General features: G+C 34.7%; 6 protein-coding genes and 2 pseudogenes across 8 annotated transcripts; 2 read left to right on the forward strand and 6 right to left on the reverse strand.

Moving 5' to 3' along the window:
* Positions 1-150, reverse strand: part of LOC120148926 — a 1,787-nt pseudogene extending 1,637 nt beyond the window's left edge.
* A 10,652-nt stretch (positions 151-10,802) lies between these two features.
* Positions 10,803-11,601, forward strand: LOC120148979. The gene has a single exon (XM_039161925.1). The coding sequence runs from the start codon at positions 11,032-11,034 to the stop codon at positions 11,476-11,478; it is 447 nt and encodes a 148-aa protein (XP_039017856.1). The 5' UTR covers positions 10,803-11,031; the 3' UTR covers positions 11,479-11,601.
* A 544-nt stretch (positions 11,602-12,145) lies between these two features.
* Positions 12,146-18,691, reverse strand: LOC120149058 (annotated as a pseudogene).
* A 1,145-nt stretch (positions 18,692-19,836) lies between these two features.
* Positions 19,837-22,316, forward strand: LOC120148980 (probable protein phosphatase 2C 15). The gene is made up of 8 exons (XM_039161926.1): positions 19,837-20,373; positions 20,512-20,683; positions 20,789-20,942; positions 21,026-21,089; positions 21,180-21,287; positions 21,396-21,519; positions 21,614-21,848; positions 22,023-22,316. The coding sequence occupies exons 1-8, from the start codon at positions 20,164-20,166 to the stop codon at positions 22,240-22,242; spliced, it is 1,287 nt and encodes a 428-aa protein (XP_039017857.1). The 5' UTR covers positions 19,837-20,163; the 3' UTR covers positions 22,243-22,316.
* A 166-nt stretch (positions 22,317-22,482) lies between these two features.
* Positions 22,483-25,785, reverse strand: LOC120149059 (protein DETOXIFICATION 12-like). Its single transcript, XM_039161974.1, has 7 exons — positions 25,459-25,785; positions 23,898-24,442; positions 23,724-23,810; positions 23,584-23,640; positions 23,231-23,469; positions 22,919-23,124; positions 22,483-22,539 (listed from the first exon to the last, which is right to left on the reverse strand). The coding sequence occupies exons 1-7, from the start codon at positions 25,705-25,707 to the stop codon at positions 22,483-22,485; spliced, it is 1,440 nt and encodes a 479-aa protein (XP_039017905.1). The 5' UTR covers positions 25,708-25,785.
* A 751-nt stretch (positions 25,786-26,536) lies between these two features.
* Positions 26,537-28,658, reverse strand: LOC120149060 (pentatricopeptide repeat-containing protein At2g13600-like). Its single transcript, XM_039161975.1, has one exon. The coding sequence runs from the start codon at positions 28,535-28,537 to the stop codon at positions 26,537-26,539; it is 2,001 nt and encodes a 666-aa protein (XP_039017906.1). The 5' UTR covers positions 28,538-28,658.
* Positions 28,659-41,962: 13,304 nt separating this feature from the next.
* LOC120148969 (zinc finger protein GIS3-like) lies at positions 41,963-42,795 on the reverse strand. The gene has a single exon (XM_039161919.1). The coding sequence runs from the start codon at positions 42,677-42,679 to the stop codon at positions 41,963-41,965; it is 717 nt and encodes a 238-aa protein (XP_039017850.1). The 5' UTR covers positions 42,680-42,795.
* Positions 42,796-45,233: 2,438 nt separating this feature from the next.
* On the reverse strand, positions 45,234-57,564 carry LOC120148928 (chaperone protein dnaJ 15-like). 3 transcript variants are annotated; one of them, XM_039161890.1, is made up of 12 exons: positions 57,421-57,564; positions 57,030-57,226; positions 56,265-56,388; positions 47,936-48,015; positions 47,728-47,839; positions 47,548-47,652; positions 47,125-47,175; positions 46,586-46,675; positions 46,379-46,487; positions 46,139-46,287; positions 45,974-46,027; positions 45,234-45,631 (listed from the first exon to the last, which is right to left on the reverse strand). In XM_039161890.1, exons 2-12 carry the CDS (start codon positions 57,140-57,142, stop codon positions 45,410-45,412), a joined length of 1,209 nt encoding a protein of 402 aa, XP_039017821.1. In that variant the 5' UTR covers positions 57,143-57,226; positions 57,421-57,564; the 3' UTR covers positions 45,234-45,409. The 3 variants fall into 3 exon arrangements, with proteins under 3 accessions (XP_039017821.1, XP_039017819.1, XP_039017820.1); XM_039161888.1 differs by lacking the exon at positions 47,125-47,175 and adding an exon at positions 47,280-47,330 and having other exon boundaries at positions 57,421-57,562; XM_039161889.1 differs by lacking the exon at positions 47,125-47,175 and adding an exon at positions 47,280-47,330 and having other exon boundaries at positions 57,030-57,241; positions 57,420-57,562.
* Between the last annotated feature and the right edge of the window lie 14,258 nt (positions 57,565-71,822).

A 71,822-nucleotide genomic window follows, 5' to 3' on the forward strand; every position in this document is an offset into this window, starting at 1 on the left:
CACGGCGTCGTTCAGCGCCGACGGCGAAGACGAAGGCGATGAGGTGGAGGGCGGTGATGATGGCTAAAATGGGAACGGACATCGCCATTGTTATGAGCTTGTTTGTCCATGTTTAAGGGGCGAAAAGAGGTCTAAATTGATGGGAGGAGGTTTCTGAAGTTAAAAGGGGCAAAATGAAATTGGCGCTGTAGGCTTACGCGGCTAAAGCAACTAAAATGTCTTTTTCTTTCCTTTTCCACTAGTTCAAAATTAGTTACTAATCAATTAATGAATCAATAAATTAAAGGCAACAAAAAAGGTTTCTTCGCCCATTGGACAAAAAAAAATTCATATCTACCTAAATTATTTTGTTGAATTGGTGTGTTTGCTACAGTAACATTATTGATAGTCAAGTGTTTCATAAGTCGTCAAGTGTTCTTTGCGATAAAGCCTTCTCTGTTGCAGCAACTCTTTTCTCTTCTCTCGCTGTTGCAGTTCCATAGGTCGCCAAATACTCCATAGGTCACCATGTGCTCTTGAAGATCTATAGAGATTATGTGCTCCTGGAGACTTATAGCGATCACTGTATGAATAACCCTACTTAAGTAAATAATTGTTTGACAACACCATGTAAAGAATTTTTTTTCCATTATATTATTCAAACATTTTTGCCCAACAAAGAGCGTCTAATAAAATAATTGGCTTAAAATGAAAAATGGTATATACTCAATTGAAAAATTAAACAAAATAATTAATATCTGATGATAGTACTCATGTATACTTTTCATTATCTAATTAATAATTATGCCATAAAATTATAAAAATGAATTTATCAATTTAAAAATATATAATAAAAAATTTACTTTATTATACCAAAATTAGCTAGTAACAATATATTTTCTCACTCCTATTTACGAGTGGAGATAATAATTCAGAGGTTTTGGCTACTTCAGATTGGGATAGATATGGAAATCTATAACAAAATTTATATGACTTATATTGGTGCAAATTATATATTCGGATGTTGAAATTTAATTTAAGATTAAAAGATAGAGAATATAATTATTTTTAAGGATATTTAAATATTTACGATTCAATTTCTGAGGAATTTAAATTTAAATTTATGTAAATTAAAATATTTAATATATAATTAAAAATTTGACTTTTTATAATTTAAATTTAAACAGAAATATTTAAATAATTTATAAATAGGAAATATAATTACATTTTTAAATAAAATAAAAAATGATAAATATTCGACCCACTGTCCTATCAATCACGATATAAACCAGTGTTTTGCTTTTTGGATGCCCTCTCCGTGGCGCTTGTTAATTTGCATCATTGAAAAGAAAAAAGAGAGAGCTTTAAGACTTCTTTATTGTAAGAAAGGTAAAAGTAATTGAATAATGAAGTGAGAAAAAAATTCTTTACCTAGTGTAGTAGAAGAATTATTTGTTTAATTAAAGTGATTGATATAGTCAGTTTTATAGGTTGATCTCTATAGTCGCATGGAGCACACGGCGATCTCTATGGTCGTATGGAGCATACGGCGACCTACCTAGCGTGCATGGCCATCCATGCGAGAGAAGAGGTACAATAACGAGGGAACAGAGAAGAGCTGCTGTAGCAGAGCGACGCATTGTCGTTCGGAGCACTTGGCGACCTATGGAGGTCGTTTGGAGCAGTTGGCCTCCAATGATAACACTGTAACAATCACCTTAATTAAGCAAATAATTCTTCGATTGCACTATGTGAAGAAATTTTTTCCCATTGCATTATTCAACCAATTTTGCCTGTAAGAAATGATTTGATGGTTAAATAACGATATCTTGTATTGCATTTGGTAGGGTGTAGAGATTGGAAAGTTATAAAGTGCGACACTTTAATATAAGCTTAAAATAAGGTACTATCGGTTTTATTATTATTTAAATAATAAAATCGGTAAAAATTACCTACAATATTATTATTTGAGAAAATAACCTCATTGACCAAAAATGCCTTATAATATATGATTTTAACCAACTTTTTTTGGATTTGCCAAAATGACCAACTAAATCGCAATGCGATCGATAATTCGCAACGCGATCTTCGATATCGCAAATCAATTTCCAGATTCGCAACGCGAACTTCGACTATCACAATGCGAACTTGGACTATCGCAATGCGAACTTGGACTATCGCAATGCGACTATGTAAATCGCAATGCGATAGTCGACTATCGCAATGCGAACTTGGACTATCGCAATGCGAATATGTAAATCGTAATGCGATAGTCTACTATCGCAATGCGAACTTGGACTATCGCAATGCGATTTACATATTCGCATTGCGATAGTCCAAGTTCGTATTGCGATAGTCCAAAATTGCAACGACTGGTGGTATTGCATTTGTTTCTTAAGAATTTTCTCTAAAAAGATAGTATTCGCGCGGACGTGTCGAAGACACATATTACCACGACCACGACCCCGACCCGACCCGACCCGAGACGAGACGGCGGCGGCGCGCGAGAGTCCCCCTTGTTCTCTATCACTCAACAAGGAAGTGAGAAAGCCAAGCCTTAAATACCATTCTCAATAGTGTTTCCAATGCTATGTGAGATTGAGCATTACCAACACTTGTTTCCAATACAATGTGATTATTCAAGAAACAATTAACAATCATGCACCTTAAAACAACTGAATCAGCAACCAATTGCATTAGTATTATACGATTAAATATGTCATAATTAAATGTCAATCTACAATCAATCGCGATTATTACAATTTTAAGCAAAACATTCAAAAATAATATCACTATTTAAGACTCAATCCCACATAGTATTGGGAACAAGTGTTGGTAATGCTCAATCTCACATAGTATTGGAAACACTATTGGGAATGGTATTTAAGGCTTGGCTTTCCCACTTCCTTGTTGAGTGATAGAGAACAAGGGGGACTCTCGCGCGCCGCCGCCGCCGCCGTATCGTCTCGGGTCGGGTCGGGTCGTGGTCGTACGTGTCTTCGACACGTCCGCGCGAATACTATATTTTTAGAGAAAATTCTTAAGAAACAAATGCAATACCGTCGTTGCGATTTTGGACTATCGCAACGAACTTGGAATAAATCGCAATGCGAACTTTGACTATCGCAACGAATTTGGAATAAATCGCAACGAACTTGGAATAAATCGCAACGCGAACTTCGACTATCGCAACGAACTTGGAATAAATCGCAACGCGAACTTGGACTATCGCAATGCGAATATGTAAATCGCAATGCGATAGTCGAAGTTCGCGTTGCGAATCTGGAAACTGATTTGCGATACCGGAGATCGCGTTGCGAATTATCGATCGCATTGCGATTTAGTTGGTCATTTTGGCAAATCCAAAAAAAGTTAGTTAAAATCGTATATTATAAGACATTTTTGGTCACTGATGTTATTTTCTCTTATTATTTTTATCTAAAACATAAAATTTTTTGACATTTTCGGTAAAAGTGCCCAATAATAACAAAATCGGTAGAAAAATAACAAAATCGATAGCGCTTTACCAAATCCGGTAAAGCGCCCAATATTAACAAAACTGGTATAAATAATAATGTTTCTGTTAATTTTTTTTGAAATTTAAAAGTCAATAAGGGGGCTGAATGGGTCAAAAAGGGGGCAGGGGCACCGAATTCAGTGCCCAATTTTTTGATGCCCAATTTTGTTGAAAATGATAATTAGGATTTTTTTGCTTTAGTCCATGCACTTTAAGGTATTTTCAAAGATTTGTTCTTAAGCTTCAACTATAAATACTCTTACCCATTTAGCTTCAAAATCAAGATATGCAGCAGTCTGGAGACGTAAGCATAATTGGTCGAACTCCGTTATCAATTCCGCTTTTATTTCGCATTCTCACTAATTTGGTTATAGAAAAATTACTCGTTTATTTCCCAACAACTAGTATCAAGAGCTTTTGGTGATTAATTTTGTCGGTTTTCTGTGAGGTTACTATTCACATGAATAGTAAACTTCATGAATAGTAAAATTTGGTCGGCGATACGAATTTGTCGACGGAGGTGTTCTAATACACGGTGGTTCGCAAGAATTGTCAGAAACGATCCAAAAAGAAGTCAGATTCGAGTGGGAGCGATGGCTGCAAACGAATGGAAGGTTAAAATTGAGAAGTTCGATGGTGCGAACTTTAGCTTTTGGAAGATGCAGATTGAAGATTTTTTGTACCAGAAAAATCTATATCAATCTCTCTCAGGAAAGCAACCAGATGGCATGAAGAATGAAGACTGGGCTCTTCTCGACAAACAAGCCCTCAGAGTTATTCGACTGACGTTATCCTGCAATGTTCCTTTCAACATAACAAAGGAAAAGACCACGACGGGTATTATGACGGCTCTCTCTAGTATGTATGAGAAGCATCGGCCTCAAAGTGTACTTGATGAGGCGATTATTCAATTTCTGGATGGCGGAATGAGCATCAATGGCTCAACACCTAAATGAACTCAACACAATCACAACCCAGTTGAGTTCAGTGGAAATTGAATTCGATGATGAAGTTTGAGCTTTAATTCTCTTATTATTTCTACCAAACTGTTGGAATACTACTATTACAGCAGTCAGCAGCTCGTCGGGAAACAGTAAATTAAAATTCGACGATGTTCGGGATCTGGTATTAAGTGCAGAAATTCGACGGAGAGAATCGAGTGAAGCATCAAGCTCCTCAACCTTGCACACGGAGTCTAGAGAGAGAACTTTAAAAAGAAATTCAAATTGTGACAGATCGAAATCCAGAACGGGAAAATCAAGAACGGGAAAGAAAGATTTTAACTGTTATAATTGTGGCAAGAAGGGTCACTTTAAAAGAGATTATCGAACAAAAAAGAAAGATACCGGCACACAGGAATCTGCCAATATGACAGATGAGACAGGTGATGTCATGATTCTAAGCGTCAACAGTCCTCATGGATCTTGGATTCAGGGGCATCTTTCCACTCCACCTCATGCCAAGAAATCATGGAGAACTATGTCAGTGGTGATTTTGGGAAGGTTCATCTAGCTGATGATGAAACCTTGAAGATCGTCGGAAAAGGAGACATCCGATTAAAGTTGCCAAACCAGACCACCTGGAAGCTAATAGGAGTGAGAAATATTCATGGCCTCAAAAGAAATTTGATTTCTGTCGGACAGCATGATGGACAAGGATATAGTACAACTTTTTCAGGATGTGAATGGAAGATTACCAAAGGAGCACTCGTCATTGCTCGTGGTAAGAAGACTGGTACTCTCTATGTAACCTCAAATTTAGAGAATATCATTGCAGTAGCAGATGCTGATGGAAAATTAAACCTATGGCACCAAAGACTTGGCCATATGAGCGAGAAAGGGATGAATGCACTTTTGTAAAAAGGGAAGTTGTCTGATCTAAAGAATATAGATATCAGACTATGTGAGGATTGCATCTTTGGCGAAAAAAAGAAAGTCGGTTTTGCAAAGATTGACAAGACACCGAAGGCTAAAAAGTTCGAGTTGGTTCATACTGATGTATGGGGACCATCTCCAGTTACATCTCTTGCAGGCTCACTATATTATGTCACCTTCATTGATGATTTTACAAGGAATGTGTGGGTTTATTTTCTGAAAAAGAAATCAGAAGTCTTTGATACATTCAGAAAATGGAAGGTCATGGTGGAAAATGAGACTAGTTTGAAAGTCAAGCGGTTGAGGTCTGATAATGGAGGAGAGTACAGAAATAGGAGATTCAGAGATTTTTGTACAAACAATGGGATCAAGATGGAGACAATAGTTCCCATGAAACCGCAGCAGAATGGCGTAGTAGAGCGCATGAACAAAACTCTGAATGAACGTGCCAAAAGTATGAGGATACATACCGGCTTGTCCAAATTTCTATGGGCTGAAGCTATCAATACTGCAGCTTACCTGATCAATCGTGGGCCCTCAGTTCCCTTGGATGGTTGAATACCAGAGGAATTTTGGAGCAAGAAAGAAATAAACCTTTCACACTTAAGAGTGTTTGGTTGTATTTCTTATGTACATATAAATTCTGCTGAAAGAAGTAAACTTGATTCCAAATCCAACAAATATATCTTTGTTAGTTATGGTGGTGATGAGTTCGGTTACCAGTTTTGGGACTATGAAAATTGGAAGATCATCAGAAACAGAGATGTCATTTTCAATAAGAATGTGATGTACAAAGACATGTCAACCATATAATCAAGTAGCTCTAACACCAAAGCTGAAACAAAGGAATTTGTTGAGTTTGAGGAGATTTCTGGAAATGATGTTCAGATCAGTCCTAAAGTAATTCAAGAAGAACCAGGCACACCAGAACTGAGACGTTCCTCAAGAATTCCTAAACCAACCCAGCGTTATTCGCCTTATTTGCACTACTTGTTATTGACTGACAATGGTGAACCAGATTACTATGATGAAGCAATTCAGGTGGAGGATTCAGTCAAGTGGGAGTCTTCCATGAAAGATGAGATGGACTCGCTTATGTCAAATCAGACGTGGGAATTAGCTGAATTACCACCAAGCAAGAAAGCGCTCCACAACAAGTGGATTTACAGGATCAAAGAAGAGCACGATATGAGGAAACGCTACAAAGCAAGATTGGTTATCAAAGGTTTTCAGCAAAAAAAATATATTGACTACAATGAAATTTTCTCTCCAGTCGAAAAATTGTCTACAATTAGACTGGTGTTGAAAATTATAACTGCAGAAAATCTACATCTTGAGCAGTTAGATGTAAAGACAACTTTCCTCCATGGTGATTTGGAGGAAGAAATCTATATGAGACAGCCAGAAGGCTTCATAAAGGAAGACAAGAAAAACCTGGTATGCAGGTTGAAGAAGAGCTTGTACGGTTTAAAACAAGCTCCTAGATAGTGGTACAAGAAGTTCGATAGTTTCATAAGTAGCAGTGGTTTTACCATATGCCAAGCATATCATTGTTGCTACATCAAGAAGTTCGACAACAACTTCATTATTTTATTGTTATACGTTGATGACATGCTCGTTCCAGGCTCAGACATGCAAGAGATTATAAACTTGAAGTAAAAATTGTCGAAGCAGTTTGCAATGAAAGATCTGGGCGCCGCAAAGTAGATTCTTGGGATGAGGATCAAGAGAGACACAGAGTCAGGGACTTTGATGTTATCACATACTGAGTACATCAACAAAGTACTCTCCAGGTTCAACATGCAAGATGTTAAACCAGTAAGTACACCTTTAGTTGTTCATTTTAGACTCTCCAAAGAACAATCACCAAAGACGGAGGAAGAACGTGCACTCATGGTGAAGGTGTCGTATGCCTCAACAATTGGAAGTCTGATGTATGCCATGGTTTGTACTTGACCAGATATTGCTCATGCAGTAGGAGTTGTTAGCAGGTACATGAATAATCCGGGCAAGGTACATTGGGAAGTAGTCAAATGGATCCTCAGATATCTGCAAGGTACCATAAACAAAGCACTTTGTTTCAAAGGTGGAGATATGATACTGACATGCTATGTAGATGTTGACTTAGCCGGAAATGTTGACATCAGAAGAAGCACTACAGGGTATGTCTATACTCAAGGAGGTACCGTAGTGAGTTGGGTTTCTCAACTATAGAAGATAGTTGCTCTCTCCACAACTGAAGTAGAATATGCCGTTGTTACAGAAGCCATCAAGGAGATGGTTTGGCTCTAAATTTTCTTGGAAGAGTTAGGCAAGAAACAAGAAAACAATGTCTTGTATTGCGATAGTCAAAGTGTTATCCATCTAACAAAAAAATCGTCTTTTCATTCCAGGACGAAGCACATACAATTGAGTTATCATTTTATACTCTCTCTTCTGGAAGATGTGATTTTGAAACTTGAAAAAATTAGTGGAGCTCAAAATCTGGCAAACATGTTAACAAAGCGGTGACTACAGACAAACTGAAGTTGCGTTCAGCTTCAGTTGGCATGCTATAGTAACAAGAGCAGAGATTCTCCTGCATTGATCGAGGTGTGAAGACAGATTAAAATCAGTCTTCAAGTGGGAGATTGTTGAAACTTAAAAGTCAAGAAGAAGGGCTGAATGGGTTAAAAAGGGGGTAGGGGCACCGAATTTGGTGCCCAATTTTTTGGTGCCCAATTTTGTTAAAAATGATAATTGGGATTTTTGCACTTTAGTCCCTATACTTTAGGGTCTTTTCAAAGATTAGTCCTAAGCTTCAACTATAATTACCCTTGCCCATTTAGCTTCAAATCATCTCAAATCATTTCTTTCTCCCAATACTAAAGAGTTTAGAGAATTTTCTTGTGAGTTGTAAGTGTTTTGTAAACACCTGTAAAATTTCTCTCTTTAGTAAAAGATCTGCAGTAGTCTGGAGACGTATGCATAATAGGCTGAACTCCGTTATCAATTTCAGGTATTATTTTTTTGTTTTTATTTCGCATTCTCACTAATCTGGTTATCGGGAAATTATTCGTTTATTTCCCAATATTTTTACACGTTTTGTTATTTAAATAATAAAAAAACCGATAGCGCCCTTTTTTAGCTGTATATTAAAGGTGCCCCACGTGAACATTTCTAGTAGAGCTTAGATTGGTGAATTGTGGTATAAGTTGGCATTTAGATTACATTGGATTAGTGGGTGCTTTGATGCCTGATTGGGCAACAACATCTAATATCAAATAATTGAGATTTATTTTTAAATAGATATTATTTTATACTTATTATAAATTAATAAAACTATTGTAAAAGAAGAACCAACTTTTCTCTCCTTTATGATATATAATATGAATATCACCATTGCAACACATATTAGGAATACAACAAACCTAACAAAATTACATAATGTTGAGTAATCCTACATTTCATCGTTAGGATAGGAAAATAAAGACACATGAAGATGAAATTATCGTCACATCCCGCACTTCAAAACAGAGACGAGTATATCTTTAAAATAAACGAGAGACCTTAAAGTATAAAAGCAATTATATTACAAATAGTATATCTTGACCTAGACCTTGACCTCCAACATTGAAGTATTGTAATTTGTAGGTGATGCTTTATAAGTAATGGCTACCATACTACGTTTACAGGGATATGCAAAGTAATGGTTGATTGACTTGAAGTAGTCCCAACCAATTGTGAGCAGCCTGAAAGAGGTTGCCCTCCAAGTGACGATTGATTGCTGCATTAGGTGTCCACAAGGAACTCTTGTATGACGCAAGACCAAAAACTGGCAATGGCATCACCGGAACACCATCCATGTCATTGGGACATGTGACCACCTAAAATATTTTGAGAGAAAACGACAGATGGAGTTTCTCAGCCATTACATGGGTTCTAATGGAACTTGGGCAAGTATAAATTTGTTGATGGTGAAATTTGGATTATGATTACTATGAGTCTATGAGCAATTCACCCTTTCATTTAGGCAGGGAGTCGTAATCAGCAGTTTTAGAAATTCCAAATTTTTTCAACAAACATATCCTTGGTTCACACACATTAGAAAGAAAGAAATTCCAAATGGTATTCTTTACTACCTCCTACTGGCGTATGAAGATAATAGTAAGTCAGAAAGCAAGCATCTAGATCCTTTAACGTAGGTCCAGTAGGTATTCTGTAAATTGGATACGCTGTAAAAGAGGGAGGCAGAATGAGAGAAATGCATACCAACCTTGTCAGCCAAAGGTGGTCCGCTACATGGGGGGTCTCGTTCAAAGTACTAAAAAAATCAAACTTCTGTGAGAATTGACAGATTCAACCTCATCACTGGATAAGTCTTCTTGAAGTATCTGCTCATATCCCATGGAAGCAACTCAAGTTCATAAATAATATTTAATACAAAGCAACTGATACACTTCAAAACTATTACCATAAACACACAGATAGCTTAGATTGTGCTTGGCATTTTTGCATTAAATAGGAACTGGGACACAAGACAAACAATTTGCAACATAAGGGAGATAGATATAATTCATCAAGTAAAGACCTTATTTTCACTTTCCCAGAAAATGCTATGATCAATCTATCCATGGTTATTGGTTACTGTCAAAAACTGAGAGTCTGAGCAAACATTGTTGTTGCTTCCTGTTCGCTCGGATACTGTTACACCAACGACCATTGCAAATCAGTTCACAATCCATAGTTATCCTTTCTAACTTGTATTAATTTTACAAGAATTAAATAGGGGGAAAACATCCAATAGCAAAAGTAGAGCAAATCAACTAAACTTTTGTCTATTAGTAAAATATGTATATATATTGACTTATATTAATAAATAAAAATTAAAAATTACTTCAGCTATTAATAAAAAAGATATTATAAATTATGTTCAAATATATAATTTAAATCAGTAGATAAGGTAATCTCATCCTTACTTAGAATCCTAGGTTTGAATCTCTCAATTAACATTTTTTTTGTCATTAACTATGTAACATATATAGAAATTATTGTAATATGTTATCAAATTGTAGACTTGGTCGAAATGCGTATACTCTCTCCAGTTCATACGATTGTTAATTTGTTAAAAGAAAGGAACGTGATTGAAACATATGAATAATTGAATGATTATTTTATATCATTTAATAGTTAAATGACTTAACAGGACAATATCGTATAATTAAATAATTATTTTAACTTTCTCAAATAATTTACAAATTATTGTGGTATAATTGCTACACTATTTATATAGTTTATCCGTTTATATAAAATACATCAAAAGTACGGAGGTATAAAATAATTATAGAAGTGATTGGGCTTCTCATTTCCAGATCTCCAAAGTAGTTTGATTTTAGAATTTTCTCGGAAAATGCACCCACGATGCCTCTTTTCATCTCTTCCAAGGAAAAGAAAATTCGATTCAAAGGATTCACTTTTGAAAGTGTAGGGAAAAGAAAAAGCATGCAAAAGATGCCAAAGAAACAGAGAAATCTCCAACATCAGATTCTTTTCTTTTGCTTTGAAGCAAACCGACCCTCCCAATCATTCAGCCAACTTTCAAATTCCAAACCCTCCCAATCACTTCACTTGCATATATTTAACAACGAAAGAATAAGAGGGAGGGGGTAACTTGAACCAAATATGACGACGCTGCAGAAATTCAAGCTATTAGCGACGCACTGCGGCGTCACCCAAAGCCCAACGAGAAGTCCAAGGACGAGTCCCCTCGTCAACTTCCGTCGCCCCAAAACCACATTGCGAATGCTCCTCACCAGAACCGGTAGTCGGAAATCATCAAACACTCCGCAGAGTTTCTCCGGCATTCCGGCCGAGAAAAAGAAGGGCAACGGTCACAGTTTGAAGGATTTATTTGTATCATCTCCGTCGCTAGAAGGAGATGGCAACGAATGTAAAACCGTCGAGGATAAATTTGGCGGAAAGGGTGAAGTAGTTTTAGCGACGAAAGTCGGTGGTCTTAATGGACTAGGAGGTGAACCGGGATCGCCTAGGCCGGGTTGGATGGGGTTCAGGCATCGGATGCTGTTGAGGAAAGCTTGGCGTCCCACGCTTCAGACAATCCATGAGTAGTTTTCTGCTCCTTTTTGTTATTATGTAGCCAAATTTTTCATTTTACTTTTGGATTTGCGTTAGGCGTTTAAATCTCTTCTTAAACGCACATGTTATGTGAACAAATTAATCAGTTCAGTTGGCTTATTTGGTTTCAATGAAAATTTTGCTTTTTATTCAATCTAGAATGCACCCAAAATTCATCATCATCATCAAAACCACCTACCAGCTATTTTCCACGAATAAGTTGCGCTGAAACTTTCGTCACAGATGCTATATCTGTCAAAGATACATTTCTTTTACGCTATGCACTATGAAAACTTTCATTTTTTAAGTTATAATTGATATAATATTTTCATATGTATTTAGCCGTTGACATAATATCTACCCCGTCACCAAAAGCGATGAGTTCACATACACGACATTACTAGGAATAGAAACACAACATTACTGGTACATGGTGCTAATCTCACACGAATCTCTACAGTAGGGGGGGAGGTCATTAACTACATTTAGAAAATTATTAAAGACCATTGCATTCACATACAATTATTCGGGGCACCAACAGTCGTCAAATACTAACAATGAATATGCTGCACAACAAGGAAGATCTACTTGAATCCACTCAATCTCATAGCAGATGAGAAAAGAAACAGTAGATCATTATGTATCATAAAAAATATATTTAAAAAAAGTTGGACTGATTGATTATTGCTTATAATAACCACTTTGGTGGGGATGATACGGAATTGGAACGGTATATGGAGGTCGGGGAAGAGACCCAGGTTGCTCCGCAGGGGCATTATAATATGGCCCACACCACCCAGGATAGGCAGGTTGACCATAGTCATGTCCGACTGGTGCACGTTGTTGGCATGTTGGGGAGGATAAGGAGCAGTGGTAGATGGAGGAACATGGTAAGGAGGCGGTTGCTGTGGAACAGTATAAGGGGGAGGAGGATGACCATACCCATGCATTGGCTGCTCGGGGGCCTATAGTAAGGATTTTGTGGTGAAGGATGTGGCATACTCTGGTTCTGTTATCTGCCATGGACTAGATCTTGGCGTCGGACGGGGCTGTCCAACTGAAGGGTATGGACCTGCGCTCTCACGTTCTTGAAAGCTGAAACCCGTCATTTGCCTTTGAACATCTTCCATCATTTCTCGGCACTGGATGTTTCGAGTCATGAAATCGCTGCATTGCTGCTTGATATTATTGATTGCACCCTGTTTAAACAAAAGAAGCAACTTAATACATATGCATATGCCACATTATTGAATCGACTTTAAAATGATGCCTAAAGTAATAACGTACAATTTCTTACCTGAAGAGTAACATAAAACTTCAGTCCCTCGTTAATATTGTCCTTGATCTCTTTACACTTTGCTAAAGCAGCTTGAATTTGTTTGTAACACTTCTCTCGTGATGCTGAAACAAAAAAAGTGAAATAAAACATTAAACCACTGATCTTGTTAGAAAATCAATACAAAGTGTGCGACATCAAAACTTAAGACTCAGATGGCCATACAAACCATTGCACTAAACAATGAACATGACTGATTAACAAATTGAACATGTTTATCCACAAGCGGATTTAATCCACCACCATGTGTCCTTAATTAATATTAAATAAACAATTAAGGACACATGTTGCCTGTTGGTGGATCAAAGCTGCTTGTGGAGAAAGAAACTTCATCGCTAGTGTATCAAAAACTGCAATGTAATAAGAATTTACATATTTAGACAAACTATATTATACAGATATAACTATAACATCTTCAGTATAGCTAGACACGTCAAGCACAAAAAGTTAAATGTATGCATATGAGGTTCCATCAAAAAGATGATGATGATGATAATAATAATAATAATAATAATAGTAGTAGTAGGTTTAATCTCAAATATACATGAAAAGAGACATGTACCTTTATAATATTCAAGATTAAAGACAGCACCGAATTCTTCATTCTGAGCCTGCAGAAGGCAAATTAATAAAATAAAAACCAGTGCCAATCATTCAGGGTTCATTTCCTATTTCCTAATAATAATAAAAAATGAAAATCTAAAATCATAGCCTTAGAAGCTGAAAGAAACTACAATACCATGCAGATTAACTTTATGTAGGACTAAAGTTGATGCATCCGAGACTCTCTATCCTTATATATTTACCAGAGGAAGAGAACGAGAAGAAGAAGAAGAAACTGAGGGAGAAAGAAGGAATCTTTCATTTAAATTATTTTTCTTAAATAAAAGAAAAAGGCTTATGGAAGACCCAAAAGAAGACATATTTATAAAATTCTCCAATAAATGCACTCGTGTTCACCAAAGTTTCTCTCTTTTTCCTTTTTTTTATATTCACAAGAAATAATTCATTTCATAAGGCATGAAAGCTCATTTAAATAAGTTTATAATTCAGTGTGAAGGATACGGAGTTAGTATATGCAACCAGCCACATGGAGCAAACAACACAGCCACCCTCGGAAAGAACGGCTCAACAATTGTTTCAAAACACTAAACGCTAATGTGGTGAAACTGAAAATCCAAATGAGCAGGGAAGAATGGAAAAGAAGAGATGATTAGACCTGAATTTGCATCAACAATTGTTCTTGTGCCTCAATGTTTTGGGCAATTTCCTCACAAATATGATCATACTTCGCTATCTCCTTCCTGAAAAGATCCTCATAGGAGCCAGTTGAAGTCATCAACTTGGGTAGTATGTCATCCTCCACCAATTTATCATGTAAGACTACTGAAGTTTATGATAAATGCCAACAATTCAGCAAAGAAATCAATAACTAGAAGAAAAAAGAGATTACATAAATGAGCATTATTATGATCATTAAATAAAACTTCTATGCTAATATGGAGCCTGAAAGATCTAACAATAACAAAGAGAAAGCTTGAGGTAAGGAAATTGCCCGACAAGACAAATTTGATGCAATCATATCTAAAACAAAATTACAACAAAACCAACATGAATCCCCTTCCACAATACAATCAGCAAAACAAAGAACAATAGTGAGAAAATCAACATTGAATTATTTTCCCTGGTTAATTGTTCTGGTTGTCCAATAAAAGAAAACCAAAAATTGTTTTCGTCCTCACAGATCAAAACATCTCATTTTAATCCTCACGTTCCTCATGTTTCCAATTTGAATCTAACATGCCCTCTGAGTGTGGAACAAGATGGAAAGAGATGTTAACCAGTGTCTTGTAATTCATTGTATGAGTATTTTATTATTTATACAAAAGAAAGGAGCACAAAAACAAGGGGGAATCTTTTCTGTTGATTTTATTTTTTTCATTTGCTGTTCAATTTCAAGTCTCTTTTTCAGATGCTTTCACATACATCATTAGTCCCCAACAAGCCTGGTGGCCTAGAGATCATTCTTTTGAAGAATCTCTTGCACTGCAGACATGGGTACTAGTGAGTCGAGAACAGACATTGTTGGGTCATACCAACCATCAGGCATCATTGTCACACAGCAAGACCATGGATTTCAGCCCCAATATAGGTTCAAAGCAAATAATGATTTTCAAAAATAGAAGGGAAAGAAGAAATGTGAAATAAAACCAGAAAACCTCATTTCCCATTTGCCTATAAGCTCGACAACACAATTTGAAATACCAATAATCTCACATTTGAAACTTATATCTCTCAAAGAAACACTCCATCAAACACCTTCAAAGAATCATGTGACCCACATTAGCCATGCATAAACTCAAGTTTAGTTCCAAAAAACACAGATTCTACCACAAATCAAGATTTTATCACACGAGTAAATTTACATCTTTGAAAAAGGAGACGTCTTGCTTGCACAAATTTCAAGCAGCGAATAACTCTCCACTTGTCTGGACATTTGTTTAGATCTTGTTTGTGACATGTTTCTTTTTTCTTTTCAGGTTCCAAAAAGAAAGAAAAGGACAAATAAAAATACCAATTCAAAGTTTATCATACAATGCAGCCTGAAGGAAATAGCAAGACCAAGTGAAATCAAAGGGGTGTTTCTAATGACCAAACAAGAAAAAACAAAAAGTTGAGAAATGATATTTACACTTTAGATAGTGAGAGCAAGCGGGGCTTGTTGATCAAAACATTGGCACAAAGAGTGCAAAAAAAGAAAAGAAAATAGGAAGGCATGGCAACCAATGAACCGAACCAAACGATATTGCAAAAAATACCATGCAGAACGAAAGTATGAGGTGCTGGAGGCGAAGAGACATTGGTGAGAAAGGAAGGCACTTGAATTTTTATTTTATTTTTTGTAAAAGAAGATGTAAACCCAAATGGCCAGCCTCTTTCGCTTTGCTTTCAACTAACAAAATTTAATATAATTATGCAGAGAAGTGAAAGTATTTGTGCTTGGAAATGTAGGACAAGTTCAGGTTCAATTTCATGGATGGGGCAGGGGCAGCACATCTCTCTCTATCATTTGGAAGGAGTAATAACATTTCGTAACAAAAGTGTCAAGGACAGGAGGCATGGATATAATCCTAGATGGATAGATCATAGATGTAGTTAAATGATCCTCCCCCACCCAGGAAACATATAAGAAGATTTTCGCTCAAAGGGCTAAAATGAAGATTACAAGTTAATTTGCATAGGGAATTATATTGTGTTAGACACCCTTCAGGTACCATTTAGAGAAAAAAGTAGTAGAACGGAATGCCTAAATGCACTGGTTAAGGTGATATATATAAAAAAGAAAAGAATGCAGAAGATTCATATCACAAACAGTTAACTACACCTTTCTTTTCATCTCTTTAAGCATGTCCTCAAGGCCTGCCCTCTGAGCACCAAGAGTCTCTAGTTGCCTCTGCAAATAAAATAAAAGTAGATATTAACCATGTTATAAACATAAAAATAGAATTCTGTTTGAGTTGTAAAACAAGAAAATGACAATGAGTTAATGACTTGCATAGTAGCTTAAGGGTGCAAAAGTAATATCATATAAAATAACACTTCCCACTTTTTCCATTTCTGTTTTTTTAGCCTTGGGATAAGGGAACTTGAAAGGGTAATTGTAGAGTAAATATTCAAGATATTTGGATTAGAAAATAGGTTACCAAACTCTGCTTCAGGTCCCCGACTATAGCATCTTCATTGGCATCCAAAGACATTATTGGCCTTGAAAGACTTGGTAGGGCAGTTTCTATCCGATAACAGCAATATGAACACGAAAGCAAAAAAAATGAACAGAGAAAAGAATGGTCAATTTATCACTTCCAAGTATGTTATTAAAAGAAATTAGCAATAAGGTATCCCACACTCATATATACATAAGCAAAACAATAGCAAAAAGGCAGTACCAGCAAAATTAGGAGATGCCAACAACAAATGCATCCTCAAAGACCAGGAAAAATAGCTGATATTTACTGTAAGTAGATAAACACAGAAACAACTAACAACAATTCGACATACTGATCGGTGATTAAGGATTGACATCAGTGCAGAATGCTCTCTCACTGAACGCTCAATTCGGGCATCACTATCTCCAGCTTGTTTTAAGTTAGCAGCAAATTTGTTTAACCTTTCCTGCAAAGTCTTTGTCAGAGTGCTGGACTGTGGCCTAGTCCATCGGGTTCCAAACTGACTTCTAAATTGAGCATCCTCTGCAGCTTCTTTCTGTAAAAGCTCCTCAGTCTGTACCAGCATTTCTTGATTCACCCTCCTTAGATCCTTAAGTTGTTGTAACTCAGCCTCCAGACCAGCAGGGCCGCCACTAGCTTGCACCATTTCTACCTCATTCTTAATATCTTCTGGAAGACTAAAATTCCCTTCCAGAGCAAGAATTGAATCTGGCAAGTCCATTTCCTTAAGCCTAACTCGGCTTAGCTCACTTCCTTGCTGCAATTTCTCAGCCTGTGTCCTAATGACATTGTCAATCATTTCAGTATACTTGGAAAGAGCCTTTGCACTGCTGTCAGGAACAAGATTTGCAAACAGCTTCTCTTTGCTTGCATCTAACACATCATTCATCTGCATTGGCTTCACCATAGAAAAGGAACTAGGAGAAGGAACCCTCATTAGATAAACCGTGTCATTTTCCTTCATAGCCCTATCCAGGTTGCGGTTAAGATTAGCTTCTAACTTGCTAATTGCATCCAGAATCTGTGAAGGAGCCCCTTTTGATGATTTCTTTGCCTCGGCTAAAGCACTAACACCACCCTTCAATCGTGCAATTTCTTCTGCGATCTCCTCTTTCTCATGTAGCTCCAAACTACCTATAGCATGCTTCTGCATAGAAAAGAGCTGCCTTAAGCTGCACATGTGCAATCCATGCTTTTTCAAAATGGTCCTTCAAAGGAGCTGCATTTAGTGCGGCTAAAGCTTAGGACGTAGTATAATCCAACCTGAAAATAATCTCATTAATCCTAACTAAATTAATTCAAATTCCCACAAGTAAACATGAAAGAGCTATTACATAGTCCTGTGTATTTAATTTTCTACAGGTGGAAATGACCCCTTACGCGAAATAATTAAAAAGCTCCATTTGGGAGTAAACTCCCTTCTATTACTTTCTAACACAAAATCAATCACCATTCACAAGTATGGTTTCACAATTGGTAAGAGCATTCTACAGCTGTAAATGATAATCATACAGAACTCAAAAAGTGATGAACAAGATTATAGGGGATTCCCAATTTGAGTTTGGCTTTACTTCAAAAGAGGGCAGTGAAGATACAGTGCAGCAAGAAAAAAATTAATCAAAAACCAAACCATATGATCAAAATACAAAACCAATTTTAATATAACTAATCAGTAAAAGGTAAATTACATTTAATCTTAAAACGATAAACTAATAATTTCCAGCAAAAGAAAAAAAAACACTACCCATTCATCCCAGAAAATTCAGATTCCAATTGTCAATCAAGTACAAACAAAGCATAAAAAATGAAATAAAATAACTAACCTGCCTAGAAATCTTGGAACAAACTCCAGGAGTACTTCCTTTAGCGACAGTATTTTCAAAAACACACTCTTGAGCTTGAGCCAACATCAGCCTCTCCAACATCCCAGCACACTCCACCGACAAATCCACGGTCGTACTGTTCCCCTGGACGCTTTTGTCGATGCATTATCTCTAAGGAAGGCAAACGCCCCCGCTGCCTAGATAAACGCATGAGACGCCAGTCTCCTCCCTTCCACCGTAGTCATATCGTAAGACAAGCCAAGCTGACTATAAACCGCTCCGAGGTTAAACAAAATCGCGGCCTTTTCTAAATGGGTATTTTGTAAAATTATTTAATTTGATAAAAATTTCTCTAATTAAATTGTGACAAAATGATTATTATATTTTTATTTTAAATATTCTCTTTTCAATTAACATCATTTGTCTTTTTTTTTTTTTGACAAGCGACGTATTTTATTTTTATTTATTTACTTATTTCCTATCTTTGTTTTTTTAATATTTAATAATTCTATATTTATAATACATTTTTATTTTTTGACACATTTTTTATTTTCTTATCGTTCATTTGATTATTTTTTGTTTAATTTGTTTGAAATTAGATTTGACTTTGTCTAAATTGATATACATGAGACTTATTTTTTATTATGTTGATTTTTCATGCTTTAAATTTTGTATTAAATTTAGATATATGTTTATATTCAAAGTTACTTTTTTTTTATAATATCTAACTCTGATTTACGATTATTGATGAACTTTTAATATTTTAATTTGTTGTTGTGATTTATTTACATATACAATTAAATATGTTCATATTTATTTTTTATTTGAATTCTTTAAATAACATTTAAAATTTTTTATATACACATTATAAATATAATTAGGTATTACATTTTTACCTAGCGCCATTTAACTTTAAAAATAGTAAATTTGGGTAAGAGAAAACCCAGATCTACTGGGGGAGGAATCTAGGAGAAACAGAAGGCAATCTTTGCAAAGATTCTCTAGTCTTATGGTACTACTACATGAATGAATGTTTGTAAACTCGTTGAAGCTGGTTTTCAGTGTTGAAGCTGGTTTTCAGTGTTAAACCAGAAAAGGATTGGTTTTTCTGACAAAGATAAAAACAGCTGATTTGCTTGTTGAAACCGACTCTCAACCGAAACAGAATGTGGTTTTGTCCGCAGATTGCTTTATTCGTCAGCAAACCCCACTTTCTGTGCTGCTTTCTTTGTGGAAGAAAGCTGTCCATTTTTTTTCGCTGACCTGTTCCTTCTCATAATAATCAAATCCCAAGCATCGTTTTTTTTTAATTATTATTAAAAAAAATACAATTTGCCTTGCTCTCTTTGATAACTAAAACTAATTTTTTTTAATGAGGGTTTGGTTTTTAGATTAATGGGATATACGACATTTCATTGCCTTGTCACCAAAAACGCGTCGAGATTCCAGACTAGATTTATTTTTTCTTCATTGTTTTTTTTTTTGCTTAGTGAAGCAACCAGATCTGCATTTTGGGTTTTGTACGAAACGCAAAACCAAACATTCTTTGCTGGTTTTTAGGAAGACCAAGTGTCTTTATTTCTGCTTAATGATCTGCAATTTGGCTGTGGCGTTGTTGCTTTCACTGGATCTTGTGCTGTTTCTTTTCTTTTCTTCTTTTAGAATTAAGTGAATCGGAAGAGGGAGCTTGGTATTTTGAGATTTATAGGGATCTTGTTCTTTGTTCTTTGTGATTTGATTAGCTTTAATGGGTTGTTGAGTTTGGGGAGCATTAACCTTGGAGTGGTGGGCTATGGCATCTAGAGAAGGCAGGCGTCGTGGTCATGAACTGGTGCCTCTGGCAGTATTGATAAGCAGGGAGATGAAGAATGAGAAGATGGAGAGGCCGAGTGTGCGATACGGGCATTCGGCTCAGACTAGGAAAGGAGAAGATTATTTCTTGGTTAAAACAGATTGTCACCGAGTACCCGGCAATCCTTCATCTACCTTCTCGGTTTTCGCGGTAATTGATCTTTTCATTTCGCTGTTTCTCTGTCTGATCAATGTTCTTAGCTAATTTGCAAGGTTGACTAGCTTAGGGACCGGTAGGATGTTATACATTTTCAGATGAATTGTTGTAACTATTGTCTTCTGCCTTCAGATCTTCGATGGGCACAACGGTAATGCTGCAGCGATTTATACGAGGGAGCATCTTTTGAATCGTGTTTTGAGTGCTGTTCCTCGTGGCCTTGGACGGGAGGAGTGGTTTCAAGCTTTGCCTCGAGCATTAGTTGCCGGATTTGTGAAGACCGACAAGGAATTCCAGAGTAGAGGCATGGAACTTTGGCCTTCTTTGGTCTTAGTGTTGTTTTCGAATTCATACATTGACGGATTCTATCTAACACTGGTGTTCTCTATGCTTATTGAATTGCCTGCAGGAGAAACATCGGATACTACTGCTACATTCGTTATAGTTGATGCATGGACGGTGACTGTTGCTTCCGTTGGGGATTCTCGTTGTATTTTAGATACCCAGGGTGGTGGAATCACCACCTTAACCGTTGATCACAGACTTGAAGACAACGTCGAAGAGTGTGTCTTTATCTCAATAGATCTCCTTTCTTCCAATTCGGTGAACAGAATACTTGATTGGTGCTGTACTTTGATTACTGCAGGAGGGAACGCGTAACTGCTAGCGGAGGTGAAGTTGGGAGGCTTAGCATTGCTGGTGGCACTGAGGTCAGTGTTTTTAGAGCCTCTTTAACATTGTTTTTTCTCTCCTAATAACATGTACCGGATTTTATGCAACTTTTTTCCGGATGGTGACAGATTGGTCCTCTTCGATGTTGGCCAGGAGGTTTATGCCTTTCTAGGTCAATAGGAGATATGGATGTTGGAGAGTTTATAGTTCCCGTACCATATGTAAAGCAAGTAAAGGTAAGCTTCTTGGACCTTTTGCTATATTGTTGTCAATGTTATGGTCACTTTCTAACACATTTAAAGTTTGTGAATGAAATTGTTGATGTTTCTTATTGTTTATAAAAGCTGTCAAAGGCTGGTGGAAGGCTTATAATTGCTTCGGATGGCATTTGGGACGCCTTATCAGCAGAAATGGCTGCTAAATCTTGTCGTGGATTACCGGCTGAACTTGCTGCTAGACAGTTGTTAAGGTGATTCAAAATTCATTGTCATGCAGTTTCTCCTTTCTTACCCTTGTTTTAGACCTGCCTTTTTCCCCTGTTTTCCTAATATCAATTTTGTTTAGGAAGCATTAAGGTCACGAGGGTTAAAGGATGACACGACTTGCATCGTTGTCGACATAATTCCCCCCGAAAATCCACCTCCGCCTTCTCCTCTTCCCAAAAAGCCAAATAAACTGAGAGCTTTTTTATTCCGAAGCAAATCTCGTGATTCCGCCAATAAATTAGCGAAGAAGCTTTCAGCTGTTGGTATAGTGGAAGAGTTGTTTGAAGAAGGCTCAGCAATGCTTGCTGAAAGGTTAGCACTTAGCACTAGCATTAGACATCAAATGATCAAATGAGTACCTTCTCTTACTGTTGCCTTCGCCACTAAAACACAATCGTTAAAATAATCTATAATACTCAAACTCAGATGTGAGTGTCGGATATAAATTTTTGAAATAAAATACATCGTTTTCATGTATTATTGCAGACTAGGAAACGATGAGTGGGCGGGGCAAACGACATCGGGTATATTCACATGTGGCGTATGCCAAGTGGACCTTGCTCCGAGTGAAGGCATTTCGGTTCATGCAGGTTCAATATTCTCGACCAGCTCAAAGCCTTGGCAAGGGCCCTTCCTTTGTGCCGGTTGCCGCAATAAAAAGGATGCCATGGAAGGTAAACGCCCCAGTGGAGTTAAAGTGGCGTAGCTTTTCAGCTTATAGTAATAGTATTTGCATCCTTGTCCCTCAAATTCTAATTCTTTTGATAGCAGTCCTTTCTTAATAGGTTAGGTAATTGTTTCAATCCTACTATGATGTGCAAATGTATATGTATTCCCACGCAATAATTTATAAATCTAATAATATATGGTGTCTAATATGAATTTTCCAAAATCCTTCCGACGGTAATGCTAATAATACATATCTTTTGGTAATAAAATATGTGTTTCAAAACAATCTCTCATTTGAAGAGCTTTGGAACAGCCTTTCCCTTGCTTCACTTGCCTGCAGTTTTGGGACAATCCAGAAAATAAAGTATAAGAGATGAAGACGACTAAACCAATATTCAAAATTGAGGAGTCACTAATCGGTTCAGTGTTCTTTTTAACAGTTTAGAGTGATTACAGGGTAATATGTGTTTAGAAAACTTTTAGTCTATTGATAATGTGCATACACTTTATAGATGCAGTTGCTTGAATCAAATGCAATTGCCCGAATCCGGATATTTTATGAAGAACAACATTTATTTGGTACCAAATAGCACTAGTTGAAGTTCTTAAAATTAGTCCACTCAATGATGTTTCTCCCATCTAAACCTTGGTATGAACATGAAGATCAAGCTAAATTGCGGTATCACATAAAGTTTCGAGAATGGACGACAAACCTGTTTTTCCCAGTTTATGCAAGTTGTAACAAGGGCAAGCAGGATTGTTTGGGTCAAAGAACCGGACTGTATACCGACCCACAGGCCGACCCCTTTCAACTGTAGCCAGAAGGCGAGGGTAGCGGCGACAGGAATTCCAACTAGATAAAATGCTGCAAGGTTAACATAAGCTCCTATATGCTGCCATCCACATCCCCTTGCAACACCTGATCCAAGCATGTAATCATTTATAAAACTACCACTATAACATTCATCTCCTTGGAAATATATTTTAGTTCTTCACCAAGAAGATAACGAGTTTAAGTGTTTAACCTATAAGAACCCCCTGTAAGCTGTCAAGAATAACAGATACACAAACCAAGGGAGCCATGGTTGTCACATAATCCACCACTTCCTTCTCACTGCTGTAAACATAACCGAAAACTTGTCGGCTTGCAAACAGGGATCCGGAAACTATAAGGGTCTCTAAAACTGCAAGAACCATACCAGCATACACCGCTACATGCGCTGCTTGGGGTCTCCCTGCTCCTAGTTCGTTCGAAACTCTAGTACTATATATATGAATCGGAAAAGATTCTTGGTTAAATTAACTTGGTTTGAAAAAGCTGCAATTTTAGTCAGCAAAGAATTACAATGTAGGTATGTGCATGCATATCAGGACATACCTTGTTGCAGCACCAAGTCCATATGGTATTGCATAAAGTGTTGAAATGGTGTTGAGACTGCTTGGGAAGGTAGAAAACCTTATTAGTAGAAAAAAATACAATATCATGCATTGATCCAAAACAAAAGCAAATAAACATACCATACAGACAGGACGGATGTTTCCAGCTGAGGATTTGGTAAAAGGCCAGAGAGCAGGATAAGTAGCTCAAATGACCACCATTCAAGGCTGCATTTGTTTGAACAAGGAACACATTAAGGATCTTCAACAGCATAGGCATATATATTCAGGTGAGAAGAAGAGGAGATAACATACCAAATCATAATAGCAGAAGGGATAGCGAATCGAAAGAATTCCGTAATTCCTTGGAATAGTTCCATCGTAATGGGGACACGAGTTTTCGTACAGGTGGGAGAGTGCCACATGTAAAGTGCAAGGAAAATCACATTCAACCAGCTTGAGATGCTAATGGCTAATGCTCCTCCTATAGTGTCTAACCCAAACTTGAAGACCAGAGCCCAACATAGAGGTATATGTACTAAAAGACCGATACAAGAGCATATGAGCAATGGAATGATCAAACTTTGTGTCTGAAAGTAGCGAACAAGTGGCTGAAAAGCAGCATAGGCGAATAGTGCCGGGATAAGCCACCGAACGAATTTACCGGCTTCGTGTGAGATTAAGGGATCTTGACCAATGAAAATAAGCAGCCTTCCCATGTATAGCCATAGGAGAGACAGAGGGATGCATACTAAGATCAAACAAAATATAGCAGTGTAGGTATGGATTCCCACTTTTCGGTATTGTTGAGCTCCATAAGCCTGTCCACAAAGCGTTTCCAATGCACAAGCCATTCCTAGCTGATAAACACAAATTACAAAATTTAGTAGGTTGAAATTCTATAAGCAGATAGTAATAGTAGTGACAATTACTTCCATTAGCGTCCAAGTCTTGCTTTTGCTGATTTAGTAGAGAAAACTAAATTTATACTTCTAGTTTGCCAGTTGAAAAGGGTTCAGTCATATGTTCATTGCACAAGGCTAAAAGGTTAATCGGGTAACTTAAAGTCCAAAACGTCCAAAAATTTTAAATATCCATTTGGTTCACAAAACATATTTCGGAAATCAAATTATGAAATATGAATTATATTTTTTTCTGAAAATCATTTTCTAATGTTTAAATCATTTTTTTTGCCTTCTTGTTAACTTCTTTTTAAATATTACCTAATATAACAAATAGTATTATTCATAATATTATTACCTTATAATATTACAATAATTTAATTATTATTATTTTGAAAGGGTGTTCTCTTTGACAAGCTCCTGCGAAGAATTGGATGTACTAAGATTACCTTAAATAGTCTCGACTGATTATAAGATAATATATTTTTATAATTTTCTTAATATTGACAAAAATCTTATAGGTGTAGTACTCAAACTTAAAATCTTTAAGAACAACACTATTACATAGGTAAATTATTTATACTAAAGATTTTCCGTTAAACACGTCAACATCTCTTAATATTCAATTAAGGTAAAATTACTAATTATAACAGTATAGATTAAAAAACATCTAAAATATGAAGATTTTATTAATGTTGTTGTCGTTATCGAGAGAAAGATGTCGATAATCGATATTAACAAGGAAGAGATATCGATATTGACAAAGATGTTTTACGCATAAAACAAACATACCATAAATAAAAACATCAACAAATATAAAAAGAAAGTAGAGGAAAAGTAAGTTGTTTGGACTTGGAGTCAGTCAGCAGATCCGATCACATAAAAACAACATCAAATGATGGCATTAGTTTCCACATGTTAATATAATATAATACTTGATTAAGTAAGTGGAAGCAAAATGCAAATTGACTTACAAGAAAACTGAAGCCGGTGACCCCGGCGAGAGATATGGCAATGGCGGAGCTAGAGAGGGCAAGCTCGCCCAGATGGCCCACCATCATCGTCGATACAACTTGCAAAAGGTACTGCGATATGGTCACAGCCACCATAGGCCCCGCAAGGTAACCCACCCGTTTTGTTTCTTCAACAACGGCAGGCCATGTGATTGACCGCCGGTTACTTTTCTCCTCTTTCTCTAAGTTGGGTATTAAACTCTCTTCCATTCTCTTCTTCTTCGGTTTGTCTTCTCTTTGAGGTTTGAATTTTGAAAAAGCCTCCTCCCTCAGTTGCGCTAAGGGAGAGACACAATATAGAAGGATGACAGAGAGTAGGGTTTGGTTTGGTTGAATATATAAGGTCAGACATAAAATGAGTCGGCGTCTTTCTCGCATCACGTGACTGCGGCATACGTTATTTTATTGTCGTAAACGAAAATGATAGATTTAAGTACAACAAGAGTGAATAAATTCTATTTGATTTGAAAATATTATTTTTTAATTTGATTTAATGTCAAATAATACAATCGACTTGGAAATTAATAAATTTAGTTTGATTAATTTTTTAAATAAAATTTCAACCATAATATAAAAATTGAATAATTCAAAAATTTTAATCGATAGTAGATTAATTTTTTAAGTTTAAGTTAAATTCTTTAATTCTGCATGATATATGTATATTACATATTTAAAAGTACAAATATACATAGTATAAGGTCATAAAAAGTGATTTAAATTAAATTCAATTAATAATATGATATTATAAATATTTAGAGTTAAATTTAAATAAAAACTTGAACAATTCGACTCAAATTTCATAAATTTAATTTAATTTCAAATAAAATTTGAATTATAAAATACGATTCATTAATTCGATTAATTTAAAAAAAAAATACTCGACTTACTCATCGAGTGCTCATCTATACCCCTACTTAGGAGTTGACAAACAAACTGGCCACAAACCTAAAACCAGACTTTTGCTACGGCCTATAAGAGAATTTGGGACAAGTAAAGTAGATAATGTTATATATCCGAGGTCCAGAAGATGTGAGAAAAACTAAACGACAAAATGCAATGTCGAGACTGAATAGATTGCCTTCCTCTGAGGATGTCTCTTATCTTTAACCATGAAAACACTTACACGACCCTCTACCTCAATCCAGCTACAACCAGGTTGCTTTACTACTCCCCGTTTCCGCATTAACCTCCTTACTCTAACAACATCTCCCCATCTCCCTAGCTCGGCATACATGTTCGAGAGAAGAACGTAAGGTCCGGAGTTGCTAGGATCGATTTCTAAAATCTTCTCTGCTACGTACTTTCCTAAAGTAATATCACGATGTACTTTACAAGCACCGAGAAGAGATCCCCATACAACAGCATCAGGCTTCATCGGCATTGTCTCTATTAAATTCTTTGCTTCATTGAGGCAACCGGCTCGACCGAGTAAATCAACCATGCATGTATAATGGTCCTTCAATGGTACCAAATCATGGTCCCTACTCATAGAGGAGAAATGATGTCGCCCCTCTTCAACTAACCCAGCATGACTACAAGCACAAAGAACACCGATCATGGTGACATGATCCGGTTTCTTGCCGGATGCCAACATATTCTTGAACAACTCGAGAGCCTTCTTCCCATAACCATTTTGTGCATATCCTACTATCATGGCATTCCATGACACCCAATCCCTTTCCATTATAGTTTTGAAGACCTGATTAGCATCTTCAATCGATCCACATTTCATGTACATGTCTATAAGAGAGTTGCCAACAAATATATCAGAATCTTCTCCAAATTGAAAGTGAAAATCATGCTTCAAAACGTGTGTGTGAGCCTGCCTTCCGAGCTGCAAATCAGCCAGATTAGCACAGGCATTCAGTAGATTGCCAAACGTGTAATGAGTTGGGCAAACAGATTCTCTCTTTAAGAGGCGAAAAAGTCTGAGAGCCTCTTCATCCTCCCCATTCTGTGTATAACCAGCAATTAACGCATTCCAGGATACTATGTTCCTCTCCATCATCTTCGCAAACATTATTCTCGCGGTTCTCACACTTGCTCCCTTCGCATACCCACTTACCATTGAGGTTTCAGACACTACATTCCGAACTGGCATCCTATCAAAAAGGCATCTAGCTTCATTGATTTTATTGCATTTTGCATACATATCAACCAACGAATTGCCCAAGACAAGATCGTCCCTCAACTTATTGCATTTCACAACACGAGCATGAATCTGCTTGCCTTCCTTGATCGCCGATAAGGTAGCACAAGCACTAACCACGCTGGCAAATGTGAGCTCATCTGGTTCAATTCCACAATCTATCATCCTCAAGAAAACCTGAAGAGATGCACCAGCTGGACCATTTTGCTCATAACAAGTGATCAAACTATTCCAAGAAACTCTATTCCTCTCACTCATATCATCGAAAGCTCTTTGGCCACAGTTGACATTCCCACATTTTCCATACATATCAACAAGAGCCGAGCCCATATAAACATTGGAAAAGAACCTAGTTTTCGATATTAAAGCATGGATTTGAGCACCAAGTTTAATGTCCTTCAACCCTGAACTAGCGCTAAGAGCACTACCAAACGAGTAGTCATTAAGCACAAAGTCCTCTCTATGCATCCTAACAAAATAGTGAAGAGCTTCATAGAATCTATCTTGTTGAGCAAACCCAGAAATGATCGAATTCCAAGAGCACTGATCATGCTCAGGCATCGAATCAAAAATCCCCACCGCATCATCAACGTAACCCAACTTCGTCAATACAGATATGACCGAGTTCCAAGAAAAAATGTTTCTTTGAGACATTTTTTCAAACACCTTCCGGGAATACTCCAAGGTGCCACATTTTCCATAAGCATCAATTAGCCTATTCAGGATAAAAGTCTCTGACGCAAAATTAGATTTGATGATTCGTACATGTAGGCGACGTACATCAATGAGAGATTTGGATTCGATATAGGAATCCACGAGCTTCGCAAAAGGAGAAGAGTCGGGCAGTGAAAGATCATCCACAATTTGTTTAAGCAATCCACGTTTCGCCATTCCATTATCCTTGAACAAACGAAGTTGCTGGGCATTGCTCTTTCGCTATGGTTTTTGCATCTTCCTTAGCATTTTGCTATGGTTTTTGTTTTATTTTTTTTTTCTAGATATGAAAGAGATTCCAATGACTCGAACGAATCAACTCACCGACAACGAGATGTAAAATGAATATATATTTGAATCCACACTACACAATACCATTCTGAGAAAAATAATAAGATTTTTTTAAAACATGAAAAATACTTTTAATAAAAAAAAGTATATGTATTTTTTTATAGTTTAATACATAATTAAATTCCTAAACTATAATTCTTTCACTATTGTGGTCCTTTTACTTTTTTTTTATGTGACCTGATTTTTAATTTTAAATCTTTTTAAATTTTTGATAATTTTCTTGAATCATTATTTTTTTCTAAAAAATATTAATTCCTTTTTCTTTCAATTTAGTATTTTTCGTTTTGGCAACATATTATCAACTGTTCTTTTTCGTTTAATACATCTCGTTGTCAATGTATCTTTCTTTTGTTGAACTGCTCATCTTGTTTCAGTAACTTCTTTTAATTTACAGTTGATTATTTAATCCTCTCTGAAAAAGAAAGTCTAAAGGAGGACAAATTTATTTAAGACTAAAAAATAATAATTTTATATACAAACAAAAATGTTAATAAAATCATAATAATTTAGGTTGAGCGTAACTAAAAATGTTATATTCTTTCTAATATTTTCGATACATTTTCATAATATTTTCGATTAGTAGCTTAAATTATTATCATTTTCGTAATTTCTTTATTGTTGATCGAAAATGTTAAAAAGATTATAACATTTTACATTATGCCAACTAAAAATGCGAACCTAAAATATAATGATTTTTATCATATTTTTAATTATGTTCCAAGATAATATTTTTTTAATCTTATATTAAATTATGGCACACTAGAATCATACTTAAAAATGAAATCCAACATTGCTACCTCTCTCCTTTTTCCTTTTGTACCAGAGATTGTCCTTCATCCTGCACCAGTTATAGAATGGGTGATAGTAATGATTGATTTCGACGGTGAGATATGAAATTTAACAATTTAAAGATTAGGGATTTAATGATTTAGAGATTATAGATCTAAAAAATTTATTAAAAAATTGAGAATTAAAGAATTTTATGATATTTTAAGAAAATTAATAAATAAGGAAAACCCTTCAACATGAATATCATATGTCCAAGTCTCAAGTGCCGGTTTTTTGCCCCCAATACGGCAGGCCAGAAAAAAAAAAAAGAAAATAGAGCATCTTAACTTTTAATTTGAGATTTACGACATATGTTATAGTGCATGAAATTCATCTCCTCTAAATGCCGAGTTTCGATAAAACAATTTTCAATTTCTTACCCCTGATGTGAGAAAAATTAATAAAAAAATATTATTTGGATGAATTCATCACCTCAACGGAACGAATTCCTTAAATATCGTAACAAATACCCCAATTAAAAGTCAATGTACACTATTTCCCTCTCTGCCCTATTGGGCCAAGAAACCCTCAAATGCCCAACTTCAACTAGATAACGATATATTAGAAGCCCAAATTATAACACAATTACCTATCTTTTTCTTAGTATAAAATTGTTTTAATAAATAATATGGAAATTATTTGAGCTTAACAAAATTAATATGAAATTATTTGGTTTATAAAAATATAAATACTTATAAAATTATAAAAATTAAAATTAATAAATAATAAATATTTCATATTATTCTAATAACTTTTTTTTAAAAAAATCACTACACCATTTGACATTGAGCTCACACCCTTAATATCTATAGTACTCAAACTTGAATTATCAAAGAATAACAATAATTTCTTATCATAGAGACAACTTATTTCGTGCAACAAATTAACGTTACCAGAAGAAAACAAACTCACACGACTACATATTATAAACCAAACCAATAACACCCAAAGATTAATTTAAATGAATTACTAAGATAATATAAAGTTATCGATAAAGTAAATACACATTATTAGAAGAATTTAGTTATAAATTTTTATAATAAATCTCATCATTTGATAAACAGGTAAAACTCCCGTTTATTTATTTTTTATCCATTATTATTCGATGTAATTTGATAACCATTCATCATTAATTATCAGTACAATTTATACTAACTTGTAGACAATAACAAAACGTAACATTATTTGTTCGAAACTGTTTAAATTCATAAGGTTACAAAAATAAATTATATAATCTTTTTAAAGAGTATACGAATCAAGTTATCTCAGTAGTTAAATAAATAATTGTTATTCTTAGAGGTTTCGGATTCGAGCACCAGTGTTGCAAAATATTTGAACGTTTATTTTTAAATGATTAAAAATCTTTATAACAGATATTACCAGTTGTAATCTTATTAGATTAATAATTTTTTTGAGAGTTTACTATTGTATTAACTTATTTTTTTAACAATTTTTTAGGGGGCATATCCCTACTAGCCACTTTTATATTCCGCCACGTTTATAGATAGGTTCTACACACATATACGATTAATGTATAAAAAATAATAGATAAAATAACAATATATAGATTTTAACTCTTATTAACTAATAGTAGATAGGTTCATCGTTCCATCAAATATTATTTTTTAAAATTTATAAATTTAAACATTTTGAAAGAAAAAAAATACTAAATGTTGGTTCATTTCACACCTAGAGGACTTCCCAATAATTTTTTTAATGGATACATTAGCTTGAAAAGAAATTAACCACTGTCAATGTCATATTTTGGTGAGCTAGCACTGGACTGCATGTTGGATTACACAAATGATTTCCAGTCATAACTAGCTTGGGAAAATAGTACAAAAATCAATGCAAGGCATCAATAAATAATTAGACAGCCTTGAGCTAGAGCACATCCAGCCACCCACCAACAGCAAATTTAATTTCTATATACATATGTGAAAAGAAAGAGATGATGTGCCCACCATAATGTTCCATGTCCTTTTCGTGAGAGAAAATAACAGTTTAGGGTTTGACTATTTATCACACAATCTTGAGATAGCTCTTGGAAATATAATCTGAAAATTTTATAAACTATCAGAAATTATTTTACTTCTTTCATAGGTCACGTTTGGTTGCATTTTCGAAAATTATTATACTTTTTTTCGTAGGTTACATTTGGTTTTATCTATAACCTTCATATTTTCTTGTTGGTTATATAACATCATGATGTGATCATTAATAAATAATCTTGCTAATCTGTGATATAAGTTGCTATTATAATATTGCGCTTGATATTAATATTAAAGATCACTATAAAATCTCTCGACGAAGATTGAGAGACGGATCTAAAACCATACTTGCCATTTTATTCTCCTTTTCTCTTATGGAGACTAAATATTTTAATATCAATTGATCATCATCTAATTATCGATTATAACCCTTCATCTAATGAATTGCATATAACCCCACGAACACTTTATTTCCATCAACATAAATTATATATAATGTTGAATTGATTGCTTTTAGTCTTGTGTATCAAGTTCCAACCAGTCGGTAAACAAAACCCTGGTCCCAACAATAAGGTTGAACAAGAGAACTCCAGTGATGAAATTTGATTGGAATATGAGTAAGCACTGGGTTTTGATTGGATCAATGTGACTAAGAGATTCATAGACATTTGGCCCATTTAATCCCTCAGTTTTGGCTTTTGATTTATTTTAATTAATTACACAGATTTGAACTTCATTGGACGGTGACTTCACCCACCACAAATTAATAAATTAAGAATAGTAAAAGCCAGAGGAGACGACTCAAGTTAAGTATTTTTTTTAATCATTTTTGCCTCGACAACCACTACGAGCCGTATACATCAAAAAGAAAGCTAGCTCATCTTACAAAAATGGAGAAACTCTTTTTGTATTTTTATTTCTTAGGAGTAAGAATGATTCATTGTAAAATTATTTTTTAGAAACCTCCATTTACTTGCTTATTATGTTTTCTATATTAGACAGATGATAATTCGAAGATTTGTCACTGGCCTTTATGGACATGTTGAAAGTGTCAGAGTCGTTTCGAACATTTTCGGGGCTCTGATTGAAAATTTAAAATAGATCCTTATAGAATGAAAATACATTCTACTACTTTAAAAATTAATTTAATATTATAGAAAAATGATTAAATTTTTTCAAACATTAGGTTCATTGTTTTGTTAAGAAAACACATTAAATACGACTAAGAGAGTAAAAATCAAATGTGGTTATGAATTATGATATAGAGCTTGATTGTGAATAATATATTAAAAATAAAGAATAATGTATTATATTATCGTTAGATTGAGATTGGAGAAGACTAAGAGTTGAAGAATATTTGGTAAATTGAAAAATGAGAATTGTAAAAAAGAGAGACAAATATGATTAGATTTAATTCAAAATTAAATGAATTAACGAGAGAGATGAAGAAAGAGGTGAGAAATTGAAAATTTTATGAAATTGAAAAAAAAATAGAGGCCTTAATTGTAAAGGTAGAAATCGAAATTGAAAAAAAAATTAGGGCCTCAATTATAAAGGTATAATTGAGATTGAAAAAAACACTTATGGGCCTTAATTATAAAGGTAGAAAGTGAGATTGAAAAAACTTAAGGGGCTCAATTATAAAGTTAAAAAGTGAGATTAAAAAAATTAGAGCCTCAATTATAAAGTTAAAAGGTGGGATTAAAAAATTAGGGACCTCAATTATAAAGGTAAAAAAATGATTGAAAAATTAGAGACTTCAATTATAAAGATAAAAATGAGATTGATTATGACCTCAATTATAGGGGTAAAATATAAGATTTAAAAATTAAGGGCCTAGTTCTAAAGATAAAAAAAATGGAAGCCCCAATTACAAAGATAAAAAATAGGGGTCCTAATCAATCGCTCAGTGCGCTCTCCTTAATAGTTGGCTCTGGAAAGTGTTGGATTAAAATCCATAATTATAGACACATATTTATAATGTATATTGTTATCATAAAATATTATATAAATTAAGTGACTAATTATGTTTTACAGTCATAAGGTATTAAAAATGTCATGAAAATAAAAGTGTAGATACTATTCAAGTTGTATTTATAATTCGATGAAAGGCAGAGTTATAAGTACATACAATAATTATTTCTTAAATAAACTGTATAAATGGGTTATGGTCCAAAGAAAAAATTAATCTTGTACTTTCTCTTATCGTGTCAGAGGGTTTATACCCAAGAGAATTCTATCTTCTTGGAAGACCACAACCAAATAAAGATTCAAAGATTTTAACCTTCTATGTAATCTTCAACAATGAATTCATGTACGCTTCCGCATATAATATTTTTTATTCTTGATGATTTGACATGATTAGATATTGATTGTTTTTTATATTTAATATGATTTAGTTCTGGCATCATCATCAGATCATGTTGAATCATTGAGAATTCATTGATTTATTTATTAGATTCATTGATTTATTTATTAGATTGATTCATTCTTAAAATTTTATAATTTTAATACCTTGATTTTAATGTTTCGATTTTTATAAATCGAATTACAATTTTATTTTTATTATGGATTAAGTTTTTAAAGGATTATGTGATTAATTTAATTTTTTTTCCTAGTCGATGGAAGAGTAAATTATTCATATTGGTTCATTTTTTAACTGCCGTTTGATATGTTATGTACCCCTAATTTCTTGGAAGACTACAAAGAATTAGGGGTTATGGTTTTAAAATTTGTAGGTTTTCCATTAGATTTCTTTTGAGTTATCAAATAGAATAAATTAATTCTATTTAGATTAACATACTGCATTTGGGGTGATTGATGATGTATGTTTAATAATACCATTCATATTGATTGATTTTTTTTTAAATTCATTGTTTGGATCCAATTTTAACTACTGAAAGCTAAAAAACTAATTTTAAATTGGAAAACCCGTAATTCATAGTAATTCATTTATTTAGTTTATACTTTTAAGTTTTTCCGAAATTGATATAATATGGGTTTATGCTAATTTAATATATATTTAGTAATGAATTATGGATATTTGGTTTCGACTATATTATGTGATTATTGTAGCAATTTGTGACTATTTGGTTTTTAGTTTATTGTATGTATTTTGGTTTCATTTGGTGAATCTGTAATAAAGAAATTCTTGAGAAATAATCAAGGATTTAGATTTTCGGTTTCTAATAACGTCTTTTAGAAAATCTTATTATGGGTTACTTCAGAAACCATGAAGTGATTAGAAAATTTAATTTTAGCTTTTTGTTGTTATAGATTATGGAATATATATTTGGCATTGACATATTCGATTCAATTTGATTAAAAAATAATTTTTAATCTTTGAAAAAAAAATTAATTCACTAGAATGTACTTTAACCTTGACTTTTGGTTAAATATTGATTTGAATTCAATTTATTTTTTGGTGATTTATGAAGTTATGTATTAATTGCATATTTAAGGAATTCTTAAAAAAAACAAAGACGTTAGTTTCTAATTTTTTTATAACACCATTTATGTAACCTAATTTTGGGTTATTTCGGATATTATAATGCAATACAAAAAAATCAGTTTTGACATTAATTATTATAGAAATATTAAATTTGAATATTGATATTTATTTTGAGACAACATAATTAAAGCAATAAGTCGTTAAAGTGACCTCATTATGGAAAATATTTTATTTTAAAATATGAAGGATTATGTGCATGTAACATAGGATATGTTAGTATTGATCGACCCAGAGGAAGATTAATAATTCACATAATCACATGTATAACTTTGGTAATAAGCATGTTTCTTCGATAAATTAAAAGATGAATATTTTAATTAAAGATGAAATATTAATAGAACATTTGATATCTTGACATAAAATTTAAGTGTATTCAAATTTATTATTATTTTTTAGTTATCTTTTAATTTAATTAAAAGATAAATTGATAGAGAAATTGATTTGTTGACAATATTTATATTTTTTAATTATATTGTTAATGCGATATATTATATATTCAATTCATTTTTTTCATTTTTGATTGTTTGTTATTAGCATATATATATATATATATATATATATATATATATATATATATATATATATATGTATATTGAAACAAATTCATTCATATTTTGGCTAAGTCTGATATTTTAGTAGATTTGTTGAAACAAAATACTGTCAAAGTGACAACTTTTGTGTAGACTAATTTATTTGAAATATCAAGATGATTATGTGTTTCTTGTAATTCATATGTTTGTTAATTGACTCAAAAGAAAGTTAGTATTTCGCCGAATTTGAAGCGACACATGTGACAATTATGAGATATTTTTTCTTGTGAACATTACATTATTCCAAAAATTAATCTTTTGTTTGACATAGCTTATTGTCAATGTTTGATTACTATTACAAGAGTATCGTTTACTCTTAATATTATTGTCCAAATACTTGATATTGATGTATTGTTTGGTATCTTGGGATGAGAATTAGCAATTATTTTTGAATTTATTTATTTACTTAAGATGTATGCTTCAATTTTATTTATATTTTGTTATGTATTCAACTATTTATTTATTGCTACCACAATATCTGCTATGTATGAGAAAATGTCCTTTCATACGGGTTTGGTTGTATGAACATAGACTTTGCACTAAGAAATAACAATTTTCACCTCGCATGGGAGGCAACATCCTTAATTAGTATAAGAAATTTTGAGAGGTGAAATTTTTTCAAATTGCATGAGTCCAGTGGTCATGAAACACAACATTTTAAAAGCCTTTAGGGGCACAGAATCTAGAAAGATTACTAAAGCTAATGGTTTCCTTGACGAAATTGAGAAATATTTTACCAAAAATATTAAGGTTAAAATGACATCATTTTTTACTTCTTTGATGTCTATAAAATATAAGGGTCAAGGAAATATAAGAGAATACATTATGGATATGTTCATATTGCTTCACACTTAAGATCGAGTTTTTTTAAAGAATTACTTATTCCCGTGATTTCAATATCGCCTCCTGTAGAGTGTAATCAAGTAAAATGGAGAAATGAACTCTAAATCAGCTCATTTTTCATTGTGTGCAAGACGAAGAAAGATTGAAGCATAATAAGTTTGACAGTACTCACTTAAAAAGTGCATATAAAGATAAGGGCAAAAATTAAACTATAATGTAGTTGTTAATGGTTCAACTCAAAAGAGACAATAATATGTTATAAAAGGTTGTTCTCTTTTATAATAAGTTAAGATATGTAAGGAGAAGTTAAATTCTAAAACTATAAGCAACTACTTTGGTTATTCTACATGATTTAAGGGTTACAAGTTTTATGATCTCATAATTAAGAATAATTTCAAGATGAGATTTGTAACATTATTTTAGGATGTTGAGTTTGGAGGGAGAAATAAAGTTTGAGAAATTGATTTTAAGGAGAAATTGGATTACAACTCAATTCCTATTATCACTTTTGACGATATACATGTCTTTATACATGTCGTTAATCAAGAAGTGAATCTAGAATCTCAATAATGTTATTTTGAACAACTCTCTATTTAAGATGAGAAATCATTTCGAAAGAACAAACTCAACAACCTCATAGAACAAATGTCATTAAGAAGACCCATGAGATGAGAGAAGTAATGTTACATTATTATGTTGTATTTATCCAAGAAATAAGGATGATAGTGGAATGATGGAGGATGATCTAATCAACTTTCATTATATCATAAAAGTTTTGACTTATCATAAGTTTATTAATGTCATGGAAGAATATTATACGTTCTATACAAGATAATAAAGTTTAAGAACTTGTCTCATTACCTGAAGGTGCAAAACTAATTGATTACAAATGGATATTTAAAACCAAAATTGTAACGCCTCGAATCTCGAGTTATGACTTTCGAGTTAACCCGAGTGGGCCTTATAATAAACCCAGTAGCATTGTAGGAAGATTTTACCAAGTTGGCTTTGGTTTTGGGTTTGGGCTTGGATTTGGCTCAATATGAGATAAGAATAGGGTTTTTAAGTTGGGATCAAAGCTAAGAGGATTAAAAGAACAATTCTACCATTTAAAAGTTCAAAAGCTGAAAACTCTTAATTGTGTGTGATCTCACGTTATTCCCTCCTCTTTTTCACCATTCTCTTATTTGTCTTCTTCCTCCATTCCTCGTCATTTTATTCTTCTCCAAGAGTAGAACAAAGGTTGAAGCTTTTAGTTTTTCAAGCCTAGTTCAAGGATTTCTAGGTAAGAATCATATCATACTCATTTCAAGCTTCATTTTAAGCCCTTAATCTCTACATTTCTTCAAGGTAACCAAAAGTGGGTTTTTTTTTGGGTTTTTAGAAACCTAAGTGATTTCAACTAGTTTTTAAGAGATTCAGAACTCTAGAAATATTTTAAACTCCTTTCTAAACTCTCCAACAACGTTAGTAATCCATGTGTTTGATTCTGAATAGTGAGAGAAGTTGGAGAAAGCTCCATGACTAAGAGATAGGAAAAACTCATACTTGGTTGAACCTTGGGTGTTTCCAACAGCTTAGGATATCAAGGTAACTAACATATAACTCAAATTTACTAAATATAGGTTACTAGATGTGTTTTAGTAGGTTGCATGAGTTATAAAGCATGTTCATGGTATAATTCAGAAATCAATATTTTCCAGTATGTTTATGGACTCATTATGACCCCTATATTAATATATAGCTCTTTAATAATGTTTGAGGGCCTCAATAGAATGTTTAAGAGTGTTGGGGAGGTATTTTTGTGCCCAAAATAGAGTATTTCTAGGCAGAAGTATAAGTATTGGAATAACAATACCGATATTGTTATTTAGGTGTTAAAAATAAGGGGTTTTGGGCATATAAGTACCGATACTCATGCAATGGGTATCGTTACTATAGGTAAAATATCGATACTCGCATGGTAGTGTCGATATCGAGTTCACTTAGCAGATTTCAGTAGTCAAATTCATGTCGATACTCATGGGAGTATCGATACCAAGGGTAGAGTAAAGATACTCCCCAATAGAAAACAACGAAGATAAATTTGGTATCGATACTCAGGAAAGTATTGATACTGAAGACCAGAAGTATTGATACTTAAGAAGAAGTATCGATACCAATCTTTTTTATCAACCTTCAATGAGTTAGTAGTATCGATACCCAGAGGTTAGTATCAATACCAGAGGGTCAGTATTGATACTGAACAACTTATTATCGGTACCCATGAATAGTTCTGGGTAGGAAACCCAAGGGTTTTAAAGCTTATAATTGAGGGACCCAATAACGCCAAAACGTCATGAAATAAAACTAGAAAGGTTAAAGGGTGTGTGAGCTCCGAGATGCAGAACCCTCAACCACACCAATATACCTACCTCAACATGATAGTTCAGAATATCCATGTGTTTATATCTATGCCACTAACATGTGCATTTAGTAAATGCATATAGTATCGTACAATTACTAGCGAGGTACTAAGCTCGTAACCTCAGCGTTCGAAATGTGTTTATGTTCGCAGGTTCTTAGAAGGTCATCTGAGGAGCGTTATAGTCACCAGATATTCCAACACAGCCAAGGCACCAAAGTATGTCTTGATTTAGTTTAGAGGGCACGTACTATTGTAGACCATTTTGTATTTAGTCGTAACTCTATTTTATTTTTAAACCCAGTGTATTATTTTCGGATATTTTGGGAGCTCTCCCGTAGTTGTTAAACAAATTTATTATGTTTTATTTACATTCATATGGATGAAATTTTATATAATGGTTTACAATGTTTTAAAAATGAAATTGTTGGCTTAGCCACTTCAGTGGTCCTGTGTGATATCATGATCTAGTGATCCTCAAGTCAGACTGGATTAGGGTGTTATATTTAGTGGTATCAGAACATCAGGTTTAGTCGTTCCTAGGACCTGCAAGTTAGAGTCATCCAACGTCTATAAGTGTACATGTATCTAGAGAGTCAAAAGTACTTTAAAGACTATAATGACAAATAATAACCTCTGTTTAATCCCAACATTTAGTTAGGATGACAGAGACGAGAGTCATGCCTCATTAGCAGTTGAAACCAGTGACAAGTTCATCCCGGATATAGACTAGTAGACGTACGTATAAATGTAGGGGTCGATGAGGTGACCTTCTTTAGGGACCTTACCTCTACCCTTAAACAGATAGTTAGAGATATACCCGACACCTCAACTGCACCACCTCCCCCACCAAAACCACTAGCCTAGTCTAGAGTAGTGTCTATAGAGTCCCCGATAGAGAGACTCCGTAGATATAAGACCCATCAAGTTTTTCGATTTAGGGGATGATGATCCCATAGCAACAGACTAGTGGCTTAGGGAGACTCTCTGCACCCTCATACAGCTGTACCTTGCCAACACTCCCTATATCGATACTCATGCCCAAAAATACCCTAATTTGAGTATGAAAATTCCTCTCCAACACTCCCAAATGTCCTAATGAGGTCCCCAAAGGTTATTAGAGTGTTATGTCTGATAATAGGGTCATAATAAGGTTATAACATATTGAAAAACACCCCAATGTTGAATCTACCATGGACATGCTTCATAACTCATGCAAGCTAACAAACTCACCTAGTGATCTACATTACAGTAGAGATGAGTTAGAAGTGAGTTACCTTGAGTCCTAAGCTGCTAGGAGTTTCTTTAACTCAAAAAAGGGTGAGTTTTTCTTTTCCCTTTAACTTTGAGCTTTCTGCAACTTCTCTCACTAGACAATAATCAAACATATGGATTACTAATGTGTTTGAGAGCTTGGAAATGTATTAAAAAACGCTTCCTAATGTTGGATTTCCTAAAAAACAAGCTGATTTATTATGTGATTCTAAACCCTCACTAAAACCCATGTTTTGGACACCATGACCAAAACTTAAAGGAGGGCTTGAACTAAAGCTTGGAAAGAGGAGATTAAGTTTCTTACCATGATATTATTGAATTTTAGTGTTAATTGTCAACTATCGGTATTCATCATTTTTCATCTATTTTTTTATATTACATTTTTATTTTTTGTGAATTTCTAATAGTTTGTCTTTATGAGACCATTTTATCTGCTTCTTGGCACGCTTTTGATATTCTCTATCATTCATTTAACCATTATTTTTTGTTTAATTTTTTTAGGATTGAATTTGACGTCGCCTCAATTGATCAAGATTGCGCTTATTTATTATCATATTGATATGTCTTGCTTTGGACCCTCGTATGAATTTGAATAAACGATTTGTGTTCAAAGATAGTTTTCTCATGACACTCGACTTTGATTCAGGATTATCGGTGGTCTTTCAGGTGATTGGTCCTCTATTCTGGTTCGTTTGTCTATACAGTCAGATCTATTTGCATCTTTATTTTGTTCAAGTTTTCTTGGATGAGTTTTTAACCTTTTCTTTGTATGGTCCTTATATGATCTTAAGTGGCTAATTTTGTGTCAATGGTTATAGGAAATGTCCTATTTGTGGATTTAGTTTACACTTATGATTGTAATTTTATATTTTTCTTTTTTAATAAAACTAGCGGGTTCTATTTGCGTCAACAAAAAACTTCGACTCTTGAAGCTCTTTAGGCTTCACTGTCTTGTATTCAATTTAGTTCACACATTCATCAATATTTAAAATGTAAAAAAATAAAAACTAAAATAAGAATCAAATAAACGAGTTTATAAACGAGTTGGTTCGTAAATGCAAATAAATTATAAAATAAAATTTATATACATAAAATTTTAGATCTAATTTTAGATTTTAAGATACAAAATTCATATTGGGGAGGAAAATTAAGTGATTATAACTTTGAAAATTAAGTGCAACAAATACTTTCCAAATAAATAAAATGCTTAATACAAAAACAAGTTCCTAAATTATACTTAAAATTGACTTTTAGTGTTTAAAGAATTATTTTTTAAAAATAGGCACATAATGTTTTTTCCTTTATACTTTTAGGTACTTACCGTTAAAAAATCTCGTTCAGTGACACGTCTCACTTTATATTTTTTTTTAAATTTAAACTATTTTTTTAAAATATTTTTTTAAAATCTGAACGTGACATATCACTTAATGATTTTTTAAGATAATCATCTAAAAGTGTAACAGAAAAAGCATTAGTGATAATGTTACTCTTTGTAATCAATGAGATATTGCTTAAAAGGGTGTTTTTGTCTATGTTTTGGCTGTAGGGAGAAAGTTTAGAGTTTGAGTTTTGTAATCTGATTGATTATTGTTTCGATTGATTGTAGTAGTTTTTTCTGCTTCTTTTGGATAATAAAATGATTTATCTAAAAAAAATATTAAACACATATTTTTAACAAAAAATTCTTCATACACTAAAAATTAATTTTAAATATAATTTAATCACTTATAAATATTTTTATGGTAAACTTAAATAAAAAAATAAAATGGTCTGAAAATGTACAAAGATCTCCAAATGGCAAAGCCCGAGTCAAGGCCTGGCCGGAGCAAGACTAAGGTGCAAATCTAATCCCAGTGCTTCATCAAAACTGGGGTCGCCATCTGCATTTGAAAACCTACGCAACGACGGCCAATCAACCGCCCTCTCATGGTGGTGGGCCCCACCTTGCATCACTTGTGGACCAATGGCGACGCTGTTATCCCCCAAACCACCACCACCGTAAGGTACACCCGCCAGCCCTCTCCCCGCTCCACCACCTCCACCTCCACCAACATCTGGGATCACGCAACCATGTGAGACGTGGAAAGGAGGTGGAGCTCCTCGAGGCAAGTAAACCCACGATGGTCCCGCCGCATCCGGCACAGCGACGGGTGTAGCCCATGCTAAGAGATGTGGCGGAGGGGAAAAGGCAGAGATAATAGGATTTCTAGCGAACGAAACGGCGGCGCTTCTTGAGGCTCGAAGTTGAGCACGCTTCATCAGTTGCCTCTCCTTCTTATGAGCGTTCTGATGACCTCCCAAAGCTTGAGAATTACCAAACTCACGGAAACAGTACTGACACTCGTATTTCCGGTCACCGGAAGCCTCGAATACGCCCGGATCGGAAGACGACCCCGATGAAGGATCTTTGGTGGCGCTGGAATCCATAATATCATCATCTTCCGAGACGTTGAAGCCGAAGAGCTTTAAACATGCGGTGGTTCTGTTGCTTTTGGTATTATCAGCTAGGTATTCTAGCTCCGCCATGATAGAGAAAAACAAAAACAGAAAGAAAAATGAACAAGCGTGGGGATTAATAGTTTAATGTAATGTAAGGGAAAGAGTTGCATGTGTGGGGGTATATATATACATAATATAAAGGGGTTACAGGACATGAACAGTAGAAACTTAAGAACGAAAGAGAAAGATTTCGGATATTCCAAGGAGAACCGACACGATCCAAGAACACTTGATTTGGGACCCTCTCCTCCTATGGTTTGTAAGGACACTTTTGCTGAGAACGTGAAGCAATTAGGTTAGATTAAAACAGGTAGGAAGGGGGAGCTTCTATAGCAAATGAAGCTTACCAAGTTGTTTTAAGACATTAGGTTGGGTCAAAATGATTATGTTCTAACACGACGCGTACAATTCCAAGGAGCTGGTAATCTGAAGTTAAGTGAGGTCTATAGTAGGGATGTATAGGCAGCTAGGTCGATGCCTATTGATGGTGGACATCACCAATGCTATATGGTTAATGATATCATGGTGGAATTAGATTTTTAGCCTATTTAAATATAATTAGATAAAACAAAGACCTGTATATAATTTCATTTTTATTAAGAATTAAAAAGATGTAAAAAAATATTATTATAATTATACTTAAATATATAAATAAATATTATGATATTATATTAAATCAAATCAAATCAGATTTTTCTTTACCTTAAATTCAAATCATATCTTCTCTCATGTTTTGAAAAACTTACGTGACACGAAATGAAATTTGAAAAATTAACTTATTAAATTCGTTTAAGCGCCCATATGTATATATGATTTTAGGTTAAACAAAATACTAACAAACAAAATGAGGGCGTACTAATGGAAAGATTCCATTCGAAATGATGACACGTGTTGGAAATCTGGGAGACCTTTTTGTAATCACCATGAACTGCTTCTTTTCTTTTGTTTAATCAATTAATTAATTAACGAAAAAAAGCTGTGTGTTAAAGGTGGTGGAACTGGAAGTGTGTCCAATGAGACGCCGTGGTGGCCCTCTCTCTCTGTCCCGCGTTTCACTATAGTTCCCATTTCTCTCTAAAAGAGTCGAATTAAACCTGACATGTAAAATCCATGCATGCATATGGTGAGTGTATTAATGGCGATAAATAGATAATATTCTATCATTTATGGATGACGTAAACATGAGCCAATGCGTACTTCTTGGACACACATATGTGTGTAGTATAGGGTTTAGGGTATGGGAATTGAAAACGATGGAAATTGGAATGTTTCAAGTGTTTTACTACAACTGGACCCATATGTTTACGTGTTGATTATGGATAATAATTGTTTAGGGATGTTTAATGTGATTAACGATCAACTCTACATTTCTTTATGTAATTTTCTTGTTTTGCCGATGCAAAGATTTATCCGAATCTTACTTATTGCCGACAGAGTCATAGAGGACGGACTGAGGGAAAGGGTGGGAACAGACTAACAGTAATCTTCGTATTATATTTTAGATTTTTCCTTTATATTTTTATTGATAATTTACTTTAAAATTTTATAAATTCACTCTTCTTTAAAAATTTATATCTTTACTTTAACAAAAAAATAACATATTTGTCTCTAAATTTTTTTTATCTTTCCCCTAATATAAGATCATATATTTGTTGCTAATCTCGTATAGTAGAGCCTTTGGATTTCTTCTGAATTCTAATCTCATAAACGATCTTCCTCCCTCTTCCAAAAAAAAGAATAGCAAACGTGATACTATTAACATAATAACAATTTGTATTATATTATGCAAAAGCTCCTACCAAGTGTTCGTATTAGTAGCAACCAAGGACGGTGTTATCTTATGAGTGGGAAGGATAGTGGCCCTTCAAAACTTTTTGGATAAATTATTTTAGGCCTTTATACTTTTGAAATTAAAGAGGAAAAAAAAAGTTGCCTCTCCAGAATTTTTAGGTTCAATTACTTTAAGGTCTTCTTAATTTTGAAATTATATAATCAAGTCTTGGCTCACTTTTTTTTTATTTAAATACTTCTTAGGTCTATTTATTTTAAAATAAGAAAAATTAAGTTCAACCCTTACTATTTGGTTTAAATACTAATTAGATTATTTCTAGTTTCAAAATTAGGTAAAAATAGATCCGTCTAAACTTAAAATTTTATATTAATGGCTTAATATTAGATATTGACCTCCATTTTATTACCATGAATATTTACCTTCAACGATTCATCCTGCCTGCATACTTGATAGGCGCTCTAATCAAAACCAGAATCCTCACCCGTAAAATAGAAAAATTTGAACACCTCCGCAACGAAAATTTTAGACATTATAGGTACTCGATCTATTTCCTTTGTTTCCCCCCCCCCCATTTTTTATTAACCAAGTAATAACACATACACAGACATACCAACAATATAATCATCAATCAACCAAACCAGATGAGACCGGGGGTGGAATTGGAACCAAGGCTAAACCACAAATTTCATGAAAAAAATTCTACGATAACTATAAACGTTGAGTTCGAGGCCGCAATTAAGTATCAAAGGAGAACTCACTTGATCAAATTACCAAAAAAGGACTTAAAAGTTACAGCCATATCTTCATACATTAACATGATCTTTACTCTAAAACTGACTCAACACAAAAACCATGGTGGATCAGAAACATAGGAAATGAATTGAATAAATAATACAAAGCAAGCTTTAGCTTTAGCATTAGCAAGCAGGAGAGTGGTGGCAAATATTTCTAACCTGAATCCCATTTCAACCAAGCTTTTTATCTGATCCCTTCAAATTCAAATTAAACCATTTCTTTTTGCTTGATTTATCCTTCCCGTCCGAGTTTCCATCTTCCCGTGGACTTTCAGCCTCACCGGGAACTTTGCTTGTGCTTCCATTACTTAGATTAACACCAACACTGTTGAGTGTTTTCGTTACAGTGAATGAAGCTTGGATGCTATCACGCTGATTCAGCAGCTCATCTACCTGTGTTATGGATGCCAAAACATGGAATCGGTCAAGCCATCAATATATTTACACAAGAATGAAGCAAACCTTGGTAAAATTACTCGCGGAAAGACCAAGAAACTTAGCATTTTCTATAGCCATTAATCAAAATATTAGAAGGCATATGTTCAGGCTGGTGCACTAAATATGCATACATATAGAAAAGGCATATCCTTACGCATATAAGAAAGTCATTTGCTAAATTTAAAGGACTGCATAAATCCATGAAAAAAACTGGTACGACAGGAAGATAAGAACAGATGAAAAAGTACAATTTAAAGATAAAACTAAAAATACACAGAACAAGGTTTTGAAACATACAGACTGCTTTTCTTGGCTGTATCGGTTGGTCACTTCTTGATAGTGTGCTAATGCCTACAAATATCCCACCATAAAATCAAAATGCGTACAAGCCCTATAACAAGCTTGGAATAGCACAATACTATTTTCAGCAAAATAGAAAAAAGAACATAGCTGAATTAATACTTTTCTATATTCTGCTTCAAACTGGCGCAACTCATTTCTCTTGCTTAAAATCTGAGCTTCAATATCCTTTAGCTTCTCAGTAGTATCCTCAAAAAACTTTGCACAAAGTGCCTCAATTGTGTAAGAAGCAGTCTTGAAAAAATTATCTCCTAATATAATTCAGCCAAACCAGTCAACTAAAAACACCAATACTCCTAAACATACTCCAAACAAAATTAACAGACAACAAAATGCTCCAACCATAAACAGCAAATATATGTGTGCCAGCTTTTAGTTTTGAAACCTCACAAGGTTGAAGACCTTCCAACCTTTTAAAGAAAGCAGATTCGGGATCTTTAGCTATTGCTAACTGCATAATACATGAATATATCACCACCTCTTGCTAAAACAAGTCAAACAAAGACCAGAGACGAGGAAGACAGAAGTAAGAAATGACAAACCACACACCGCATTTACAGTCAAATCCATTCTGTATACTTGAAAGTGCAAGAAATACATGCCAGCAGATGTCACCTTGCCTGTCTTCTCACTGTCTTCCTGGACACAAAACAGTGAAATTATAAATAGAAAAGTAATAAATGTATGGATAATGCCCAATTACTTCAGAAATATAACTATAAGTAACAACATATCCTTGATTTACTACAAGAGCTTTTTCTGCAAAACCACTGAACCATTAGTAACATGTGCTTTCATATAACAATAGAGCACTAGTATATCAATAACCGTGTCAAAAGCAATAGCAATCTGATAGAAAATGCCAAAGGGAAAATTGAAAGCTCAAGCTTAGAGAGAAAATAAACTTAATACTGTGTATGACTTGTACAATATAGAAATCAAACAATCACATAAAAAATAAATAAGTGAAATAAAATCTGCATGGATTACCTTCGAATTTAACACTTAAATTGAACATGTTACTCCAAAATTTATACGCAAATCATTCAAATTGGAAAGGACAACAATCGAAGACAAGTGCTTAGTACCTGTAGGGCCAAACCGTAACCACCATTGACGTCTTGTTCAAAATAAAGTAACTGGAATTTTACATTAATAAAACAGTCAGTTACAATATGTCTGACAAAGTGCCACATAGAAGAGATGCATACCCATACAACAATCGAAGACAAGTGCTTAGTACCTGTAGGGCCAAACCGTAACCACCATTGACGTCTTGTTCAAAATAAAGTAACTGGAATTTTACATTAATAAAACAGTCAGTTACAATATGTCTGACAAAGTGCCACATAGAAGAGATGCATACCCATGAGCAATGGTCATGCACACAAAAACACACAGCAAGAGAGAAAACGAGAGAGAAGTGACGAGGTAGGGGACACATCATGCATTTCCCTCCTTGTGAAAGAACATTAGACCATTCGAATAATAATAATTAACAGATTAGATACCTTGAATTTGCTTTGTGCGGATGAAGTTACCCTGACAACAATCCCAGCCTCAGCTTGTTCATCACTTATTGTAACACCAAAGAAGTGGGCACATTGCTTGTCTACCTGCAGCAAAATGCATGAGAATTTGCAAAAGTGTATGGAAGAAAATGGTAAATCAGCTAGAAAGACAAAAAACACCTTTCCACCAACTGATGTTCCAATAGGAAGGGGTCTAACTGTGACGGTTCCATTTAGAGCTTCTTCAAGAACATTAGCCGAGATTGTAGTCTTGATGGGAACACCAAGCTTGCTAAAACATTTAAGAAGCAGGGTAAAAGAAAGAATAAGTGACTTAGAAAAAAAGTAAATGCAGCATAAAAGTTACAACATTTAATGGATCCCTCACCTGAATAATGCAGCAAACATTGTATTAACAGTTCCTAGATTGGACAAATCAATCTCCATATCCATTGAATCTTCAACGGCCTTGTAAGTTTGTTGAGAAAAGAGAAAAAGATTTAGGTTTTGGCTTGTCATCACAAAAGGAATAGAAGGCAGAAATTATAAACGAACAGAAAATAGGGTTGGAGGAAACAAGTAAATATTTTTTTTTTTTGATAAAAGAAACAAGTAAATATTAAGTTAACATCATCTAGTAAATTTAAGAACTAAGATAGCGCCTTCAATTATAAATGCAGATAGATTCTTAGAACTTTAGTCAGTGGCACAAGGTTGCACAACAATATCTCTAATAGAATCAGATAGAAAATAAGCAGAGGTGCATGCGATACCAAGTAGCATGGGAATAAGAGGTGGTGATGTGACACAAGATAGCAAATGTAGGTTATTACGCAGACTAGTGTTGCAAGTAGATAACCTGAAGAAAGAAGAGAATGGGATCCTAAAGATTAAAGAAAACTTAAAACCGATGGTTTTCTAGTTTCTACAGGTAAAATAAACTAGAGGGCGGTTCAAAAGAAAATGAAAACCAATATCATTTGTGGTGATCTGAGGAGATATTATAATAATATAGTCTATGGAGGGTAGATTTCCATCAATAAAATCTCCATGGCATGTCTCGATCAATGAATCAAAGAAAGAATATTAATACCTCTCTTTGTGTGTGTATGTGCGAGAGAGAAAAAAATATGGTGGAAATGATAACATTAAAATTGACCACCAAAAGTCAAAGCAAAGACATTTTATGGACAGGGTGTTGAGACCAGTTAAGGTTCTATCACAAATGTTAAGGTGTGCAACTATATGCTACACCTTAGTGCCAAACAACAAAAGCACCTCAGATCTCAAACACTTGCATGGGACCACAAGGAAATCATGCATGTTGGCCAACCAAAAATAAAGAGCAAGTTACGCAAGATAAATAGACTGCTTTTTAAAGTTTTTCTTATCACTATTAATATTTCTTGAAACTCATTTTATATATATAGGCATACATCCAAATATAAGCACACATATTGCACCTTACTATACTCAAGCAAGTGATTTTCTCAGGCTTGCACTTTAAGCAATATAATGGATCAAGCACCTAGAGTGCGCCTTGTGCTCTTGACGATACTAGGCTAAATTTGGAATGTTTTATACATGTTCTTCACATTGGGTTCCAGGACTCTTTAATAGGGAAATATTTCATGCCAAAGAATATAAGAAAAAATTCAATGAGTACCCAAGCCACTACAAAATGTCAGAGATAACACCTTCATCTAACTATTTGCTTCGGCAGACAGGGTTTTCTTAGGTTTTGGGTTTAGCAAACCTACTTTAAACCTAATAATAGAGGGAATCAGAGGCAAAATATATCCTAGATAGTGTCAATACGAAAAATTTACCTTTTACAATCGAATCCAGCATTTCATAATAGTCAACTAAAAAAAACATGAGAGTGTTAGTGAGAGAGAGTGTGAGATTTCGAAAGGCAAGTTTTCTGTAGGCAAAGTCAGTGAAGTCCAAGGAGGATGTCCATGGTCAGCGTTCGTTGATAATCTCAGTAGGAGAGTGCAACGAACTGCATTATGGAAATGTTTTAGTTATCATGGCAAAGTTATTAAGGTGTTCATTCCTTTTATTAATAAGAGACCGAAATATAAAGTGTGTACTTTTGCATTTGTTCATTTTGCAAGTAAGGAGGATATGCACAATGCAGTGGATAAGATGAACAATGTTATGCTGGATGGGAGAAGAATAACAGTGGCAGTAGCAAAATATGAGAAGGTATCTGGGTCGAGGAGTCGGGTAGGTGTTAGCAGAGAGGGTGCTGATAGTGCTGAAGGAGGAGGGGTGAAGGGAGGAAGGCATCCATCTTCAGTGGAAGTGGTGGGGAAGACGAATCTGTTAAAAAGGTTTCTTGATGGAAGGACGAATAAAGAGACGCTAGTAGGGGTGAACAAAGATCAAGAGGGTGTTAAACAGAACAATCATAGTAAATTGAAGGAGGTTAGAAAGCCTTTGGAATTTTTTATGCCGGTGGAGGAAAGGGTTTGGCTAAAATCATCCCTGACTGGGATTCACAAGGCACTTTTTGAAGTGGAGTTCGTGCAGAAGGCCATTTGGAATGATGGTTTCAAAGCTAAGGTGATAAGGTGGGATTTTGCAAAGAACGCTTGCCTGGTAGTTTTTCCGTCGGAGAAGGAGATGAAAAATGCGCTGGAAGAGAGGTGGGATGCTTTGTCTTTCTGGTTTGAAAGACTGGAACCTGTTTCGGATGATGGGATTATTCCCTTAGCTTATTGTGCGATCTCCATGATAGGAGTGCCTCTAAATTGTTGGTCAGTTCCTTTCTTTTCCAGTTTGGCATCCAAATGGGGCAAGCTAGTGAAGATTAAGGAAGAAACTGCTCAAAGAGCGGACTGTAGAGTTGCTCAGATGCTGCTTAGGGTCCAAAGTCCATTTGATATTCCAGAACATGTTATTATTAATACGTATGGGAGGAAGTTTTGTACCAAAATAAAGGTTGAATGTTCTGAGGATTTTTTCCCAGAATTAACAGACTTGGTGGGAGATGATAATTCTGAAGAAGATCCATGGAAAGATAATTCTTCGGATTGGAGCCAGGAAAATATTCATTCGAGACAGGAAGAACAAGTGGGATTTCAGGAATTGTCAGATTCACAAGAAAGGGTGGAGGCATGGGTACAAGATTCCCCACTACGAAAAAGCTCAGATTTCGAGGAGCGTTTGAATTTGAACAAAGATTCAAAAAATGTCTTTTGTTGACTTATGTGAGGGTTTGACAGCTGTAGGAGCTGTCCCCACCCACCAAAATGAGCCAGGAAATTCAAACGAAGGTAGAGGTGATTTTATAGAGCTTGACAATGTTGACCGGGATAATGGGCTGCAAACAGGCCTGCAAACTATGGGGGAGAATGGGCTAGATAAAGAGGGTATTAGAACTAGTATTGTTTCTCATGGTTCAGCATCAAATAACATAGCAGAGAAGTTTCGGCCTGCTGTTCAGTCAGGGACTGTCCTCTCGTCCCAACCCATGATTTCCAGCAAGAATGTTTCCGTCAGTAAATCGGAAAGAGGATTATGTAATCATGTCTATTTGAGATCAAGAAGGGGGGGAATGAAGAGTTGTGCTGGTACAACTTCAGATCATGTATGTCAAGATGAGATTGAGGGAGAGGTAGAGGCATTAGAGTGTTGGAATGTGAGTAAGTTAATGGGAGTTACATTCAGAGGGGGGAAAAAAGCATTCATGAAAAAGGCAATTTCCTTAGTAAAGGGGAGAGAGTTGAATGGGGGAAGTTAAGGGGATAAGCCTAATAAGGTTGTTGATTGAGAATGATGATTAATTGGAAGATAATGTCTTGGAATGTTAGGGGTTTGGGTAGGAAGGAAAAAGCTAGAGCTGTTAGGAAGTTTATTGATGAGAAGAAACCTTTAATTTTATTTGTACAAGAGTCGAAATTGGAAGTTGTGAGGAATTCTTTCCTGAGGAAAATAGGAGGAAAATTCTTAACAGGTTCGTTAGTTTCTCCAGCTGAAGGTTCTGCTGGAGGAATAATTACATTATCGAATGAGAAAGTTTGTAGTGCAGCAAGAATTTATACAGCAGAGATTCACGGCAATTATGGGCTCTTTTGAAGGGGATTCAGAGGCTTGCTGTTTTATAAATGTGTATGGTCCAAGTGTGGAGTCAGAAAAGGAGCAGTTTTTTAGAGAGCTTTTGGATTTTGTGGAGACTGTGAATGGCCCGGTCTATTTAGGAGGGGATTTTAATGCAGTTCTAGCACATGAGGAGAAAGTAGGTGGTGCTGTAAATTCGGTTTCATTGGGATTATTCAGAGATTTTGTGTATAAAGCAAATGTGGTTGATTTACCGTTGTCAGGAGGTCGTTATACTTGGTGCAATAACAGGGAAGAACCTACGTATATCAAATTGGATCGTTTTCTGGTTAATCAGAGGTTCCTATCATTGTTTCCCAAGATTATTCAAACCTTGCAGCCGAGGTCTGTTTCGGACCACAATATGATTATGTTGGAAAATTGTGAAATTAACTGGGGTCACAAACCATTCAGGCTGTTTAATTATGTAATGGAAGAGGTTGGTTTTAGCGAGATGATGGAGGAGGAATTGCAGAATTTTTGAAAACAGGGAAAAAATAACGACATTACTAATCTGTTGATGGGAGTCAAGGGGCGGTCAAAAGATGGTCTAGTAAAAGTTATCTTCATTTTCCGGCAAAGATTAACAGCCTCGAGAATGAAATTCAAGCGATGGAATTGGATTTACAACAAGGTAGTTCATTGGTTTCTATGAAGGTTTTAGTGGAAGCGAAGAAAGAATTATGGGATTTGTACAAGAAAGAAGAATCGATTTGGTTGCAGAAATCAAGAATGAAGTGGGGTTTGGAAGGAGATAAGAACACAAGATTTTTCCACCAAATTGCAGGAGCGAGAGGAAGGATGAATAGGATCAAGTATCTAATTGTGAACAGTGATGTTATTTCGGATCCTATTTTAATCAAAAAATCAGTGAAGGATTTTTTCCAAGGGGTGTTCAACCAAAACGATACCTTGGTTGTGGAAGAATTGGATTTGGAGTTTTTAAAACTTTCATTAGATCAAAACAGGGCTCTTGAAAATTCATTTTCTGAAGAAGAAATTTGGGAAGCAATTGCGCATTTGGACGGCAATAAAGCACCAGGCCCAGATGGTCTGAATTTAGGGTTTTTCAAGAAGTTTTGGGGAAATTTGAAAGAAGACTTGGTGTTGTTTTTTAGAGAATTTCATCAAGGGAAAGTATGGGACTCGGAGGTGAACCATTCTTTTATCTCTCTCATTCCAAAGAGGGTGAATCCCAATTGCGCATTTGGACGGCAATAAAGCACCAGGCCCAGATGGTCTGAATTTAGGGTTTTTCAAGAAGTTTTGGGGAAATTTGAAAGAAGACTTGGTGTTGTTTTTTAGAGAATTTCATCAAGGGAAAGTATGGGACTCGGAGGTGAACCATTCTTTTATCTCTCTCATTCCAAAGAGGGTGAATCCAGAGGAGCTACAAGATTTTAGGTCAATTAGCCTTGTTGGAGGATTATATAAAATTCTATCTAAGGTTCTAGCTAGAAGGTTAAGCCTTTGTATAAATGAAATTATTAGCCCCTCGCAATTTGTGTTTATACCGGGAAGACAGATTATGGACTGCTCGTTTATTGCAAATGAGGGTATCGATTATTGGAGGAAAAAGGGGTTGAAGGGGGTCGAATTTAAAGTAGATTTTAAAAGAGCTTATGATTCCGTGGATTGGGCTATATTGATGAAAATAATGTGCAAAATGGAGTTTGGGGATAAGTGGTCTTCGTGGATTAATCAATGCGTTTCAACAGCCACAATTTCAGTTCTCGTTAATGGGACACCGACAGAAAAATTTAAAACAGCAAGAGGTCTCCGACAAGGCTGTTCATTATCTCCAATGTTGTTTAATTTGGTTGGAGAGTTGCTTCATTTGATGTTGGCTAAAGCAGTGGAGATAAGGTTGTTTTCGGGCTTTGAGTTAGGAAATCAAGAGAGGTTGTTTATGTTATCACATTTGCAATTTGCGGATGACCTCATTATCTTTAGCAAGGCTACTGTTCGAGACTTGAAGAATGTCAGAAGGGTGCTGTTAATTTTTGAATTGATGATAGGTTTGCAATTGAATTTATCTAAGAGTAAATTGTATTAATGTGGATCCGGATGAGTTAGCAAGCTGGGCAGTGGAAATTGGCTGCACAGTGGGACTTTTTCCATCAGAATATTTAGGATTACCCTTGGGATCTAAGAGGAATTCTGCAGTATTGTGGGAACCAATAGTCCAGAGATTTTATTCTAAATTGGCTGGTTGGAAGGCTAATTCCTTATCTCTAGTTGGTAGGGCAGTTTTAGTGAAGTCAGTTTTGTGCTCTCTTCCGACTTATTTTCTCTCCCTTTTTAGAATTTCAATTGGTGTGGTTAAGAGATTGAATTCCATAATGGCTGCCTTCCTTTGGGGCGGTTCGGCAGATAAGAGGAATATTCATTGGCTGAATTGGAAGTTAGTATGCAAGCCGAAGAGGTTGGGGGGTTTGGGAATTCCGAATTTGGCTCATCTAAATAGAGCTCTTTTGGGTAAATAGGTATGGAAATTTGCATCAGAGAAGAATTCGTGGTGGAAAAAAGTTGTGTTGCGTGTACAATTTAGACTTTAATACATGCTTAATTATGAATTCTTTGTCTAATCGGACATCTTGGATTTGGAAAGGAATAATTAATAATTTCTTTTCTAATGATGATTTTGGGGACTGTATAAGGAAGAATTTGTGTTTGAAGATGGGGAATTGAGAGAGTGCAATTTTGGCATGATTCTTGGTTGGGTTCGTTCCCTTTAAAAGTTAGGTTCCCAAGGATCTTTGTTCCATCACTGAATAAAGGGGGCAAAGTTGTAGAGTTTATGGAAAATTCTTCTTCAGGGTGCTGCTGGGACATTAAATTAAGGAGGAATTTGGTGGACTGGGAGGTTGAACAGTGGATGCAGCTTATGTCCTTGTTGAATTCTACCTCTCTATCATCTTTGCAAGATGACTGTTGGGTCTGGACAGGGAATGGGGAGGGTTGTTTTTCAGCTAAATCTTGTGTGAAGTGCTATTTTGATTGGGCTGGTAATGAGGAAGATGATGGTACTTGAGACAACATTGTATGGACAGGGGATGCTCCTCCTCGGGTCGAAACTTTTGTTTGGCAGGCTGCTCATCAGAGAGTGGCAGTTAGAGAGGAATTGATAAAGCGAGGAGTTTCAGGGATTGAAAACTCGTTATGTACTTTGTGTGGTAAGTGTGTGGAGTCGGTTTCTCACATATTTGTTCATTGTGAGGTTGTTAGAGGCTTGTGGTATAGATTCTTGTCATCTTGGAATGTATCTTTTGTGCCACCTCAGACTTTGTTAGATTTCATAATCGTTTGGAATGATTTAATCCCGAAATCCACCATTTGGAAGTTCATCCCTAGGGCGGTGCTTTGGACGGTTTGGAAGTGTAGAAATTATATTATTTTTGGGAAAGGAAAGGTGGATGGCCCGTTATTGTTCTTCCTTGTTCGTTTTAGAATTGCATCATGGTTTGTCGCGAGATTCAATGATGTGCAGATTAATTTTGATTCTCTAGTGGGTGATATTAAAATAGTTGATTTGGGGGTAAGAATGAAGAAGGATTCTATTTCTTCCTCGTGTTGGACTGCTCCTCCCTTAGGTTACGTTAAATTAAATGTTGATGGTGCGATGTCTAAGGAGTGGGATAAAGGAGGCATTGGTGGATTTTTAAGGGATGCTCAAGGGTTGCAGCAGGGTTCGTTTTCCGAAAGGATTGGGGGGTCCTCCTATTCTTTTAGAGCTATTGGCTATAAAAAGAGGGCTGATGTATATTGAGGAGAAATCTTTGGTTTCATTTCCAAGGGTCATCTTGGAATTAGATTCCCTTAATGCACTGAAATGGATTAAAAATCCGGGTGTATGTACTCCTATGTTCCAGCCTTTGGTGAAAGACATTGCTGCATTAGTGGAGAGTAGAGGGGTAATTGTTAGGCATATTTTGAGAGCTGCTAATTGTGAAGCGGATAAACTAGCTAAAGAAGGAATAGGATGAATATTAGATTATTGACTAGGTTGCACAATTATTGAGCTGGTTATTTATGTTCTGTGATTGGTTTTTAAGTTTTATGTTGTAACAGAACTTCTTAGGATGGATATGTATTATTCTGGTATTAATGAATTTTTAGGCACTCTTTTCCTCCTTCCTATGCCCTTCATGTTATTGTTGTAACATGGAGGTTAAGAAGGGGGTTTTTAACGAGGCCTATCCAAATTCTATCAAAAAATAATAATAGTCAACTACACAAACTATTAGGAAAAATCATTTCTTCTTCCTTGAATTAATAGTTAATTTCTACATGAATTTGTAACTCTAATTTTACAACCATAAAACAAAACCGATGTTCTCATAGAACTTTTTTCCTAGTCATAGATAGATTTTTCTGAATTGAAAATCATCAGTAAAATCTAAATTTAGAGCAATTGCACCAGTCTCTTAGCATTAACTCTTTGTATCTCAACAAGAAAGTGATCCTCAAATAAAGAAAAATGAACCTTGAAACAAATGTTGTGATGTTTAGTTCTGTACAATAAATAAATAAATAAATAAATATATATATATATATATAAACTGAATAAAGAAGAATACTCAAACAATGTTAAAAGGAAAGGAAAGCACCTCAAAACCTGCAGTGTCATACTGTCTTCTCTTTTCTGGGTCAGATAAAATGCTGTAAGAATATGCAACTTCCTTAAAATGCTCAGAAGCCTCAGGATTGCCGGTATTCTTGTCAGGATGGTACCTGCCAAAAGAAAAGAAAAAGAGAAGGAAATTCTGGTAAAAATCAAGCCAAAGTGCCAAACATGTAAGCATTTGATTGGAATGTCTAACTTAATAACTCGCACATAGTTCTTGTAGGTCGAAGCTAGAGATCTATCATTTATAAATGGATAAGAATACAACTGCGATCTCATTTGAAATATTACATCACATTCAAATTCTATTAATTGGTTTAGTTTATTAACAGCTGTATGGGTGCAATTATTATAATGTCAGCGGTGCATGTATGAAATGTTTGCCCAATAAGTTACATATCACAGGAAGCACTCAACTTGCCAATGAAAACAAAATAAATGTCCCCTTACACTTAATTAGAGGTTGAACTGGGACAGTCGAAGAAAGAATTTCTGGAAGTTTAGCAACACACATTTGTTCCTCTAACAGTCTGGCTCGACTATTGTCAACTATTCTACCATAGGAAAGAGGCATCTTACAAATATAAAAATTCTTCATTGAGGTTTCCAACTAAAATCTAGATCATTTCACCAACAACATATTGCAAAATATAGTTTGCAGTTAAACATAAATGCAAATTTTTTGCAATCGTCAACTTCCTATTAGCACAATATTACTCTTATATTAAAACGACAAAAAACCCCTTACATGAGAGCTAGTTTTCTATATGCAGTTTTAATCTCCTGATCAGTGGAATCCCTTGCAACGCACAAAACTTCATAAGGGTCACGACGAATAGCCGGAGCCGATGTCCCTTCCATCTCCTTTGAACTCAACGCTTCTCTATTTTTTTTCCTTGGTTATCTAAAGCTCCCTTCTGATATGCCTAAATTACAGGCGTAAATCTACAAATTCAAAAACTGAAAAAAGAAACGCAACAAAAGATCAAAAGTTTTCAAAGACGAAAAAGAAAAGAATTATAAGGACTTCAACGCTGTATTGGATCTCACCATCTCTCTATAGAGAAAAGGAAAGGCAAACAAATATTAATAAATAACAAAAGTAAATTGAAACAGATAACGTGAGGATCCAACTTACAAAAAAAATCAAAATGGCAAAATGAATGAGCTAGGGTTTTGAATTGTTCAAATTTATACAAGGCCGGAGCTAAAGACAGTGAGATGACCTAAGAAATGCTGGATTCTCTCTTTCATCTGATTGGGAGAGGTTAAGCCAGCTGCCCAGTGCACGTTTTGTCGAGTCCGGACATGGGTCTAACAAAAATAAAGCCAAGAGGTCATCAAGCAAATTTAAAAAGAGTAAATTAAGTATTTAGTACTTAAATTATCTGTTTTATAATTTCAGTTCTTAAACTTTTAATATTTTTAAAATTATATCTAAAATTTAGTTCTAATTCATTTTATTATCTCACAGTTTAAAACTTTAATTATTGATAATATACACATATTTTACAAACACAATTACTCAAAACTGAAAAGAAAGAAAAATATTCCCTTCAACCACTCAAAATTACTTTACGAATTCTAAATTTTAAAAATTAAATAAAAGTATGTCCTTTTAAGATATGTTCATATAAAGCTTATTTTTTTTAAAAAAATAAGTGAATAAATTTCAAATATTTTAAAATCTATTGAAGTAAGGGTTTGGCTTTTGACTCAATTCAATAAAAAATCTAATGTTTTTAAATTTACTAAAAAGACCTAATATTTTCGAGCATGCTCAAATAATCTCTCATTTGATTAAGGTATTTTATTATATTCTGGGAAAAATAACTTTTTTATCTTAATTGTTTTCATCCCTTTAGCCCCTTAATATTTAACTTTTTGTCGTTTTAATCTTAATTTTTTCACTTTAGCTTCCAACCTTCAAATTTTAGTCAAATTGTCGTCTCTTTAGATAAAAAAATATTGAAATATCAAATTTTAGGTATAATGTCAAAATTAGTTTCCCAACGTCTACAACATCATTTTAGCATGTTGTAACCCTTATTCTTTTTTGAACATTTTAACACTTAATGTTTCAATTTTGAATTAAAGTGACCCACATTAGATGGAAATCATTAGTTGATTAGCTATCAATGTGTGTTGTTGACATAATAATTTCACAGGTACTTGATTGTTGACTTGACATAATTCATATGATTCCTTTGGGTGACTTGGAATATGTCACATCAATATGTTAAGTGATATGAAACATGACACATCATATATTAGATTATTTAAAATATGTCACATCCTCACCTTAAGTGATACGACACATATCACATAATTACCTTAAGTGACATGACATGTGATATATATGTACGTAATTTAATACAAGTAAAGATGACATGTCAGCGACATGTAATGACTATTTGTTAATTAATAATTTTTATCATTGTTTTCTTCATTCTCATTGAAATCAGACAAAATGATCGTGGGTGTGGAGAAACATTACTAGGCCTCTAAATTTGGATGGCGATCTTTTCTCAAAAGACTTAAGGTGTGTTGTGGGTGACAACAGCTAAGTAGACTTTTGGGAGGATAAATGGACGGATGTTTCATCCTTAAGAGTTGTTTTTCCGCGTATTTATGTCGTGGTTGTCAAGAATTCGGGCAAGGTGTTTGAATTCAGGTGTAAAATTAATGGAATTTGGAGCTGGTAAATTGTGATTAGAAGGGTTCTTTTTTCTGGGACTTGTGCATATTGTTGAAAGTTCAAAGTTTGGCAACCAACTTTGGAAAAATGATTTTCAAAGTTTGGTAAATGTTTCTTTGAAAATGGTTTTCAAAGTTTGGTAAATGTTTCTTTGAAAAATGGTTTTCCAAAGTTTGGTAGATGTTTGTTGAAAAATTGTAATGGGATAATTATTATTAGTCACTGGACTTTAGGGTATTTATAAGATTGGTCCTTAACCTTCAACTATAAATATCCTATCTCATTTAGCTTCAAAATCATCCCAAAAATCCCAAAATCATTTCTTTCTCCCAATACTAGAGAGCTTTCTTGTGAGTAGTTAGTGTTTTGTAAACACCTGTAAATTTTCTCTCTTAGTAAAAGATCTGCAGCAGTCCGGAGACGTAGGCACAATTGGCTGAACTCCGTTATCAATTTCGGGTATTATTTTCCGCTTTTATTTCGCATTCTCACTAATCTGGTTATAGGGAAATTACTTGTTACTCGTTTTATTTCCCAACAACTGGTAATCAGAGCTTTTGGTTGTGAATTTTGTCAATTTTTTGTGATGTTACTATTCATGTGAATAGTGAATTTCGTGAATAGTAAAATTTTGTCGGCGATACGAATTTGTCGATGGAGGTGTTCTAATACACGGTGGTTAGCAAGAATTGTCAAAAACGATCCAAACGAAACCAAATTCGAGTGAGAGTGATGGCTGCAGATGAAGGGAATGTAAAAATTGAGAAGTTCGATGGTGCAGACTTTGGCTTTTGAAAGATGCAGATTGAAGATTTTCTGTACCAGAAAAATCTATATCAACCTCTCTCAGGAAAGCAACCAGAGGGCATGAAAAATGAAGACTGAGCTTTTCTCGACAGACAAGCCCTCGGAGTTATCCGACTGGCGTTATCCCGCAATGTTGCTTTCAACATAGCAAAGGAAAAGACCACGACGGGTCTTATAGCGGCTCTCTCCAGTATGTATGAGAAGTCATCGGTCTCAAACAAAGTGCACTTGATGAGGCGATTATTCAATTTGCGGATGACGGAAGGGGCATCGATGGTACAACACCTAAATAAACTCAACACAATCATAACTCAGTTGAGTTCCGTGGAAATTGAATTCGATGATGAAGTTCGAGCTTTGATTCTCTTATCATCTCTACCAGATAGTTGGAATGCTCCTGTTACAGTAGTCAGCAGCTCGTCGGGAAACAACAAATTAAAATTCGACGATGTTTGGGATCTTATATTAAGTGAAGAAATTCGACTGAGAGAATCGGGTGAAGCATCAACCTCCTCAGCCTTGCACACAAAGTCTAGAGGGAGAACTTCAGGAAAAAATTCAAATCGTGGCAGATCGAAATCCAGAAGGGGAAAATCAAGAACGGGAAAGAAAGATTTTACTTGTTATAACTGCGGTAAGAAAGGTCACTTTAAAAGAGATTGCCAAGCTCCAAAGAAAAATATCGGTGCACATGAATCTGCCAACGTGATAGAGGAGACAGGTGATGCTATGATTCTAAGCATCAACAGTCCCATTGAACCATTGATCTTGGATTCAGGGGCATTTTTCCACTCCACTCCATGCCGATAAATCATGAAGAACTATAACAGTGGTGATTTTGGGAAAGTTCATCTAACTGATGATGAAACCTTGAAGATTGTCGGAAAAGGAGACATCCGATTAAAGTTGCTAAACCAGATCACCTGGACACTGAAAGGAGTAAGACATATTCCTGGCCTCAAAAGAAATTTGATTTCTGTAGGACAACTTGATGGAGAAGGATATAACACAACTTTTTCAGGCTGTGAATGGAAGATCACCAAATGAGCACTCGTCATTGCTCGTGGTAAGAAGACTGGTACTCTCTATGTAACCTCAAATTTAGAGAATATCATTGCTACAACAGATGTTGATGGAAAATCAAACCTATGGCACCAAAGGCTTGGCCATATGAGCGAGAAAGGGATGAAGACACTTTTGTCAAAAGGGAAGCTATCGGATCTAAAGAATGTAGATGTCGGACTATGTGAGGATTGCATCTTTGAAAAACAAAAGAAAGTCAGTTTTGCAAAGATTGGCAATACATCTAAGGCAGAAAAGTTAGAGTTGGTTCATACTAATGTATGGGGACCATCTCCAGTTCTATCCCTTGCAGGCTCACACTATATTATGTCACCTTCATCGATGATTCAACAAGGAAGGTGTGAGTTTATTTTATGAAGAAAAAAATCAGAAGTCTTTGATACCTTCAGAAAATGGAAGGCCATGGTGGAAAACGAGACTGGTTTGAAAGTCAAGTGGTTGAGGTCTGATAATGGAGGAGAATACAAAAATAGTAGATTCAGAGAATTTTGCGCAAACAATGGGATCAAGATTGATAGAACAATTCCCATGACACCGCAACATAATGGCGTAGCAGAGCACATGAATAGAACTCTGAATAAACATGCCAGAAGCATGAGGATACACGCCGGCTTGCCCAAATTGCTATGAGATGAAGCTATCAACACTACAGCTTACCTGATCAACTGTGGGCCCTCAGTTCCCTTAGATGGCGGAATACCAGAGGAAGTTTGGAGCAAGAAAGAAATAAACATTTCACATTTAAGAGTGTTTGGTTGTATTTCTTATGTACACATAGACTCTGCTGAAAAAAGTAAACTTGATTCTAAGTCAAACAAATGTGCCTTTGTTGGTTATGGTGGTGATGAGATCGGTTACCAGTTTTGGGACTATGAAAATCGGAAGATCATCAGAAGCAGAGATGTCATTTTCAATAAGAATGTGATGTACAAAGATATATCAACTATAGAATCAAGTAGCTCAAACACCAAAGCTGAAACAAAGGAATTTGCTAAGTTCGAGGAGATTTCTGGAAATGATGTTCAGATCAGTCCTGAAGCAGTTCAAGAAGAGCCAGGCACACCGAAACTAAGACGCTCCTCCAGAATTCCTAAACCAACCCAGCGGTATTCTTCTTCTTTGCACTACTTGTTGCTGACTGACAATGGTGAACCAAAGTGTTATGATGAAGCAATGCAAGTGGATGATTCAGTCAAGTAGGAGTCTTCTATGAAAGATGAGATGGACTCGCTTATGTCAAATCAGACATGAGAATTAGCTGAATTACCACCAGGCAAGAATTCTCTTCATAACAAGTGGATTTACAGGATCAAAGAAGAGCACGATGGGAGCAAACGCTACAAAGCAAGATTGGTTGTCAAAGGCTTTCAGCAAAAAGTATGTATTGACTACAATGAAATTTTCTCTCCAGTTGTAAAACTGTCTACAATCAGACTGGTGTTGAAAATTGTAGCCACAAAGAATCTACATCTTGAGCAGTTAGATGTAAAGACATATTTCCTTCATGGTGATTTGGAGGAAGAAATCTATATGAGGCAGCCAGAAGGCTTCATAGAGGCAGGAAACAAAAACCTAGTATGCAGGTTGAAGAAGAGCTTGTATGGTTTAAAACAAGCTCCTAGACAATGGTACAAGAAGTTCGATAGCTTCATGAGTAGCAGTGGTTTTACCAGATGCCAAGCATATCATTGTTGCTATATCAAGAGGTTCGACAATATCTTCATTATTTTATTGTTGTACGTTGATGACATGCTCGTTGCAGGCTCAGACATGCAAGAGATTATAAACTTGAAGCAAAAATTGTCGAAGCAGTTTGCTATGAAGGATCTGGGCGCTGCAAAGCAGATTCTTGGGATGAGGATAAAGAAATACACAAAGTCGGGGACTTTGATGTTATCACAGGCTGAGTACATCAACAAAGTACTCTCCAAGTTTAACATGCAAGATGCTAAACCAGTAAGTACACCTTTATCTGTTCATTTTAGACTCTCCAAAGAACAGTCACCAAAGACGGAGGAAGAACGTGCATACATGGTAAAGGTGTCGTATGCCTCAGCAATTAGAAGTCTGATGTATGCCACGGTTTGTACCAGACTAGATATTGCTTATGCAGTGGGAGCTGTTAGCAGGTACATGAATAATCCAGTCAAGGTACACTGGGAAGCAGTCAAATGGATCCTCAGATATCTACGGGGTACCACAAACAAATCACTTTGTTTCAAAGGTGGAGATACGATACTAACAGGCTATGTAGATGCTGACTTAGCTGGAAATATCGACATTAGAAGAAGCACTACAGGGTATATCTATACTCTAGGATGAACTGCAGTGAGTTGGGTTTCTCAACTACAGAAGATAGTTGCTCTCTCCACAACTGAAGCAGAATATGTCGTTATTACGGAAGCCAGCAATGATTTGGTTTAGCTCCAATGTTTCTTGGAAGAGTTAGGCAAGAAACAAGAAAACAATATCTTGTATTGCGACAATCAAAGTGTTATACAACTAGCAAAGAATCCGTCTTTTAATTCCAGGACGAAGCACATACAATTGAGATATCATTTTATCTGGTCTCTTCTTGAAGATGGGATTTTGAAACTTGAAAAGATTAGTGGAGCTCAAAATCCGGCAGACATATTGACAAAGACGGTGACTACGGACAAACTGAAGTTGTGTTCAACTTCAGTTGGCATACTAGAGTAACAAGACTAGAAAAGCTGCTGCATTGATCGAGGTGTGAAGACAGATTAAAATCATTCTTCAAGTGGGAGATTATTAAAAGTTCAAAGTTTGGCAACCAACTTTGGAAAAATGATTTATAAAGTTTGGTAAATGTTTCTTTGAAAATGGTTTTCAAAGTTTGGTAGATGTTTGTTGAAAAATTGTAATGGGATAATTATTATTAGTCACTGGACTTTAGGGTATTTATAAGATTAGTCCTTAACTTTCAACTATAAATACCCCAGCTCATTTAGCTTCAAAATTATCCCAAAAATCCCAAAATCATTTCTTTCTCCTAATACTAGAGAGCTTTCTTGTGAGTAGTGAGTGTTTTGTAAACACCTGTAAATTTTCTCTCTTAGTAAAAGATCTACAGCAGTCCGGAGACGTAGGCACAATTGGTTGAACTCCGTTATCAATTTCGGGTATTATTTTCTGCTTTTATTTCGCATTCTCACTAATCTGGTTATAGGGAAATTACTTGTTACTCGTTTATTTCCCAACACATATGAGATGAGTTTTTAGGAACAATCAATAAAGTAACAAGTGGGGTTGTTGTGGTGGATCATCTAATTTGGAAGGGATACTCGGATGGTATATAAAAACCAAAGAAATTTTGTGAATTAGCAGCATGTGATGGGATGAAAAAGATAGCGTTTGGAAACTTGTTTGGGTGAACCTTGCGCCACCCAAGGTTGAGGCGTTTGTATGAAAAGCGATCATTTCAAGAATTTCGACTCTGCTGAACCTAGCAAAGAGGGGTGTATCAAATCTGGATCAGTGTCTTTGTGTTTTATGCTGTGAAGAGCAAGAATCGGTCGATCACTTATTGTGCCATTGCAAGGTGTCGTGGAGACTATGGCAAATATGGTGCTCACTATGGAAGGTTAATTTAATTTGTCATGACAATGTAAGAAGTCTCTTCTTTCACTTACAAAACCGTTTTGAGGTTACTTTTCTTTGGGGTAATATGGAGCTTGAGGCTCTATAGGAATGACATTTTGTTTAATAATAAAATATGTTGTGAGAATCAACTGTTTGAGTATTCTGCTCTTAGGATAGGCCATTGGTGCAAATGCAAGCGGTCTGTTTTAGCACCATCTGTCACTGACTTTCTAACTGGCTTTCCCCTATTAAATTAGTTTATGATTGCCCGAGGACTTAATGTTGGATTCTTCTGTGATATTGGTCAAATGTGACTATGTTTGTATAGAGTGTTGGTATTCTTCGGCTTTATTCCTACCTCCAGTTTTAAGATGGAGCGTGGGATTCTGCTATGGAGAAATTATTTAGATCGATAAGTGATTCTATTATTGTAGTGAAGTTGGGATGAGTGGTCCATGCTTGTGAACTGTATCCTTGAAGGGTGAAGATCATTTGTGAGCATTTGGCCTATTATTTATGCTTTCGATAATTGGTTGTTCCATTTTTTGGTTTATTGCTTTATGCTTTAGGGTTGGTGTTTCTGCAGGTATATGGTAGTTTGTTTTCTTCTAGGTTTGGATACACATGGCTAGATTTGCGCTGATATTTAGGTTGTAGGTGCTTGATTATTCTCTCAGGGTTGGGGTGTTATTTTGGTTCCTGTAGCTTAGTGTTTGGCACTTTTAGACCCTTGTGCTCAATTGGTGAAATATAAATTATGTGGCATAAGCGGTAAAATTTAGCTATTGTCGGATGCAATTGTTGTATGCAATTTGGTTACTGGATCTTCTTTTCTTAGTTGTTGTAGTGAGTTAGAGCTGCAATTTGTTGTTTACAGCTATGTACTTTGGTGGTATGGTCATTTGAACATTTTGATTGTTTTTTAAATATCGGGTTGGTGCATTCTTTTTCCTCAAAAATAGGTTTATGGAGGTTTTTTAATGATGCTCTTAACGATGTTCCCACTTTGTATGCTCTTTGTATGCTTCTAATTTTCTTTTTTTTTCCTTTTGCAGTTATTTTTAAATACCAATTGAATCCATTAATTCCAGTCTATTTCAATTTGGTCCTCTAATTTTATTTTATTTTATCATTATTTTTTTCTTCATATTATTATTATTATTATTTTATTGCTTAGACACTTTAACCTTTTTGATTTCTTTACCGTTTTTATTATTCTTTATTTTATTATTATTTTTTCTTTTTCTTTATTATTTTATCATTTTTTGAATATCGGTTTATTATTATTATTTTTTACCTAACATCTTTTTATTTATTTATTTATTTTTATTTACTTATTTCCTCTAACATTTTAACTTTGTAGAGAAATTCTCAACTAATCAAAGGTAAGTAAGTCGAATCGAATACTTTTAAATTTTAATTTTAATTTTAAATTTTCGCAACTAAGACAACGGGCAAATTAATTGGTACCGAAAGGGCAGCTCAAGAGTGCTAATCCTTCCTTGACCGTATCCGACTCCCGAACCCGAAATAACTTTGGTAAAACATAGATCAGGTAAGATGGTGTCCGATCCACTTAAAAGTTTTTAAAATGATTGGTGGTGACTCTAAAACATTTATTCACGAAGCCCAATTCCGAGCCTAACCGAAAGGCGGTTCCGACAGCTTGGCGACTTCGCTGGGGACCGGTAAGTGAGTCAGGCCAAAATTAATTTTCGGTTGTCTTTTTTAGCGAAAAGTACAAGTTTAAATTTTAATTTATTTATTCGATTCTAATTATTTATCTTTGATTATTTTTCAAATAAATAGTTGTACTGGCTTTTTTTTAATGTTTTCAGATTTTTGAAAAGTTTTTCATCTCAGGCTCTATACCCGAGCTCTGAACCTTATTTAAGTGAGGGTGAAAGCGACGTCTTCCTGTGAATTTATTCACTGTGCGGGCCTAGCAAGTAGCCTTTGGGATTCATATACCTTATGTCTTCGTGTGAATTTACTCACCGTATAGGCATAAGGGAATGTTTCCTCTCGAGTTTAACTTAGTCCACATAAGCTTGTAATGGGCTTAAGACTAAGGTTCTGGCAAGCCCAAGGGGGCACCAGCAAGGAGAACTCGAGTACCTTTTTAGAACCTAAACCGGAGACTACAGAGAATTAGAGCCCACCCAAAACCTCATTTCAAACCCTAGGATGTCTGAATTATTTCATGCTTTATTTTCTGTTCAAAGCATGTGAACTAGAAATGTATACGGTTAGGACTAGTTCAAAATTAACATGCGGGATAGAGATCATGTCCGGGTAGGAATAATAAGCATGTGGGGTAGGACTTTTCATTTTCATCATTTTTTATTATTCTTATCTCACTAACTTTTTTCCTTTCATTTTTGTTCTTTACATTTTTTATCATTTACATCATTCAAAAGAGGTGTTAATCCACCAAAAACGTGTTCGTTAAACGTAAATAATCTGCATTAATGGACAAAGGGGTTATAATACAAGAGATGAAAAACTCAGAAGTCCAGCTATGGTCAGAGAATACTCAGAATGGACCACCGAGTACGCCAAAAGTCAACTTTTCCAAAACGGGATGGCGAAAGTTGTAGGGGCAAGATAAGAAAAAAGTTACTGACCTGGAGAATCCCTTCAAAGGCAACAAGAAAAATATGGCGAAACCCTAGCTAAGCTGGAGACCACTATTGACAAATTCAAGAAGCAAGTTTTTGGATAGTTCCTATCGATGGAGGACTCCAACGACACTTTCGTTAGGAACAAGCTCAGCAAAGAATGAAAGTCGGAGATGCAGTCCTTCGAGACTTTTTTGGGGCAAGCAGCTCGTCACTTGCACAATTTAGCCAGAGGAGCCAGAACAGTCCGACAGAGTATTCAACCAATGATAGAATAAGGCAGAAGATGAATCAATTTGTCAGAAGTAGTTCGGGGTCTATACTTTTAAAATGTTTTTGTCTCTTAAGATGTAACACTTTTGTCCCCAATAAGGATTATTTACAATAACAGACACGTTTTTTGGATCAATGCCTCGAACATTTCATGCATCATGCATTCTTGCATATTTCACATAATTTTTCTTTTTTCATTGCATTCACATGAACTAACAAAAGATGTCTCATAAAAAAGGGTACAAACACTGACCCATCCCGTTTTAGTCGGTCAACCATGAACGGTCACGTAAACGGATATCTCGGAACAACCCCGTCATAATCGGAGTAGGCCATCGGTGGGGTGGGTATAAATACCCCTACAGTCGAACATCAAAAGGACTCATCATCATCGAGAGATCGAACCACAACACAGAAAGAGACAGTACACACAAAAACATCAACGAGAGAACCCACAAGCACGACCAACAAAATACCCACAACAGTTCCACAAACGGAACCCACAAGAACTGTCTATAGTACATAAACAAGCAAACATCGAACACACAGTGGAAAAGAGCCATAACAGTAACTATAAAACAACCCGGAAACCAGAGGCTGAGAACAACATCAAAGGCCAAGGGACCTGGACCGTTAAAGCATCGGAAGACGAAGAGTTTCGTCAGGGAAGGTAAAAAGCCGAGTACATTTGTATAGATATACTAAGATCTAGGCCTTATTTTGTGGTTTCGTTGCTAGAATCAAGATCGAGGAGTGGAGACGAACGTCTCAGTGATTTTGGGTTTTATCCGGTCGCCGGAGGTGACAGCCAGAGCGAAGGCGGCACGGCGGAGTGGGGTACCAGGCGGTGGCCGGATATCACCCGGGGAGAGGGCTGACAGAGAGTTATCACTTTCGTTTAAGAAGAGTTTTTGGAGAAAAGTGTGAAAATGAAAGGAAATTGGGCATGTTTGGGTATTTATATACCAAGGACCGGTTTGCAAATAGGGGATTCTTAAATCATATCTGCAGTCCCTAAAACTTTGAGTCACTTTACAATTCAGTCCCTAGGTGTAAATTGGCCCCCGAATTTTCAGTTTAATCGATTTAATCCCGGTTTTTTATTTTTACATTTTCGCGAATTGATCCCCTAATTTTCTTTTGCAGTTCATTTTTAAATACCAATTGAATCCATTAATTCCAATCCATTTCAATTTGGTCCTCTAATTTTATTTTATTTTATCATTATTTTTTTCTTCATATTATTATTATTATTTTATTGCTTATACACTTTAACCTTTTTGATTTCTTTACCTTTTTATTATTCTTTATTTTTTCTTTTTATTTATTATTTTATCATTTTTTTGAATATCGGTTTATTATTATTATTTTTTACCTAACATCTTTTATTTATTTATTTATTTTTATTTACTTATTTCCTCTAACATTTTAACTTTGTAGAGAAATTCTCAACTAATTAAAGGTAAGTAATTCGAATCGAATACTTTTAAATTTTAATTTTAAATTTTCGCAACTAAGACAACCGACAAATTAATTGGTACCAAAAGGGCAATTCAAGGGTGCTAATCCTTCCTTGACCGTAACCGACTCTCGAACCCGAAATAACTTTGGCAAAATGCAGATCAGGTAAGATGGTGTCCGATCCACCTAAAAAATTTTAAAATGATCGGTGGCGACTCTAACACATTTATTCACGTCGAAGCCCAATTCCGGGCCCAACCGAAAGGCGAATCCGACAATAATTTTACATGATATAGGCTTTTCGAAATTAAATATTGCTTATACCTTTTTAGTAAATACATAATGCTAGGGAGGTTGCCATGTCAACTTTAATAAAATTTCAATCCCCCGTTCAATTTTAAGAATTTGTAATAAAAACTTGTCAATCACGTATCCAATTCTTAGGTACTTGTTTTTTTAAGTAAATATTTTAAAATAGAAAACAAAAATATCATTATAATAAAAATTAAAGCAAATTGTTTTCATGCCGTTAAATATATCATTGAATTTTAATATATATATCGATTTTATCATTAAATTTTTATTTTTGTATTGATTTTATCATTAAACCTCAAATCGATATGATTGTGATATTAAATTTTAATTTTTTCTTCAAATTAAACAATTTGATTCAAGAATAACGTGGTGACGTGGTCAACAGTTCTACAAATATGATGAAATGACTAAAACTTCATTTTCATGTTTCTATATTGATATTCAAAACAACATTATTTTGAAAGATGATGTTAACTTTTTTTTCCTTCATTTTCTCTATCCAAAGAACGACGTGTTTTTCATTTGTCCGGATCCAAGTATGGAACTTGCTTTGTCCGGTTTGCATTTGGTTCAACAGCTTTATTTGTTGCTTAGGCTCATATTGGCATGGGAAATTGGGTAACCCAGTCTATGATTTTGGTTTTGGAGAGGTTCAACAATGCGATCGACCCTTGGTTCTTAAACCTGGCAAAGTGTTAAAATTTTATAAGTAATACTCCGTGGATGAACCACGTCAGAATAACATGCCAAACATACAATCATGCAATGTGCTCGTTTGTTTTATAAAAATGATTCTGTTGCCGGCTTATTTTTGTTAGGTTATAGCATTTGTTTGCTGCCATTTATGTCTATATTTATGTGTTTTGCTGCTGCAGATACTGTAAATAATGAACTATGGTTATTTGACAATCAGTTAAATTAATTTCGAGTATATTTAGAAAAATAATAAGACAATGACATGTAAGATTACCTTTTGTTTTCAATAAGCAAATATCAAAATAGTTTTTTTTAATTACTTTGAGTATTGTTATAATTTATGGTACTGGTTATGAATTTTAAAGATCTTATATGCAGTGGCGGATCTATAAATTAAAAAATGGGGGTCCAAAATTTTAATGCTCATATTCTAAAAAAATTGGGTATGCAAATTTTTTTTTCTATTTTCATTAACAAATTAAAACAAATTTAGCACTTTTCTCAAAATAATGACTGTGCAGTGGCTTCCCTAGAGATCCACATACATCTTCCCCTGCTTATATGTAATTGTATTGGGGTAATTAATGTGTAAATATAATATTAGATTTAAAAATAATTTTAAAAGTAAATACATGTATACTCATGCACGTGCACGTGCACATGCACATATTATATTTAGAAGAAGTGTATGATGCTAAGGTGTCTCTGATATCGTTTTACTATATTGTAATCGTTCTAATTTATACTTCTCACTCTTTATAGGTGAACTTATCAATCATCTCCACAATAACATGTCCTAGTAGTGGATTAGAGTTTTTGTTAATAATTTTCATTGTTTCGCATTATCCACCTCTATTTTAAGTTTTTGGATATTAAATCTTCGAACGTGATAGATAATTACATATATTACTCATAGTTTTGTTAAAATAATCGAGTTACTTCTCGAATTCTTTATAAATCCAAGAATTCATTTATTAATAATATACAATTTTTAATTATTTGTTTATTATATCTTATACGTGGATTATCATTTGATTGAAAAATAGTTAAAATAAAAATAACAATAATAAAATATGAGATTTTAATGTTATGAGGTGAGCATAAAAATTAGACTTCTTATAACAAGTATTGTAAAAAAATTGAATTGTAAGAATAAGAATAAATAAATATTTTTTAAAATTGTTTCTTTTATTATGTTTAATAAACTATTTAATAAATATACCATATTTTAAAACAAAAGCATCAATAAATTTTATTAAACACCAAACTACTCATACAAAATAAAGATGATTATCTTTTAAGAGGGTCTAAGTTTGATTTTAATATTCTTCATACTGTAAAAAAATAAAATAACAATTAAATGAAAATTAAAAATAATTTAAAAATATCACATTAATGTCACTGTTAATTTTTAAATGATGAATAATTAAAAAATATAATATTAAATATGATTTAAAAAAAATAAATGACTAAATAAATAATTTATTCTTTTATTAATTATATATAACTTCCCAGTTTCGGGCTCTGATCACGAGGGCCTTGGGCATATGCCCCTTTTGAGCATTTTTAAATAAAGAAACTCCATTTACTATTTTATTAAAAAATAATATCCAAACAACATTAATTAAAAATACTTTAAACTGTACATGTAAAATTACTTTATTTAATTTCTAAATAAAGGACACAAGAAATACATGAAATTCATTTTTTATAGAACGTAGGATCTTTAAATGCGTTTTATAAAACGCGAAAAATTTTGTGTGTAATTTAAAGATGCTTTTTTAATTAATGTTGTTTACGATTATTTTTCTAATAAAATAATAAATAAAGATTTTTCATTTAATAACACACCTCTCTTGCCCATACTCGAGTACGGTTGCCAACTTATCAAATTAAAATTCTCTATAATTAAATTGTCACTTATGTAATTTACCCATTCTAATTTGTATATCTGGTCATCTTTCAGAACATTCTACCACCTGTC

Source organism: Hibiscus syriacus, unplaced genomic scaffold, assembly GCF_006381635.1.
Source record: "Hibiscus syriacus cultivar Baekdansim isolate YM2019G1 unplaced genomic scaffold, ASM638163v2 tig00110988_pilon, whole genome shotgun sequence".
Taxonomy (NCBI): domain Eukaryota; kingdom Viridiplantae; phylum Streptophyta; class Magnoliopsida; order Malvales; family Malvaceae; genus Hibiscus; species Hibiscus syriacus.

Excerpts from the sequence above, each read along its gene's own strand:
- LOC120148979 (XM_039161925.1), top strand. The coding sequence starts at position 11,032 with ATGACGACGCTGCAGAAATTCAAGCTATTAGCGACGCACTGCGGCGTC.
- LOC120148980 (XM_039161926.1), top strand. The coding sequence starts at position 20,164 with ATGGCATCTAGAGAAGGCAGGCGTCGTGGTCATGAACTGGTGCCTCTG. Across the intron at positions 20,684-20,788 it reads CAAGGAATTCCAGAGTAGAG|GAGAAACATCGGATACTACT; the intron begins GCATGGAACTTT and ends AATTGCCTGCAG. Across the intron at positions 21,288-21,395 it reads CATATGTAAAGCAAGTAAAG|CTGTCAAAGGCTGGTGGAAG; the intron begins GTAAGCTTCTTG and ends TGTTTATAAAAG.
- LOC120149059 (XM_039161974.1), bottom strand. The coding sequence starts at position 25,707 with ATGGAAGAGAGTTTAATACCCAACTTAGAGAAAGAGGAGAAAAGTAAC. Across the intron at positions 24,443-25,458 it reads TCACCGGCTTCAGTTTTCTT|CTAGGAATGGCTTGTGCATT; the intron begins GTAAGTCAATTT and ends TGTGTTTATCAG. Across the intron at positions 23,641-23,723 it reads ACATCCGTCCTGTCTGTATG|TCTCAACACCATTTCAACAC; the intron begins GTATGTTTATTT and ends CTTCCCAAGCAG.
- LOC120149060 (XM_039161975.1), bottom strand. The coding sequence starts at position 28,537 with ATGGCGAAACGTGGATTGCTTAAACAAATTGTGGATGATCTTTCACTG.
- LOC120148969 (XM_039161919.1), bottom strand. The coding sequence starts at position 42,679 with ATGGCGGAGCTAGAATACCTAGCTGATAATACCAAAAGCAACAGAACC.
- LOC120148928 (XM_039161890.1), bottom strand. The coding sequence starts at position 57,142 with ATGGAAGGGACATCGGCTCCGGCTATTCGTCGTGACCCTTATGAAGTT. Across the intron at positions 47,653-47,727 it reads GAACATCAGTTGGTGGAAAG|GTAGACAAGCAATGTGCCCA; the intron begins GTGTTTTTTGTC and ends ATTTTGCTGCAG. Across the intron at positions 47,176-47,547 it reads CCGCACAAAGCAAATTCAAG|TTACTTTATTTTGAACAAGA; the intron begins GTATCTAATCTG and ends GTAAAATTCCAG.